The 72,089-nt window shown below is 40.9% G+C and overlaps 1 long non-coding RNA gene across 1 annotated transcript; it reads right to left on the bottom strand.

Annotated features, from left to right (window-relative positions):
- Window positions 1-15,524: 15,524 nt before the first annotated feature.
- On the bottom strand, window positions 15,525-32,252 carry LOC112997228 (uncharacterized). Its single transcript, XR_003262648.2, has 3 exons — window positions 32,121-32,252; window positions 31,242-31,322; window positions 15,525-16,343 (listed from the first exon to the last, which is right to left on the bottom strand). It is a non-coding gene; the product is annotated as an uncharacterized LOC112997228 (long non-coding RNA).
- Window positions 32,253-72,089: the final 39,837 nt, after the last annotated feature.

Below are 72,089 nucleotides of genomic sequence, written 5' to 3'. Positions count from 1 at the left end.
ACTCACTTTTGGTACAAAATTTCCCTTGAATATCATGAAATATCTAAAATGCAGGAACCTGCACCAGGTGTTGCATAATTTTCAGGGATCTGCTTCTGATGTTGCCTCATTATTCATTCATCAGAGGGGGCCATCTGGACCTTTACAGACTGCACATGCTCGCTGTCAGTGGGCTTGCCTGAAAATATGAATTCTGTTCAGATGCATTTTTTTTCTCACGTTTCTGCTTTCCTGGTGGTGAATCCCACATGGCAAGGCAAAGCAAAACTGCACCACTGCATGATGCTAAGCTCCACCACAAGGGCTACCAAAAATGAAATAAGCGTTCTCTCCTAATGTTATCTATTTTAATGACTAACGTAACCTCTCAGCAGAGCCAGGGAAGCTTTGTTTCGTATGTGACTGAAAGAGGCTCTGTGGTTGCAATGTCTGTTGACCAGCAGGGGAGGGAATTTCACAGCTCACACCTTTAGCTGAATGTCTCACAACCTGCATCAATAAGTTAAAACAAAAGGACTTCTCTCCCTTTCAAACAAGAATCAGAGTAAATTAGTGCCATTCAGTTGCATGGTAACTGTTGACCATTTAACAGTTCAAAGCAAGTTCCAAGTAAGATCAAATATAGACCTTACTCATTATTATACATGAAATGAATGGGTCCCTATTTCTGTCTCAGAAACCAGGGTGCAGGCTGGCAGTAATCCAGAAATTAAGCTTACAGGCAGCTAGACTGAACACCTCATTTCTACACTAACATTAACAATTTTGACTTTGCATGGTACAATGTATGTTCCAAGGGCAGAATTTCATTAACATGAGCATATTTTGGGCTCATCAAGCTAAAAAGCAAGCAAGCAGGAGAAAGAAGAGTCACTGCATCTTTCATAATATTTTTACTGTTAGAAACTGCAAGGCTTTCATGAATTGCCTGAAATCATTAGCTGATTTTCTCGTTACCTTTACAGTCTGGAAGGAAAGTTCCCTCTCTGCCAGATTTGACTGTCTACAACTTTATCTCAAAGGACCCAGCAGACTTCCTGTACCCATAGTCATATTAATTTTCATGTTCCTTCAGTAGCTCGAGGTGCTTGTTCTCTCTTCAATAAAATCACCCCTTACCAATCAATAAAAAATAGCAGAGAGTATGAATCTTTCAAAATCGATAATATGTACAATAATTACACAAATATGCTAGTGACAGTCAGCATGTCAAAGTAAATCCCAAGACCCATGATCTCAATACCTTCAGAAAGTAGCAGAAAATGATGCTGTTTTATTCACTTGTGCCTTTGTATGAGCCAGTGTCAAGATTAGATGAGTGGGTGTATCAACTCCTCAGCCTATTCCCTCAGCTTTCACAAAACAGGCTCTACTTAAATGCAGGGATTTTCAGTTTGATCAAAAATTTTCTACTGCTGGCTGCCCATTGAAATGGCAGAGTTCAGAAGAAGTGGCAAAGAACAAAACAGTGTACGTGAGTGCTAACCCCTCACACTAGCCATTTATGTGATACAAAGAGGATTCACGAGGCAGACTTGCAGAAGAAAAAATCACGAGGCTACTTAGGTACAATCACAAAAATGCAATCCAAAACCAGCTTGAAAAGTCCACATTTGGTGGGGAGCTAGTCCCTTGGGTGAAGAGTTGGGGTACTCCTTAACAACATTGTTCAATCATGTTGGGAATTTATCTGGGGAATGCTTTAGGGAATGCACTGCTTCCTAAATACTATATTGATGCCATGTGTTTTTGAGAAGCCTGCAGTCTTCAAATTCCAAGATATCAAATCATTGCCATATAACTGTATGACCTTTTCAAATATAGAGGCTTTTCTGAATCTGAGATGTTTGCAGGCTATGGCTTTTCTTTAAGTCTTTCTTAGCACTCATTCTGAGCTCCATCTATTCACATCTATTTCTACAAAGAAAGTACAAAGAATTTGGCAGTAGGAAATGATGAGACATAAGGGTGGCTGGCACAAAAGCTTATATTTCTGCATTTGCCCACACTGTAGCACCAGTGCTAGCTCAAATCCAGCCTCAGTTTCTAATGTTCAATTTTCTTTTGCCTTGGTGCTTAAAACTGAAGGGCCAGATTCACAATCTTGACTTTCCTTGCTTTTGACCATTTCTTAAGCACCGCCCGACAGGGTCAAGCATAATGTTCCTGAGGCTCCCTCAGCAACACAGTCCTCCCTGTGTTGGAGAGTGAACGCTTAGAAAGCATAACTTAAAATGGACTTCAAAACTGCTTAAATTATGCATCTGCACTTTCATCCCTTCAAGTAAGCTCAGATCCAGGAATGTAAAAAGTACCTTACAAACAACTTCTTCAACCTACCATTCCTCCTTTTTTTTGTTTGGGAATACAAATTTCTACTTACATCTTTACAGAGTCACAAAAAAATATTCTGGCATGGATTACATTTAGCTATTTCAAGCTGAACACGACACCCAGAAGGTAGGCTCAAAAATCCCTTCTGGGGAAGGTGAAATGAGATCTACAGAAAATGCAGCCACAGTTTGTTCATTGATTTACATTGTGGCCCCAAAACAATGGGGAATAGAGGCAAGGTGAGAACTGGCAAAGAAGACTTTAAAAACAAAGTGAAATAAATAAAATTTAAAAAGTGCATGTACATTGATGTTTCAAAGCAGCACGTTAGAACTTAGGTTTATCAGCAGGACACTGGACAGACTGATATCAAACAGTAGCTCTAGACTGTCAGTCAAGAGTCCAGCCAAATCTTGTTTATGAGCGTGTGCAGTTCTTAGAAATCCTTTGGAGATAAAGTGAGCTTGGACACAGCCTGCATTTCCTGTGCCCTTGGACTCCAAGGACAGTGACAAACTTGTTTGAAAGGAAACTTTTCCGAGTTATAAATGTCTGTCCTTTGACCGTGTTTCTAGATAATCAAGCCAGAGAAGCTGAAGTTTGACCAGGCAACAGGACTGAAGATGGATGTAATCAAAACACAAGAAAAAGCGAATCTGTTTGAAGAAGTAAGTGATAAAAGGAAATAAAAATTTAATGTGATGACTCCTTTACCTTTTTAAATGCATTTTTAATTCATTTCCTGGCCTTCTCTGCTATGTTCATTGCTTCTTGCATTACCTGACCCTCCGTTTCCATCTTCCCCTTTTTTCCTTCTCATTTTATGTTTACCACGTATCTTTAAGGACTCCACCAGCTTCATAGCCAGGAAGGATTGGAAAAGAAATGCTAGAGGAGCCATAGATACAAACCTTTAATCAGCAGGAGGGAAGGTTTCCTGAAGGATTGAAAAATCCAAATAAAACATAACTTTTCCTCAGGGCTGGCCATTTGCAGTTGTCTTATTACCTCAGGGCCCTATTCTCCTGCTCCAGTTATTCAGCGCAGTGGCCTGCACCATAAAGAAAGCCAGGCAAGCAGAGAAGAGTGTTTGCAGGGCTCTTTTGACGTAAGTGTGTTTCTCTCCCTGCAGTGTTAGGGCACCTCTGCAAAAAGTTTCCCTATCCATTTCTACAGTAGGATTCAGGAGAAGAGACTGCCTTGTTAAAAGTTCTCAATCCTATGTAATCCACAGTTTTTAGGATATATATGTATTTTAGGTACAGTTTTGATGAATTTAATTTTTTTTCCACAGCTATGGAAAGAATAAACCTGTGTTTAAACATGTAGGCAAGTAAATCCTTAACAGAAACAGACCTTAAGGGAGAGCAACTCTTTTAGCACAACCCTACATCAAAATGATATCCGATACCTATTTCAGAAAGAAGAAAACAAAGAAGCATGCAAAACTTCAGTGTGGGAGTGAAAGATTTGGCTTGGTTTGGTTTTCCAGCTGACTATAGCAGTGTACCACCATATTATCATTTAGACAGAGAGTGGCAGATCCGTTAACAGGATAAATAAGATTTGCAATTAAGTCCTCACTGAAAAAAATGCCAAAATTCATGACCAGGACTCTTTGCAAAGAATTTCATCTTTTTTTAACCAGTTCTAATAAATGAGGTGACAGATGGCCCCGGATTCAATACAAAGTTGCACTGGCTCAGGGGGCTCTGCTTGTTTATGGGTAGCAGCTGAACCCAGGGAGTGGGCTGCATCCTGGGAGGTGCCTTTTGTTTTAATGTGTATGGCTTCCCATTTTTGTTTCCCATTCCTCTCCCCCCACCCCCTTTTTTTGTCAAATCCACACAATGGCTTGAAAATGATTCCTCACTAGGTTTCCTTTTGGCACCATTTGGCAATCATTTTGTCCTCCCGTTCTTATGGGAAGAGGCTTGCATAGCTTTCCCATAAGGCCTTCCTTATCTGTGCAGCCAGCAGCACCACTGGCAGGGCTGAAATAGGGTTTATTAATTAAACTAGTGCTCCCTCTGTTGGCTGGATGTCAGTGCCCAGAAACAAGGCCTTGCACAGCCAAGGCTTTCACTGATTTTTGGAGAAAGATGCAGCAGGTAGAATTAGAGCCCAGAAGATGTCCCATAGCACAGTATTATGGTTGTAATTGCAAAAGAAAATTAGGTCCTGAATAAGTACATTCACTGAGTGCAGGCACTGGGAGCACTGCAAAAAACCAAATCATACAATTTCTAACTTTTTGCAAAACATGATTTCCTGCCAGTCAGGAATAATTAAGAGACTCTGAAGTTAATGTGGTAAAGAAGAGAAATACTTCAGATCTGCTATGTCCTAATGTTGCTGAATAGCAAAGGAGGGCTGAGAATTATATTTATTCTATATGACCTTGGGCTGTGCTCAAATACAACTCAAGAACATTTCAGAGACTAAAATCAGCACCTGTATTCTAGCTGGACTATCATCTTTCATGTAGTTGAACAACTATATGTAAAAGAATCTGGATGAATACACACCAATAACGTTAAAATGGAAAAAAATGCATCTTGTTCAAGTTGTTTAAGACTTACGCTTCAAACTCGCATAGCACATTGTGAAAAATTACACGCAACCCAGTTTGTTCAGGTTTGAGGGTTATCCTGTCTCGGTGGTTTCTTCTTGCTTGCTGAAGAAGAATGAAGAACATTCCACTACAAAGGAACTAAATTACATATCCGGAAACTGATGGAATATTTTGGGTCCCCCTGTTTATCTCGTTCACATTGATGGAAGGTGAGTCAAAAGAGTGTAATGAAGTTTTGCCCTCCTTGCTCCATTATGACATGGTGATAGAGAGCCTCATTATTACACTGTTCTGTTTATGAGGATGGGACTAGGCTTGTGAAAAACTATGATTAACCAGGCTTTCCACAGAACACTGAATGTCCTCACTAAATTACAAACCTTATGTTTCAGAACTAATGCTGCTCTCCATTTCAAGGAATCCGTATGTATCAACTTTTAAATTAACTACTTTACCTCGTGCTCTGTTGTGAGATAAATACATTTGGGGTTGTATTATTAGAAAACAACATTATCTTCTATGCAGCCCATTGGGTTGTCAAACACCGCTTGTATTAGAGGAGTGTCTCTGCTTGCTTTGCACCACGGAGTTTAGGATAATTTGAAGTTCATAAACTGAAGGCGATGCAACACAAACTAAAGAAAAAAACCCAAGTCGTATGTACTTCAACTAAGTACAGGCATTCTTTAATCCTACCTCTCTGTAACACATCTTCCCCTGCAGAGGCATTTCTTGGCAGGGCACTAGCTGCTTTACTGAGGCTCTGAACTGTGCACAGCAAGTTGTCTTACTTCATCTGATCTTGCCGGACACTAGTTGCACTCCCATCTAAATCCATTCTTGATGCTTGTCCACCTAGGTGGCTTGCTGAAAACATCCCCTTCGTCTTTATAGCCTCTTTTGTGTTTTAAAATTTATCCTTACTCCATGTTTTGTTCTACTTCTCTCTTATTACAAGCTATTTCTCATCTCATTTTCAATCTCAGACTATTTTATACTCTCTCCCCCTTGCAAAAAGTATTTTCCATATTTGCAGCAGAAGCCATACATTTGGCCAGCGCCTACCCCTCCCTGTTACGCTTCTTCGGTGTCAGTCTTTCTTTCCATTTCCCATTTGTGTTAGCTCAAATCTTGCTGAAATCATTTCTTGCATTTCAGGTGCTGCAGGGAAGATCAATACCAATTAGGAGAGTGTATTGTAATAGAGATGTATTAAAATTTTTCATCCTTATAGGCCAATTTTATTTCTACTGAAGGGTAAAATAAGGCAACAATTTAGTGACAATTCCCATTTCCTGAGCAGGGCTATATATCAAGTAGCTAAGAGCTTAGCAGGGCATGCTGCATTTGCCTACAGTGAAAGCTTTACCCCTTCCTACCAAAACACTTGTTCTTAGTTACTTTTGAATATAGAATAGTGTATTAAACAGACCTTGCTTCTGACCTAAATGTAGGAAATGGCTAATACATGACTTACAGACCTGAAAACCATCGAGAACTTATTTTAATGAATGCATACCAGTGGTTTTTTTTTTCCCCCTCTTTCTTGGTAAAAGAGTTATAATCACAGTGCTGTTTTCTTCCCTCTAGGCAAATGCAGAGGTCTGGTTCACTTCCTGGGGTACAGGAGCTGGCTCTGGCACGGGATTTGGCTCATGCTGCTGACAATATACACAGAAGGCAGTAGCACGGTTAGTATGTCTTTTTTTAAAATCTGGATATGATTTCAGAAATGTGTCAAACACCGCATCAAAATGCCCAGTCAGCTCACAGCGGAAAGATACTTGCCCTGCTTTCCTTAGGGAAGCGGTCTGTGGAGATTACATGAGAACGACCGCGAAACCGATGTCTTCCACCACCAGGAGGGGCCATAGCTGCAACCAAGAGCGCGCCCTTGACTCGCACCACACCCCTGTCTTCCTTGCCTCAAACCCCCAAATGACTTAATTTCTTTCTCATGTCGTTGCCAGACCCCCCAGCCCAACGAATTTGCCTGCACTCCCTACACAAAGTCCTTAATGGATAGCGTAAAGCACCCCATGCTATCCCTGTGCTATTAAGTGCACCTCAGAAAGTAGAATAGAGTCATATCACAAAATAAGGACAGGCTATGCTGTTTACTGCAAATGAAAGGGGAGAGTTTGGGGGGGGGGGGGGAGCTTTTCACAGCCTGGTATTAAAAGGTAACTGTCTGCATCTCTGCTGCTGTCAGGAAGAGCTATTCTCTGAAGCAAATGGATGCCTGACAGTGCTTATTCTAACTGTTTGGGTTTAAAATAATGACCTCAGACTTTAGTTACGCATTTAACAAACAGCAAATTAAGATTCGCATTCTCAGAGAAATTACTGGAACAGGCCTAATCTCTGGTCTGCCAATCAGGCAGTGGAAAAACATTAAAAGAATAAATTGCTGTCTCCCATCCTCCTGCCTGTCTCCAGACAGACAAACCCACAGCACCAAGAGGTGTCCTGCCCAGATCTGTCAGCTGAGACAGGGATTACTCCCAAGCTTAGGCGAACCTTTTGCAAAACACAGTAACCTGGTGCAGTTAGAGGATGGTCCATACCTTCTGCGTAGCCTCAATGTTTGCACTAGCCCAGCAGCATCCTTTTCCTCTGTCTACACACTGGACCTGACTCTTTTCTCTGCAGCTTTGTTTAGGTGCCTTTGGCGTCAAGTGTCTGTTATACCAGACTAACAGAGTGGAGCCTTAGTCCCTGCTTTACTAATAATTCTGAGGCTCCTTCTTGAAAATCAGTACTTTTCCCTTGCTTTTGTCTTGCTTCTTTTATTTTGTTTAAACAGGCTTGACGGCAATTTTGGCAACTCGCTGTCTGCTTCTTCTCCCTCTGTTCAATGTAAGTGCCCCTTTTTGCTCCTCGTCCCCTCCCTGCCATAGTAGCAATCTGTTGCCCATCACAATTCATTGAATTGTGTCGGTGTCACAGCTCTCAAACTCCATTCTCCTAAAAACTGCTGGTAATTTCAACCTAAAACGTGCAGTGGGCAAGGAAAGAGCCTGGACTGCAGCGTCAGAAGGCTTGAAAGCCTCATCACATTTTTGTTCCAGTTCATAAAGCTACTACCCTGGGGGGTGGGGGGGGGGCAAATGTGGACGATGCCTGAGCCTTAGAAAAGTGCGGCATGACTGGCGCTAGATCAGTCCATCTGGTGGTTCAGCGTCTTTATGCCTTGCTGTTAGAGAATTGCACAGCTCCATTCAGGCATGAAAGAAGCAGAAGACAGAGGGTCGCCTTTGTGATCTGAAACATGGTGCTGTTTGATGACACCGAGAGTCTGAGTTTCATCCCCAGCCGCTGAGGGCAAGGGTATGAGAGCAGCAAGAAAGGGGCAGCAAAGCCAAACCACATGATTGGGGTGAGCAAGGAATATCATTCTCTTCAGCGACACCCAAGATCATCAGTGTTGGACACCCCTAAAACCTCTATTAATGGTTGGGGAGGATTTACAAATAAAATTAATGGAAATTTTAGTTTCTGCTTCAACTGCAATTGAAGACTCAGTGTTTTCTGATTCTGTATCAGACTTTCTCAGCACAGATTCCCTTGTATGCCTTCAGAGATATTGCGGTCTGACTGTGTAGCTCTCAGGGCCACTGATAGCCTCTTCATTGCTTAACCTGAGGGTTTCCCAGCCTTCAGGCCTTGCGGGCTCTTTGTTTTGCCATTTAGTTCTCCACAAATGTGCAATCACCAAAAAGTCCAACACAAGCTTCGCAAAGGTTTCTAACCCCACTGGTCTTACACACCAAGACAACACACAAAATAAATACATACAAAACAGAAAAATTCCCACCCGCTTTTCCCTGATTAAGTTTCCTCACCAATCTTGAGTGTCAGACTCTTTCAAAGCACTCAAGAGCTGCCCTCTCCTCCATCCTTCTGTCTCCTCCTGCTGAAGCAGAGGCTCTTCTCTTCTTGGATTGTAAAATTCACCTGTCCTTCACGACTTCCCACAAGCTTCTTCCCTTAGAAAGTCTCACTCAAATCTCCCACAATGTTATGGAGCTATCAGTGGATTGGCCTTTTCAAGCTAGTTATCCTCTGATTAAGAATGTTTCATTGCAACAGAAAACTATCAAAGTGTAACCTTTCTCCATAGTCATTCCCCTTCATTGTCCCCTGAAATGTCCCCAAGCTGAAGATAAAAACAGTGGAGAAGGTAAACAAGGCCGAGGCTCAAAATGCTATTTGCTTGACAGAAATAGACTATAAACTGTACCACTGAGCTTGGGGAGCACTTCTAACTGAGAAATAAAACAGCAGGTATTACTAAAACAATAACAAAATAAGTGACTCTAGAGCAATTTATTAAAAAAAATTAAAATAGAATAAAGCCATAATATAAAACAAAGCCAAATAATATTAGTTCTGTTTTAGAATTTTCAACAGAAAAAAACTGATTAAAAATTTTCCAGCTAATCGTTTTAGTGAATTCTATTGTTTATCATGAGTCTTACTAATTTCTTTTAAGAAATTCTTAATTTCCTAAAAAGAAGGCTTGATTTCTTGGCAGGAACATTTTTCCAGTTAGAAATGTTTGACAACTTCACAGATGCTCTTATTCAGTGAGTAATAGAACAAAAATAATTGTGATAAGGCCAAAGAGATGGTCTTGTTTGTGTATCTGAGCTTGCTAGGAGAAACTGTCAAATGCATGTGCCATTTCCCAAGAACACTGATGTAAGGGGTAGAAACAGCAACACTCCCAAAAATGTTAGACTAACACTTCTGATCCCATCATTTCGGAAATGACAATTCTGGATAATATACACAACTTTTTAACACCATTCATTCATTGGTGACCTGCAGGAGTCTGGGTTTTCAAACCCTAGAGTGACAGTAAGATGCAGTGGGAAGTAACTATCTATCATTCAAGCAGCACTGAATATAATATGTTACGGAAACTGAAAAAATTGAGAGAGGAAAAGAGAGAAATGTAGGTAGGTTCCTTGTGCTGGTTCCAGTGAAAGGTTCAGACTGAGTGGGTGAAGGGCCAAGGGGTGCCATAGGAGCCACATTTGAGGGGAATAAACATTCAGTAAGTGCTTGATAATCTATATTAGCTGCCTGAAGAATCAGCAAGGGCAGCATATAGAAAAAGTGTCATCTTGCACCGCTGAAGGAAGGATTTGTGCAGGATAAGGACTCTGAGAAGAGGGGCAGAAGAACAGCACACTGGTAAATCCCATATGGTCTATATAAACTCTGTCACGATGGGCAGTGATGGACAGGCATGTTCACACCTCCTGTAGGTCAGAAGTCTGTCACCCGTTGGATTTGGAAATCCAAAAAGACGTGTATTTTTCCATTATACAACTCTCTCTCTCTCAGAGCTGTTCTGTAGGAAGTACACAAAGACTTCACTAGTGCAACTGTGATGTACGAATGAATAGAAAGAAGTGAATTCTGAACTGAATCTCTTCTCCCCCATTCTTTCTCCTTGCACAGTTTGAGCTAGATTTCTAAGTGGGGGGATTGCATTAAACAGAAGTACACTCTCTTCCCTTCCGGGCTTCTAAAATAACACCTTAGATGATGGAGGATTAAAAAGATTAAAGCTCTGAAATTTTTAAACATGAATACTCTCCAAAATCTGGAATCCAAGAAAGGATTGAAACATATTTTTCTTTTCTTATTTTGTGCCTGCCAAGCGAGTTCTCTCATTAATAGATCAAGTATAAGTAGCCCACACATTTGGCTCTGGTAATTTTCAAAATATGATATACATAAATTTAACTTTATAATCTCATGATAAGTATAACTGTATGAAGAAATAATAAATGATACACTGTGTAATGCAGCTTTAGATGCTGCCAGAATATTTTATTGCTGTAGCAAGATTCATACCTTTCATCGTGTGAGGAGGAAGGGGGAGATATTTTTCCTTTCTCCTTCTGTGCCTGCCCCCAATGCCCCACAGAGAAGCCAAATGGTTTGCAACAGTCCTTTTGCAGAAAGCTAACCTCATTTTCTCTGTCCTCATTGGGGATTTAATGCCATGGGCTGAGTTCAGCCTGGACAATGTAGGGACAATTCCCAGGGAACTCTCTAGGTCACATCAGTTGAGGCCACAAATGCTGTTGATTTTACATGTCTACAACATCTCAGAACCACCTGAGATAGAAAAGCATGAAATGTTATGTCTAAAATTGAAAAAGCATGGCTCAGGGGGGTTCATTTTTCCAAAATGCAGGTTGGGAGGGAAACAGGAGGGGTGGGAACCCGGAAGCAACAGGTATAGAAACAGGATGTGGGAGGTGAAAAGTTGCAGAGTAGTCAGCCGATCTCCACCCAAATTTTCCACATTTCATGACCTCTTTTTGTTCATTAGTAGAGCTGAAATCCCAAGTCCCAGATGTGTGCACTCTTAGGATTTTTCCGCTCGGCAGACACTGCTGCGACTACAGTCTCTGGAGACATGCTTGGGCCCCTGGTGAATGAGTTAACTTAGGTAATACTGACTTTGTAACTGGGACGGCTCAGGGACTGGCACAGACAGCCAAGCATTTGCTCAGATATTCAGGCAGGCTTTGCAGCCCACACAAAGTCCTGTGTTGCCGTGACTGTCCTTCATGTAGCTTCAAAGCTACTTCAGGTGAGCTTCTGTGGGGGCTGCCAGCCTGGGCAGCCAGCCCTCAGCCGCATCCCTGACAGAAGTGCGGAGTGGCACTTGTGTGACTCTCCGGAGTACGGTCACATAGGTCTGTTCAAACTGTAAGGCCCCAGGCCTCTTCTCTCGTCCTCATTCAGCATGGTTGGTACGTTTGGAATTTTCTCTCTTACAAATACGCAGCCTGCAGTGACATCTGAGTCAGGCTCTCTGCCACATTCGTCAAAGTTCAACCAGCCAAAGTCACAGATTCTTGAGCAACAGGCATGGAGGAGGGAGTGACTTTTCCTAGGGTGGTAAATGAAAGAAAAAGTGCTAATTTGGGAGTGCACACAACTGTTATGATGGAAAGGCCCACAGGATGGACTGCTTCTCTCCTGTGTTCAGATCTTCGTGAAATGGCATAAACATCTACAGACTTATTTGCTACCTGTATGATATGATGCTAACTATATTTGTATATACATGCATACACAAATACACATACAGATAGAGACATGTATATTTATATATGTGCAAGTGTTTTTTTTCTCCAAAGTGGTTAGAAGCACGTAGTGAACAGACGAAACAGCAGGTTCTTGATTAACCCAGGAAATGTATGAGATTTACAGGAACAGAAAATACAACACAAAATTTGGCAGAATCCTGACTTTTGTGAAATGTGCAGTATCTTCTGGACCTTATGGATGCGCTTCCACCTGGATGGAAGCACAGTGGTGAGGAAAGCCGCCTTTGCCTGGCTGACATACTTTTGCTCGTTCGTCTCCAGCAAGACCTACTATATGTCCGTCTGCCTGCCCCAGGGGAGAACGCAGAATCTCACTGCCTAGAGCTGGACTTGCCTGTCTCAAGGGGCTAGGGCAGATAGCCCATTAATTCACCATTAATAGCCTGTTACTTCTGCACAGGGCCAAGTGTACACTTCTTGTCTGTCTTTATAAACTTCCCTGGTTACACATTCCTCTAGGCCACGGTGAAAGGCCAAGTTCTGCTTAACAAAAACCCTTCCAAAACTGGGATGGATCCACCTGAGAAACACATCCACCAAGTTTCTCATGGCTGCCTGGAACTGCACTGCTGAAAGGAGTAGTTGGAAAGCAATATGAGTGGAGGGCACAGGAGCGTCTGGCCAAGCACAGGCTGTAGAACTCTCTCCTGAAAGAAATCAGACTAAGCTATACTGTGTTTAAAATTAATCTTTGTAATACAGCCTTTCTTCAGAGACAGCATCAATAAATAAAGCCATCAATGTATATGTAGGGGGAGGGAGACTGGGGGAGAGGAAGAGAGAGAAAAAGAGAAGCAGGCAGGTGGTGTTTCTTAAAACATTTTTTTTCTATCATCAGCAGAAAACAAAGTTGTGTCATCATGACACAGTCCATACCTTAAGACAGGATTCGTTCATCTATATCGCTATGCCTCTCTTCCATTTCTCCATTCCTGGTACAGTTAAGCTGCCTCATGTTGAGCCCATCCTGATTTTCCCACCTCAGAGCCATTTTGTAACATATGGTCTATTAGGTGTTGATGTGCAACTGCTTACATAACTGAAGGCTTGCTAGAATACAAAGACCTAAATATATAACAGATGCTCAAATGAACATGGGGATGAATGTGCTGTGGTTATAAAATGATGATGATACTGCTCAGAATCAGATTTACTCTGCTTCTCCTGCAGAGTACACCTGCCTTATGCTGGCAATACATGTGGCTCCAGCCAGTGAGGCTTCCTGGTCCAAAACTAAGCTTAGATCTTCGTTCTCTCTTCAGTGCACTTGTAACCTGCCCCCTGCACACACCTAGTCTGTGCAGGACTTTGACGTGTTTGTCAAAGCATTTCATTAGCGTATTCAGGGCATACCCCCAGTAGACTTTCTAAATGCAATACACACAGACACAAACAAATAAACCTAGATGAGCAAACACAAGAACACCTTGTGGGTTCGCAACAGAGTTTAAACAAATCACTAGGAAGGAAATTAAAAGTCATAAGAGCTTTAGTTGCAAGAAGGTGAGTCTTGTTTGTTGATTTGCTCTATTAGTTCATGATCCCCTTTAAAGGGTGCAGGATTCTTCATGCTGTGAAGGCATACGATACTATGAGTTTTGTCAAGGAAACATCGCCAAAGGACCCTTGATTCTGGTTTTCTGCCAGATAGAGCTATTCCAGAGGGCAGATAATATTAACTCCTGGCTCCTGCTCCTTTGCTCTGCTCAGGTAGCACAAAGGCGATGGAGCTATTAATATCCAGCTGGGCATTCTTCAAGGAGTCATCATGTGGGGTAATTCTAGTGTCAATAAGTTTATACCATCTGCTTTTCCCTCTGTCACGTGTATTTTGGGGTGTTCACGGCAGTCTGGGAGCAGAGCTAGGCATGTTGGACTTCAGCCTTCTGGGCATCTTTAGAGAACTGCGGTAGTCACTGAGATTTACAGCAGGACCAGACCAGAGGAGAAATGAAAATATGCCACAAAGCAGCTTGCCCAGGCAAAGGTCTGGTTGCAAAGTTCCCTTGATCATTCAATATAAAAATGACTTTTTCAGAGAGCTTTCCTGCCTGCACTTAGCACTATAGCTTCAGGTTCCCTAGCAGGTCCCCCATGGTTCACCCACCCTGATGCCCTGGCCATGCACTACACGTGTTGGGCCTGTTCTTGCACCGCTCCTGTCATTGCCTCACTGGGGTCACACCTCATGTGTTTAGGATGATTTTATCTCTCCAAGACTGCTACGGCTCTGTCAAAGCTGGCTGACAAGTTATCTGGGGTCGGGGCTGATGAACAACGCAGACACAGGGGCATGATTTCCTCGGGACTTCTCATCTGCATGAAATTAGGAACCATTTTCAGTGTCTGCAGAAACCATGCAGATAGTGTGACAGAAACCAGGCTCTGAGGCAGCAGTGGGTCTTTTACTAGCAAATCTTTCCTATATAGCATCCTCAATGGCTTTGCTGCCAACAGTTTAATCACCTTAGAAAGCCATGGATCCCTCTGACAGTAAAGGATGCTACCTAAAATTACCTCAGCTGCTTCTTCCTGTGGCTATATTGTCAGACATTATCAGCAAATATTTGCTTGTTATAGACTGTCATTGGGGAAAAAAACATGCCAGTCTTCTTGCCTTCCAGGTAACTAATGCTTTGTTGTTTACCCAGAGAAGACCGTCTTCTCTGAATTGTTCTTTCTGTGTGTATTTCTCATCTAGACAGGCTGACAAGAGTGACAAGCTGCACCCACAAGCGCAAGTAATTCTAAGTATATAAAGGAGTGAAACCTTTATATTTAAAATGGCGTGAGTTTGTTTTCTCATTGTCCCCACCTGCATCTTCCCAAACTTCATCTCATGGTTTATAGAGAGGGTAGAAAGAACACTTCCGACAATGAAAAGCCTCGTTGTTCTGAAAAGGAAGGAATTTCTGCTGCATTCATTAGAAAATGAGGGATTTTGGAGCAGAAAAATTAGATGCGATTCAGCAACTGTTCCCAAATTCAGTATAGAATGATAAAAAGATTCTACCTAATGCTTTAAGCTTATAGTACAATTTCACTTTGAAAATATTAAGAAATATTCTATAGTTTTGAGAAAACATCAGACTTGAAAACACCCACATTTCTCCTTTTTGGTTTCCTTATTCTTTTGTATTGTACTACAGAAAAGCTGAAGCCTTTATTTTATTTGGTTAAGGGTAAAGAGAAAGGTAGGAGTTCCAATTGAAATGCAGACACTACCTGCCAACTTTCATGCCTCTCTTTTGAAAAGCACAGAGGGAACATGGGCTGAAACTGGCATGTAAATTTAAAACACAATTTTAAATACGTATTACTAGAAAACAAGATCTTCAGTACAACATTGTAGGTAATGACTGTTTTAAAAAAATTGTGAACCATAATAATAAAAAAAAATACAGAAAATACCAGTTCTTAATTAATGGCCCTTTCTTTTGGTACAAGTGCAACTGCTTTATACCTTCGGTGTATATAATTAAATTTATCATAAAGTATGGTTACATTTTTCTGATAATGGCGCCTCCATGGCAAGGTTCTATTTCACTCTTTCTGTTCAGATCTCATTTTCTTTAAAGCCACAAATTAACTAGGCTTGTTCTAAAACAACATAAACTTCTTTTAAATCCAGACATGTGAGACATAAGCAAGGGAGAATTTGAGGTCTTTCTAACAACCAGCATTATCCTGAATCATGCAGAAAAATGCCCGAGTCTATTACACACGCTCCCTCTAGACCGTGGCTGCATGTTAGAAAAGCATCTTCAACTGCATTTTAACCTTAAAGTCATTCACTGAAAGACAAATGATTTTATTTTAGTCCTTAACAGCCAAGAGCTAAAAATTTATTTGAAACTCTTTTGTGCCAACTTAAATACTGATGGTGTTTTCTCAAAAACATGAAAATGCATGTTGTGCTTCTCTCCCATATAAGCTTGCCTTTCTCATGCTGTAATTCACTGCAACATATAAGCTTTTATTCCTTTTCCTATACAGGGAGTCATGTAACTCAGAGTGTTTTCCTGTTGTGACTGAGAAGATGAGGAATTATAAAAGACTAACACTACAATTTAACGCTTCAGAGAAACAGTGTATATCATTACTCCTCTGTAGCCAAGCACACTAATTAATATTTATTGCACCTGTCAAACCAGTAGCCATGGTCAATCCATTGCTGCAGCAGTTCAATGGGAGGCTGGGCACCATATTTCTCCTTGGCAGGCATGTTTAGGTCATCAACAAAGACAAAAGCCCTTTTCCCCAGTGGAGCACTGTAAACCCTCTTCTTTCTCCTGCAAAATTAAACCATTAATTTTATTCATGTTAATTTTCATCTTACTTTGAAACAGCAGAAAAAGAGAGAAAAGGAGAGAGAAAGAGAAGAAAAGAAGAGAAAAAGAAGGAAGGGAAATCACACATTTTCCTGGGAGCCTGTCTGACATTATTAGAACCAGTTCTTTTGGAATCCATGACCTTTTATTTTTATCAGATGTGCCGTAAAGGTCACAGAAACATGGGGAGGACATAGTTATAAATCCACATGGAGTTTAATCAAAGATGGCACGTTGTTCTGAAGTAAACAAGCTAATAAAACTATTCCAGTTTAAACAAAAAAAAAAAAAAAGAGAGAGAGAGAGAGAGAAGAAAAATCTTTGTTAAAGACTGTCAACAAAGCACTGATGAACGTAAATGGCTATCAATGGAATTAATTAGGCAAGAGGGATTATAATAAGCGAATTTCAGTATTGCACCTACGGTAGGCACTTTGGCACCCTGAGTGAAGCGCTTTTATTTCCAGCGCTGCGCCTCGTTCCAAAGCATGTCACGGTGCTCAGCGTGCTGCTGGGGAGCTGCATTCACTCCAGCTAATTACAAGACAATGAGAACTTGAACTAAAGGCAACTACAGAGCAGATTGCTTCAGTTCTGCCAGTTTGTATCCTGATTACACCAAGAACACTTGTGACACTGTGAAATAACAGCATAAACGGAAGGGATCTGGGATATTACACCCTCCGTCTCAGTATATAGTAGGAAAACAAATTTTAATTACAGGCCCTGTAAGAACTTCTCTAGCTTTTTTTCAAAAGTTGTCTGGTAAGGTTGTCAACAAAAGGATACTGTGCTCCAATCCAGGTACTAGAGAAGCTAGGGGAGCCAAAAATCAGACGTTTGCACTACTTCTCCTAAGACCGGGTTTGTTGAGCCAGGTCCTTCGGAAGTGCCTAACGTTCCTAGGAGCCCACCCTGCTTAGCCAAGAGGGTCAGGCAATGCAAGGAAAGGAGGCAGTGTTGAGACAGTGACTACCATGTGTGAACCTGGTGAAATAACTTGAGAACCTATTGGCTGGAAGAGGAGTAAAGCATTGGCTTCTTTTGGAGAAGCTGGAGACCACCTTAGTCAAGCCCAGTCCTTCAGGAGTCCTTGAGAGCCCTGAATTCAGATGACAAGGCTTTAAGAGTATGCTTTAAGGGTCTCTGTGGACATCTCTGGAAAACAGTCAGTGGATGTGTATTTTAATATTACAGGTGCATATGAATCGCATGATACTTCTCCTGCAAAAGGCCGTGGGCTGGGTTTTCAGCAGATATGCAATATGAAGAGATGCAGATAAATGCTTTGAAAATCCCGCTGGCTGTCTAAATAACTCTTTGAAATAAGAACTGGCTGTCAAACCCACTAAGGTACATTTGAAAATCACTCTAGCAGTTACATGACTCAACAGATGTCTAAATACCTTTGGAAATACAACCCTTTATGGTTACATATATAAGGACAGATGTGTACATATTTTGTCTCTCACACGAAGACTTCTTACTCAGATGGCTCTAGATTCGCAAGGAAGATTTCAGTTGTGCAGCACACAGCTTTTAGGCACTCTGCCCTCTAAAGGAAATCACAGCCCCAGGCTGGTGCTGGAGGTTTCTCCACACAGTCCCTGGGGAGAGCTGGTCACTGAAGAACAGGTTCAGAAGCACCACCTGGCAAAGCCAGCATCCAGGGCCCTTAACCAGAAGGAGACAGGAGGTATCAGAGCAAGGCTAAATCCCGCTTTTTAAGGAGAGTCAGGCACTCCATCGCCACGCTGCTCTCATTTCTCATTAGCCTGTGTAATAGCTCGTTACTTGGTACAAGTAACAGAAACTATGCAAAGCCAACCCTAGAAAAATGCCTTGGGTAGGGCAGCTCTCCTGGGAAACGGCATAAATCCCAGGCGAGGCAAAGGAGAGCTTTGAGCCCGGGTCTCCCTTGCTGCTACCAGGGGAAGCGTGGGGAGCCGGAGGCAGAGCAAGGAAGGCGGGCTGTGAACACCGAGGGGGCTTAAATGAGCACTAAGTGCTGGTGTCTGTCTTGTGAGTCTAACCTATATTTCCTGGCTCTTTAATTCCTCTGCAGGGTTTATTACGCAAGGCTGATGAAATGTATCGAGAAATACACTGTGGGCTGAATGTGGAGAGAAGCCATTTTCTCTGTGCAAATAATTATAGAACTAATTCTCAGGTCTTTTGTCAGCTGTCTCGTCTCTCCCTTAAACACCGTCATATGGCTGTAGTGCAATAAAACAGGTTCAAAATAGTCCTTGAAATTAATATAGCTTGATTTAGATGGCTGTTTATTTTATAGCCTGGTGAAAGTGTCAGGGAGATTTAACAGAAGATAAACTTTGTATTTGGCCCTTTATGTTAGAATAATTCTAACAGCTAAATGCCTTGTTTTGAGAGCCTCCTGTTACAACATTTTTCCTTTTCCCTGTCCAGTGGCCTGTTAGTTAACCATCAGTTAATAACTGACAGATAGAGGACCCACATCAGAGAATATTTTGTATCAGAGAATTACAGAAGTTAGATTTGGAAAAGATCTCTTGTGTCATTCGTGTCCTTACAAACACAGAGTTGTTTCGTATTCTGTATTTCTGTCCGGTTTGTTTTAAGTGACCCCAAAAATGCTGCTTTCACTGTTTCTCCTGAACTCTATTCATTAATGGGAGATTTTTTTTCTTAATATGCAGCCTAAACATTCATTACCTTATTATGCTTCACAATGAACTGAATTCAGTGCTTCTAGCATATAGTTGTAATTTTACCTATCAACTGGAAGTGTACTCTACTGTATGGAAAAGCCAGAATTATCATACAGCTCCTGCCTGATAAAACATTACTCAAATCCTGTAATGTTTTCAAATTTTGAGCTATTAATAATTTAACATAATTAATTCAAAACACTTCACTCAATGTGAACCAGAGAGAGATGATAGGGAAATGATGCATATTCCATCTTTCAAGGGTGGAATTAAATATGGAAAACAAGGAAAAGATAAAGAGCTGCCAACACTTACTTGGAGTGTAATTCACCTGTTTTGAACTTGCTATAAATTTCATGTTTCTAAGACTTTCAACTAACTTCACAGGCATAAATAAAACTCTTTCCCCTACCACAAGTGAACAATTTAACATGGTTAGAGCTGTTTGTCAAGCATAAGAAGAAAAGAAACAAATTAACAAATGGGGGAGATTTTTCTACAAAGGGAAGTAACAATTAAGTAAAAAACAGTTTTGTAGAAAAGTCTTTAAAATGCAATACGCATAGATTACTTCCTCTTTTTTTGTTAATGCTTATCAGTGAACAGTATTGTATCACTAACGCTTTTGCTTGATTAAACCTTCTTTAAAAGCAGCTTGTTGTTGCTCCTTTCACGATGGGGTGGTTTTTAAATTTTATTTATTTGAATCAAGGCTGGACCCAACCTTTGTTTTCCTGGTTGGAAATTCTTGCTGTTAGAAAGAACTGCAGGTGCTAAATTATGGCACAATACATCGCAGCTGCAGAAGTGCACCTGGAAAAAATTAGGCTACTAATGAAAATTTCACCTGAAAAGTGCCAAATTGGAAGTCTCAGAGATTGAATGCTTCCATTAAGCTGCAACTCAGGGCTTACAAACTAAGTAAAAAATATTGAAACTTTCCTCCTCCTGTACTTTGACCACCAGTACTTCCTTCAGATGCGTTGTTGTTCTTTTTTTGGGGGGGGGGGGGGGAAAGGAAGGGAGGAACACAGAGAGAGTATGTTCATCTCTCATCTCCATTAAATCCCTGGCCAATCTCTGCTGCCAACGGAGGTACCAATTAGTGCTAATTGTAGTAGACACTAATAGTGTAGACACCTGTCACTATCTATTGAGCTGGGACCATCACTAAATTCACAAAGGCCACAAAAAAAGCATCTAGAATAATAATGATCATTATTTTGGTACTGACCCAGTCTGAAATTAAACTGTTGATTCTATGGTGAAAAGCTGAGCAATGCTTTTCAAAGGTACCATAATCTAATAGAAATAATGCACATATATAGATACATATATATTGTTTTTTATTACAGAAACACACAGAAAAATGATACAGGGCTGGTTACCATAGCAACAGTGCTTCCTGCACTGCATGGACCGACAGTCCTCACTATTTTGTGGCATTACAATGGATTCATGCTTTATAGAAAGAAGCTGAGTGGCAAATCCTAAGCATCCCCCTGAGCAGTGGCAGGACCTGTGTGGGGAGAGTGATGAACCTCAGCCTGTTCGGATCCCCTGCGCAGCCAACACGCGCATCACTCGTACCCACACAGGCAGCGTTCAGGCTCTCCTATTTCATACGTAATAATGCCGTAATTTCATATGTAATATGTCACAACATGATGAAAGGTAATCACCTTTCATTTTGACAACAAGCATGCAGCATCTGTCAGCTTCATCGCAACAAGGGCAGTTCAAGGGCCGAGCCTGAGCATGTTTCCAGGCCACCTACCGATAGCATGATGCAAGTCGTTCCATTAAATGCTCCCTTCCCTCAACGTGGCTGTGGGAAAGACAAAAGCCCCCATGATGGGAATCACGCTAAATCAGCCATCCAGACACAGGACATGTCCTGCTTGGCTTGCGAACAGTAACCGGCACCTGTTGGCCTTGGAAGAGCCTGTTGTTCCTGCAGTTACTCTGAAAGCACTCCAGGCTTATTCTGCAAGCACTACGAGAGTGATAACAAGCTCATAAAACACTGAATGCTAGAGATTACATGTAAGCACGATAGAGAAAAATTAAATCTATTAAAAAACCCTGCCAGGCCATAATTTGCTATTATTATTTTTTAATTCATTGTAATATATATTGTGCATAAGAGAAAAGCTAACAAACATAAATGAGAGGGAAGTTAACAAACATATTAATTTCCATTCTAACTTAGACCTCTTGCCTGGAACAAATGGAACTGCTAACTCATCTAGATGAGTCGGATCTGTTCTGAAACCTTCTGGATGAGAGAGCCCTGCAGAAATACCAACAGGATGCTGCCACTTGTGAGGAGTCTCTCTCTGGCAATGAAAGGAACAGGGCAGAGTACTCAAAGCAGGTAATTTTTGCTCCATGTAGAGCAGTTGGACAGCCACAGATTCTCAGGCAGTTTTCTTGCAGTCCACGGAAAGGGAGAGTCCAGTCACTCACACATGGGACTAGGAGCTAGGAGGGCTCCTGCAAGCTCTTCCCTGCTTGGAGCTGAGCACAAAGCAAATCTGCAGGAATATGTTTAGATAAGCAAAGCCTTCCCCCAGATATGAGCATGTTTCTTTTTCAATACACAAAGTACCTTTTTCAGTTTTCCGTTTCTGGGGGAAAATCTGCAGAGAAGCTTCTCTCTATATTCCAGTCTCTTGTAAGACCACATCTCAAGCCCGGGAGCACAAATAAGCTCCTGCAATGCCTGACGGACCCAGGGATCCTGGTAAGGACAGTCTCTTTTCTTCATCCCCCACCTGGAAGGACCACAGGGAAAGGTCTGCATTAATCCCTAACTCTCCAGGGAGAACTTGGCTCTGGAGTTCCCTTCGCTCGCTGGAGAGCTGTGCAGACAAGCATGGAAAAGTGCCGGTTCACTCCTTGCCTTTCAGGACAGCACTTCACGTTCCCCAAGCAGGCGTGAAGTGATGTGCTTAGCAGTGCAGCCTGCCTATATGTTGTGACGGAAAACACCCCTGCAAGCAGATAAGTTTCCACTCAGGGACCTAAGAGTACACCTTGAAAAGACCCTGTCTGTGAGAGAAGGTACTCGGCAAAAAGTCCCTCTTTTTGCCAAGAATTAATTAAATGTGGTCACCAAGGAATAGTGAAACAGCTCAGGAATGAGAACTTCAAAACAGAAGCTATAATCAAACCACAAACATCACTCAACCCACATTTGTTCCAGCAGGTGGGTAAATGCAATCTGCTCTGAGAGAGAGGCAGCATGAGAAAAGCTCCATGGGAGAAGATTAAGTTGTTTCGCCAGCCCCTGAAGAGCATCTCTTACCATCTCGTGTACCAGACCAGAGTATTTTGACTGACACAGCAGAAGCTAGGCTCCAGCCCTCGCCTCCCCCCTCACTGTCCTTCAGCAGCGGGGCTGGACGAGTGACAATCCAGGCAGACACAAGTGAAGAAGTACAGGGTGTCCATCCTTGCCCGCCAGTTCAAAGAAGGGCAGTCCAATCTTTCTCTCCAGGGGATGAAAGATATCTCATTTTTGAGAGCACACTGTGCACTAACTGTTAGTCCCCTTATTTATTTGACTGCTTAATTCAGTACGTGACTTCAGGCATGTAGTCAGATGTCTGGTGTTCATTTTCAGTCAGTTGACAAAATGCCTGGAAGTTTGAGTCATTTGATCAAATACTCCACAGAAATAATCACTGACTGAATCACTCTGACAGATCCAGGATGGGTTCTCCTTTAGCTGATTTCTTTATAGACCAGAAAGTTACCTTGTGCTGTATGTAACTTAAGCACCTCTTTGATCAGGCAGTTTGGCAGTGTTTGTTACACTAAAGGTACACCATGTACCACTGTCACAGCCTCCCGCTGCCTCCGATCTGCCTTAAAATCATGTACAATTGACTCCTTCACCCTTCCTTCTCTGGGGCCACCACCTGTCTGGTCTCAGCTGATGACTGTCCAGGAGGACCTTGCATTCACATGGCTTCCTTTGCCTTTCCCAGGTACTTCTGCTCCCCCAGGAGAGCCCTGCACCCTGCCTGGGCTTCCCTTGATCCTCACCCATGAACGGCTGCACTGGAGACGTTTTGTGGGGGTTTCCTGGACACCACCACCACTCACAGCCTTCTCTTAATAGCTAGGCTTCATTTGTCAGACTGGTGCCTTTGTTTCCAAACATCTAACTTCCACATCTCAAAAACCACAGCCACATATAGCGTGCAGTCAAATTTGGGTGCTGCGTCATTCCAGTATCAACTTTTACTAGACTAGATGGTGATGATTTGCACACAAAATGCAGCGTGCTTTGTGCTGAGGTTTCCAGTTTAGTGCCAGATGTTTAGCAATAAAGAAGTTAATAAAATACAAACAACGACCTTTCGTACAGGGATAGTTTCTCTGCTCTTTGCTTTTACAATTCCCAGTGATCAACTGGAAATCTTAAAATGAAGCTCTGTAACATCTGTACTACAGTTTGATTTCATTTCCAGGAAGTGCTCATAGATGCATACATTAAAGATTCAGTCAGTCCAAGTAAATATTTCTGAAATGTTCTCTGTTTCAATGGTGGTGGCCAAAGAAACTCTAGGAAACTATACTAAAAGTTGTACCACAACAGTCTAGGAGTCTAATGAATAACCCCTAGTGATCCTGGCCAAACAGACTGAAGGAGGAAACCTCATCTATTCCATATAGCTCTCTAAGCTGGGTGGCTGGTGTTAATCAAAAAAATACGTTTATTGCCTACAGTTTTGGAGTACCACATTTCAGGTTGGTCAGCAGCTTTTGGCTCAGAAGCAGATATAAAAACAACATAAAAGTAAGTTTTTTCAAAATAATTAACTGTTTTTCCAGAATTTCTTACATATTTTCGAATCTACATGTTCTCACTTATTTCATAGTTGATCCACTGCAATCAGTCATTGAGACTGATGCAGATGGACTTTTAAAAGTGTTTTTATAAACTGAAAAATGAAAAAGTTAATAATCATAAATTTGGCAATTTTTGAGCATCTCTGTGTTGAAGTAGCACTTTCCTGGAGTCTGATTGAGCGCTATGTTTATAGCCAGACCCAAAGGAATAGCCTATTCAGTGCACTGTAAGCCAGCTCTTCAGCATCCTTATTTAGGAAAATGTTGGGTGACAGACAAGTCATCTGCATGGATGAGGCAGTCGGTGTGTGGGGAGTGGGAGGGATGAGCTCAGGTCCTGAGGTAGGAAGGAAGAGGCACCACAAAAAGTGAAAATATATTCTATTGTATTCATATTACTTTTTTTTTTTTTTAATCTCAGGTTGGTCAGTCATTCCTTTAAGATGAACTCCAGGTGAATTGGGTTTTTCATGACATTGCATATGTGCTATATTTAAATTGAAAACAATTTCATCCAGAGAATTTTCCAGAGAATTTTCCTCATTTGAGAGAAATTTTTACTTCAGTGTGAATTAAAAAACTCCAGTTGCCTAAGTGAGAGAGCACAAGTCTATGGTGACCCTACCAGGAGCAGGACTGTTAGTCTTTGGTTGTCTACTTTTTCCAAATCTTCTGCTTAGACTACTTCAATATTTCCTTTGATAATGGAAGTTTGCAAACACAGCTTAAAGAAAAGTATAAATATAAAAAAAATACATTGAGCAAGTGGTTTTATCTCTGACTATCTAGAGATGAAAGTGATCATGACTCATGAGCCTCTTCAGCAAATACCCTCACGGCATTTTCTAGTCCTTTGTACTGTTGGTATGATATATTTCTTCATTCACTAGAGTCTGTCAGTTTTTGTAATAGCATTTATCAATCCCTAGTGTGCATAGAAGTGTATACTTTATGTAGTTCAACTATTTATGTTATGCTTGAGTCTAATTCATAATTTTTTTTTTGCTTGAGGAAGTTGTACTTATTACAGTAAGTTTTAACACCAAAAAATATAATCTATAATATTCTTAATGACTCTTCACTGCACCAACCACTTTCAGCACTGAGCTTTCTCCTTACCTTTATTTATTTATTTATTTATTGGCATTAATAACTGATGTGTGATGTTGCCCACAGATCTCATTTCTGGTGCTTGTAAATAAAAAGTCTCAAGATTTGCACTGCCTGGCTGGCAGGCAAAGCTCTCCACACTGAAAGGTGTAGAATACAGTATGAGCTTCCTTTTATCATGCCAATTAATGTTTGACTTGTTTGTCTGCCATGTGATAAATTAAAAATGCATGATTTAGATGCTGGAGAGCTAACCATTTTCTAGATATAATCCCCTGGATGCTGCCATTCTTCCAGTTGATCTTTTTGCCCTCTCTGTGTTGGCGAGTACCATATATAGCCTACTGCTCAGATCTTTCCCTAACAGATGGCTCTCTTTACTAGTTGGGACCCAATCTGATGATTCCCTTTAATATGCTTTAGACTCAAGAATATCCAGGGACAGGCAGCTGATTCATTCTCCTAAAGCAAAAGCAGCGAAAAAGAAAAAGTTAAGTCGACATGCTTTCTGGACTGTGTTCCACTCTATATACCCCATAAATCAGAATATTTGTCAACATCAATTAAAACGTAGTTTCCCCAGTACTAAACATTACATGGAGAAACAAATCAGCTTTCATTTATTCTGTCAGAAATGGAAGGAGAGCTTTTCATATTATTTTGTGGATAATCTCTGTGGAGTAAACTAAGCACAATTACATATTTGATTTTAATTAAAACTCTGGGTACCTTTCGCGTTTCGTTAGGAGGATGTCCTGGGTATGATTAGCTGAGGCCTGCGCTGAGAAGTTAATTTGACATACAACATATTTTTCATGAGGTAACTGTCACAGGAAGTTGTTTGTAATAGCTATCTTTCCCAGGCCTGTGGGGGCAACAAAAAGTAATGGCTTATCCTGAAGCAGCATCTTCTCTTCTACGCAGTACATCTGCATAACAGTCGCGGTGGTGCTCACAATAATGTCATTAAGCCGGGAGACTAAGAGAACGAACCAAAAGATGCAGATAAAGGTGCACTGTACACAGAACAACAATACAACTCAGTCATAAAATAGTTCCGAGTCACAATAAAAAGCAAAATCCACAGAAAATACCTGGAAATGACAAAGGAGTTACAGTTTATGAGCAGCAGGCCTGGTGGAATTGCCAAGTCGGAGGCTTAAACACAAAAGAGCCCTAAGAAATCCTGTTTGGTGTTGAGGGAGGGAGGCTATTATACCCAACGGCGGTAATGAGAATGCAGAGAGTTTGTGTCGTTAACTGTTTTCTTTTACAATATTTGACACCGGGATGGCTTAATGGTATGTTGTTTTCTCTTCAAGCCACAGTTTTCCTTCGCGCGAGTGTGAGAGCAGAATTCTAATGCGAATATACACTGGGAAAAGGGGCCTCGCCGTTTGGTTTTGTCTTTTCCAATCTCTTACACTTTAACTGGAAGGTCATTTCATTTATTACACACAGAAAAGGGCAGGAGCCAGGCTTAAAGCTTGGTATGTACTCGTATATCAAACTGGCACTTATTTTGTTCTCCCTTATCTGGGTTAGCCTCCTGCCCTCATCCCTCTTATAGGTACGTACATTTGGCTAGAGAGAGGTCAAAATGACCGCATTGCACGCACTTCTCTTTTGCACCCTTCTGAGGGAGTTACGTTAACTTGGGGTATTGGCAGCAGAATTGCTCTGCCAGTCCACAGGGCGTTTTGTAACCTCTGCAGCTATTCCTCTACATGAGAAAACTACCAGGAACGTGTGCTTCATGCAGCAGGTTCACAAAGCAATTTCATCTATTCACACCTGCCTTATTAAGGGGATCTAGCAAATGGCAGTATCATTGAAACGTTATGTTTCCTGCCCTTTTCCTTTTGAACATAGCTTTGAAAATGCAACCAATATAAGCTGATAGAAACCCATTGCTGGGGTTGATAGCTTGTCACTTATGTTTCCTGAAAACCAGGTACTAGGAGTCTGGTTCAGAGTCCCCTCTACTGGGGTCCAAATTGTGCTTTGAGCAGCCAGGGCTGTGAGGACCTCATTTTCCGTAGCCATCCAGAGCAGCGTGCAGTGCAGAGGCTGCACTGCCTGTCCCAGGGTGCCGGCTGGCCAGCTCTGCTCCCAGCTCGCCCCGGCTGCAGCGCGGCTAGCTATGCTCTGAGCAGCTCACACGGGCCCTGGCTACAGAAACTTTGGCTGAGGCATGGAAATGCAGAGGACCAAAGAAAGAACTCTCTTTTGTTACAGCTTCACTTTTCAGATGAACTCCTTCTTTGGTCAAGGTCAAACTGCTCGGGCCTCCTTCCTCATGTGTCCTAGATGACCGCTGGCATTGCATTTGCATTGCACTGGCTACATTGCATGCAGCCACATTTTGCTAGGCAGTGTGCAGACACCCTGACAAGGCACACAAAAACTGGGAGGGAAAGTCAGAGAGGTGGAGTGATATCCCAAGGTCGAAACAGCAGCCCTGGACCAAAAATGTTACCAGAGTCCCTGGCTGCCCGTGTTTCACTCCAGGATCCTTTCCGGCAGGGTGCCATGGTGTACAATGGAGGTGGATAAGACTCAGTATCCTCAAGCGAGGAAGTCTGTAATGTTTATAGAGAGCCATGCTCAAACACACACATCCCATCAGTGGGCAGGGATCTAACAACATCCTCTTTATTTCAACGAGAAGCCTCTGAAGCTTTCTAAAGCTGCACATCGAAAATGAAGCAGTTGGCCTATGCTCCTGCAGTAGAATATGCACTTTCCTCTGGGACTCCCATCCATTTTTGTATAAAATGAATTAGTCCAATTTGGAGTGCGTCCTGAAGTACTGTCTCTCTAATCAGCCTCCTCCCTGTCCAGAAGCTGGCCTTGGGCCTGGCTGTACATTACCAAAGGACTGGAATTAGTCATCCTTGCAGACAGGCAAACATTTTTGCTATTGTCTCACCTCTGCACAAATCACATCCCAGGGACCTTTGTCATGCAGAGCTTGAGGCTGCCATAGGAAAGGGGAAAGAGAAGAATTAGGGAAGGGCAGAAAACTCCAAAGACTATTTAATTACCACAGACATTTTGTGGCTCCAGAGATGTGCACTATATACACCTGAGTGTATACAATTAAGCTGTGAATTAGCCACAGTTTGACCCGTACAATATTGGTAGCTGTCCTTACAGATTGGTTTCACTCCAGCCCAAATTCTCAGCCTAAAAGGTTAAATATATAATACTCCATACTGTCGATAATCCATTTTTCCTGCTTTTGGCAGTAGGAAGAAGGTGAACATACAGCTAATTAAAATACATTTGTTGAAAAGGTCAGTGCAGTAAGCTGCAGTTCAGCTGAATAGAAGGATTACGATCCTATTCACCCAATCTAGTGACAAACAGACTGAAAATGGAGACTGAGATACAATTAATCTGTTTTGCTCTCACAGAATGAGAAAATGCTCAAACTTAACAGTATTCAGGTTCTGAAAAAAATCCCAATCCTTAGTGTTCCCAACATGCTCTGGTACAGTGGTAATAGGCTATGCCCACGCTTTTCACAAGAGATTTAAGGAGTCTGCTGCTCCAATTCCATTCAAATCCAGTTTGAGCATCTCATTCACCATCCTTTAAAAATACCAATTTACTTTACAGAAGTAATTTGTACAGTGCAGTTGCATATTAGTGACTACTACCTCCTGGCAAATAACTAAGCAATTAAAATCTGTGCTCAGTTTGAAGACACTGATCATCTCCTTTTTCCTGGGAGAAAACTTACAACAAGCAAAGTTTTGTATGCCTACATCTAAATGTTCCACTGCAGATTCTGATCTCCATTCAGGAGTCTGATATTTGACTTTATCAAAGACTGGAACTGTTTTATGTTTAGATTTCACCAGCTGCCGGAGGAATCTAAAGGTACCTCCTCTGCATGAATGCATAACAAATGAAGTTGTGAACATCACATTTTTCATGCTATTCACTGCTCTGAGTCAGACACCTCCATGACGCCATAGGCCTGAGAAGATTTTTATGCCAAGGGTAGTTGGTTGTACATTAAAGAGAACCAATTTGCATTCATCATCCTCTCGCATTATCCAGAAAAGGTTTAAAAAGCCCGTCCTGATCATTATTTACCCTGGGGTGCTCTGTTGAAGTGCCAGCTCCCCATCATACTCAGATTTTAACACTGGGGCTCCCACAGGCACTAAAGGAGCTCAGCACCCTGCAGAGCCTGTGTGTGTGACTGTGCGTGTGTCTGTGTGTGTGTGACCTGTGAGGTGATGCTGTAAAATGATCCTCATGGCTTATTTCAGAGGTGCCTGTGCTGTGGCAGGAGGAGAGTCGTGAGGATGGTGTGACTCGTGCAGTGATGAATACCCTGCGGCACGCCAGGAAAAAAGATTCACTGTTATCAGGAGCTGGTGTAAAGCCTTCTCGCTGTATGGGAATGCAGAGCACCAGCAGACATAACAAGGGAGTGAGAGGATGCTACCTACCCAATTATATTCACAGGTAAAAGTGCCAATGGGCAGCCAGCAATGAGTTAGCCACGGATATTGGGCTTGCTGAAAATGAAAGGCAGCCCAAAGCAAAATGTATTTATAGTTTCTCATGTTGAGTTACAGGAGGTTAAATTCATTATATAACTATAAAGACTGACAGAATATGGAGTTTTAGAATACCCAGAATCATTTGCAAAAAACCAGAAGGGCAACAGCCAAGACTAAGAGCTAGATCTGAAACAAAGTAGACTAACAGCCAGACCCCATGGTGCTGAACCCTTAGATGCCTGCTTCTGTCTAGATTCAAGATCCCTCATCCAACCTAAAAAATTATTAGTATGATGATCTAACATGTCTTCATCAGGCAGGGCAACACCATGCAATGTTATGTCCAGCTAGAAGTAGCCTTGGTAAAGAGGGTGAACCGGTATGAGCTACAACGCCTCTGCACTGCAGTGGGTAAACGTACCAGACCCAGCATGGCACAGTGGAGGCTCAGGTGGCCATGGCATCTCCATTTGGACTGCCCAGAGCAATAACTACACCCTAACCACATGACACACGTGGGACTGTGTAGCAGTGCCACTTCCCCAGTCCACAGTGTGCATCCAGCATGGTCTCTAACAACAGCACCACAAAACAACGCGTCACGCTTTCATTCTCAACAGCAACATGGGCTCAGAAATAACCATCAGGCTGGGCAGAAACCTGCCTAGAGCTAATCAATGTGTGAAGCTGATGACAACAAAAAGTCTTAAATCCTGCCCCTTAGGCAGTTACATGTAGCAGGAAGGCACTCCCAGAACCCTCTCTTGCAGGTTGACGCTAATACTCTTTCTTTTCAGGGCCTGAGCTGGATTTCAGGTGCTCTCAGAGCTGTTTTGAGGAAGACACAGCTGTGCTGGTGTCCTTAGGAAGCCTGGACTGGCTGCCTGCTCCTTCTGAGCGCTGGTCAAGCTGCTCTGTGGGTGAGTCATCCGAGGGAAAGTCTGGTTTCAAAGCTCCCCTGGTTTGATATCGGGTTTGGGGCTGGGCTGCTCAGCTCTGTCCAAACTGGGTGGTACCACGTGGGACCAGGGACTGAGCCTTTAGGCATTCCTAGAAGGGATAAGATAATTAACTAAAGGAATAACAGAGTAAATGGAGAAATTTTGTGAGCAATAGACCCAAAAGCTGGTTTCTCTGTTGGATTTTCTGCTGTTTGACAGAACATCAGTTCTGACTGGAGATTTCTGAGACCATGGTTTTCCTTATTCTCTCCCTCTCATAGACTTTTCAGTGACTAATGAGGATTAAACTCATGCTACAGGCTTTCTTGTGGTGGGCACCCTAATTAAAGTCCTACTCCTCTACAAAGCTGTTTATTTTCATGAAGCTTGTAGAATATATTTAAGACTGTCATCCCACTTTCAAACCTGCTTGAAACTGAATAATGAGTTCAAAATTTACTTGAAGAGGATTTGTAGGTAAGACAAATGCGTACAGGGTGATCACATCAGTCTTGCTTCCTTAGGAAACCGGGAAAAAATCCTCAGTACCTATGAAGCTTAGTTGCTTCCAGAGGTGGTAGGTGGCAGCCAAAGGGGAGTTTTCAAAGGTGTCTTTTGGAATCTGATGCTAAACTCTGATAAAGATCTATCTCTGAGAGATTTTTCTTCATTAAAAAAGCCAAAACAAAACTAACAAGGACTATAGAGGAAAGGACTCATTTGTTTTCTTACCATGTTGAAGAGAAATCTTCTTCTTCCGACCCACATGACCCTGCACAGCATTAGCTGTACTAATTGTAAACAAAAGTCACACTGTCAAAATAAAAGGGAGATGAATTAGCAACAATAGAGTTCATTAAAGCTCGTTAATCTTTAAGAGGATGGGTGCGATGTAATTGGAAGAAAGGCTGAGAGCTATGTGGGTAAAACATTTCATGGGAATACATTTCATTTCAAATGACAAAATATAATTAAAAGTGAGAAGTTAAATCAACTGTCAAAAGCACAGTTACAGCTGTCTTTTCTTTTTCTTTTCTCTCTCTCTTTTTTTTTTTTTTTCAGTTTTAAACACAGTCATGTTGCTTTGCTGGCTGTACCAGCCTGTCTGATCTCCTATGCTTTGCTTTGGTCTTAGCTGAAAGTTCTGCAAGGCTGGTTCTGATGGCTCCAAGGGAGATGCTACCCCCCCAAAAAAATTTTGTCTCTCTTCCTCCTTTGTATCCCACTCCAGGTACTTAGCTACTAGGTCTTTGTCATCATAACATCTGCTGCAGCTTTCCTCTTTTCCACTGACCCCCTACTTTCCTTCCTCGTCAAAGTTGGTACACTTTTTCACAGCCAACCCCAAAAATGTTGTTTGCAAATGACTTCTTCCTGGCTTTAAGCCAGAAGTTCAGGGAACTGCAGTCTTCTGCCCTTACTTCAGTCCCTGAGATCTCCCTATGTCAAATATCTCAGCCTCCTCTTCAGGACTTCGTCTAATTTGAGGACCCATAGCCCTCATCTCCTTCTCCACAGAAGGAGATGTATTTTACTGCCATCAGTTCTTATTCTCCATCCTGCTTGAGATGCCTGAACTTCTGCTAACAACACTTTCTACGGTTTGAATACCTTTTCTCTTCTGCTGGGCACAGTAGACTCATGCTCATGGTTCACTTCCTTTCAGCCCACATCCTGCTCCATTCCTTGGACAATCTCCGCTATCGCTTCAGTGCCAGACTTGCCAATAAGCCAATATTTAAGGAAACCTAGAAAGTAAAGTGTAAGCTTAATGCCCTAACATCTGCACCCACCAAATATACTCTCCAGGAAGATCCAGCTTGTCTCCCTTTGCGTTATTGCATGCTATCTTATCTCTCAGTTTAATGCTCCTTCTTGTGGTACTGCCTATCTCTGCTAGACAGTCAGCTCCTTGAATCATGAGCTTTCATGTATACGCTATCTAAACAGCACACATACACTCAAGGTGTCTCTTCCTTCACACATAAGCACATATATTACTCTCACAGTCAAAATAGGTGCTTTACATGGAGGAGAGACAGGACTAAATAGTGGCATGCTGTGATTTTTTTTCCATATCGTTACTTCTAAGTGCTCACAGCGATACTTCTGCATTCTGATTTTAATGGTGGGATGTGTGCTTACATATACACATGTGCAGTTGTGTGAATATATCACACTGAGAGGTGGGAGTGATCATTGCCAGGAACTGGCCTGTCCCTGTCACCATCCCCAGGGCCCCCCCAAACCCAGCCCTGTTTCAGCCCACCCTGGGGCTGTCCGTCCCTACCCTGTGAGGCCGCAGCAGTGCTGGCTCCAGCCCCATCACAGCCCTGGCCCTGCCCCACCAGGAGCCCCCCAACACCAGCCCCAGGAGCTGATGGCCTTGTGGCACCCTGACAGTTTTACCCCTAGTGTCCTGCATTTTCTGCAAACTTCACAAAGAAAATATTGCGAATGATAATGTCTCTGCTCTGCATCTGAGTCACCATATGCATGTAGTCACACTGGAATTATAGGAATCTGATTTTCAGCTTTTCAGATAAATTACAAAGTTTTGGTGCTTATATTTGTGGAGGGCTATTCATAGTGGACTGCTGCAAAAAAAACAAAGAAAAACCTGACATCTTTTGACATCTCGTATTTGTCTTTCTGACAGGCATACCACGCTACCTTACATCCAAGGCTACACCAGTCTGATTTTCCTAAAATGTCAGATTCTCCCCTCTTCACACTATCACATGATTCCTCATATGTTCAACTAGAAGTTGAATGTTGATTTCCTCAACTGTAAATAACAGTCCCAAAGGAATCACTTGATAAGCATTGTATTGTGAAACTGCTATTCTATTAAAAACCTCTGTTCTCGAAGCTGTCAGCGAATGAATTTCCTGTCAGTTTTTTACAGGAGTCACCTATTACAAAGCACCTCTAGGTCTACAGGCAGCATTTGAAGTGTGCCCTGTTGACCAGCAGCAGCAAAAAGATTGTCTCTGCAAATAAACTAAATGTCAACCTCTCTTCCAGTGTAGAGTTTCGGGGAAAAAAGCAAACCTAATTGTTTTGCCCTACAAAAGCAACAAACTTTTCGTTTTCCTCCTTTCAGCTCAGAGTAACCTGTTCCCACCTCAGCACGGGGCGTTACATGAGCGCCTCAGATCCCCAGGGCTCCAGAGTTGAGCCTCGATTTATCCCTTTTACATCCCAGTGACATTGCTTAATTTCATCTACACATGGGACTGACCTTGTCATCCCATAGCACACCCCAGAACAGCATCAGCACCTTGAAGGTGCTCTAGAGAACTGAGGCCGTGTGCTAGTATGTTATTTGCTGACTGCTTCCGCGGGGCATGTGGGCAGACGTGGACACAACTGGCTGTGAAATTAGTTCGGATGGGGAAATGAGAGAGACTCATGAAAAAGGTTAAAAATAACAAAGACTACAGAAAACATGCACACCAAACAACATTTCAGTCATGAATTTAAAGGCTGATATCCTGTCCCAGCCTCCTCTTACTTATTGTAATAACTCCTCAGTAATAACTCCTAACTTTGGGGATGGGGAGTTATCTGATTATGTATATGTAAAATACCTAGTGCCCTGCACATGCTATATAAATAATACATAATGTTACTAATGACATGGTAAAAGTATTCACAGTTTCCACAACTGTCATTTTCATCCTAGCCAAATAGACAGATAGAAGCCTCGTCCTCTCTAAATGAGAAATACCATAGAACTAAAAAGTATAAACAGGAGACAAAACAAGTATCCTCCTTCCTAAGCTATCTGAATCTCAGACCCACGAGCTGTGTGCAGCTTCTCTTTCAGGCTCAGGGTTAAGATGTAAAACGAGTGAGACCAAAATTTTGCCTCGGCATGTCTTAATTTAGGAGTTCCTAAAAGCTGCCATTTCAAATTAAAGGGGAGAAATACTGTGCCAGCAAAGGTAGAACTACTAGGTCAGTGCGATTTATCCTGTCAGCTTAGGCCATCTTCCAGATGGGGTATATATAATAGTAGTAACAAATATTATTATTGTAGGTTAATTGCATTACTACAAGTGTATACAGTTGTTTAAATGACATTGCTGTGAACACAGATCTGCTTGCCCACTGTCACTATGTTTTAATATCCTTCCTTGCAGCATGAGTTATGATTAATGAATTTCTAGGTGAATGAATTACAATATTGTGATTAAATGTAACACATTAAAATGTCTCTACTGGCACCTCTGTATTAGAAAGGAATTATGGGGACTCTTTAGTCTTCACTTGTATGAGGGCTTCTAAAATATATTTTAGCAACTGCATATGTGATAGTTCTGGAAAACTGGAAGGGGGTGCTTTCAAATAAAACTTGTAATTAAAACACGTAACTACCCAGTTAATTCATTAGGAAGAAACTGTATTGGTCTCTGAGCTTCTGAACTGTGACTTTTGGCATGGATATGTTCTGTCATTGGGGACTTCAGCAGAACATTTTTTGTTTACTTTCATTTAAATCATATCTTGGTTTATTAAAACAATCCCACATAATAACCCCAATCCAACAAAGTGCTTGAGCACTGTGCATCTCCACTGTTGTCATATGCTTAAAGTTCTGTCTAGGCTTATTTTGCTCAAGGGAGCTCATCTCTAGTATGTTATGAAAATGCCTTGTGCTAGGGGGCTTATCACTAAGTCTGGCAACAAATCTAACTTAACTCTGTCACAATTAAAAATGAAACTATTGACTATAGACAATACATTAAAGAATTGCATTATTTTAACTACTTAATATTTTTATATAGAAAAGAGAGTTTAATTTTCTCTGGAGCCTTGGAGGTTTTTTTGCATCACTGTTTTAATAAAAGACTATCATTCTCCTTATTTTATAACTTAAAATATTTAAAAGAAACATACACATGCAAATTTTTCTCATGCTTTTTCTTTCTATGTAATCATAAGAACATGAATGGCGTTTTCTCTTTGATTTTTGTTTTGTTTGTGTTTTCCTTTGGCACACAGAAGCCACATAATACCAAAAGCACAAATAACTATTCCAGCCCAAGGATACAAGCTGAAGACTAACAAAGAAATTATTCTGTTATCAAAAGATTTATATTTCAAAGGATGATGTACTGTGTTGCAAGTACAGCTGGTGGAGTACATTCTCTTTAAATATTGCATTCTAGTCTTAAAAGTCAAAAAGGTGCAACCCCTCTGCAAGATATTGATGAAAAACTCTGCTAAATTGTTTGTGCCACCTTCAATTCCCTGAACAGTGGCCCTTTAATATTTTTTCTAATAGGAATCATAGATCCAGGCTGCAGCATACTAATGAGTCTAAGCCTACCAATTACATTTTGCTCTCCATTTCAGATTAAATGACTGTCTATCTAGGCGTTCATGCAGCCCATTCCCTCTCCCCCAACGGTATCCTGGTTTTCAAAAATAGAAATAATAACAATAATAATGTACTGTATCTTTCCAGTTAGCTACAACTCTATATGCTTTGTTAGGCTAATGATAAAGAAAATGCCTGAATCTCAATGTTATGGTAGCTGCTTCATGAGGATAATCAACTTGCCATGCATCTCTGCGGCTTTGCACAGAGAGATAGAGAAAGCTTTAAGGAGTCAGAAACAGCAAAGTGCATACAGAAAAGAAAAAATGTCCAAGGATAAAACAAAAGAAGAAAGCTGAGGGGTAAAATTAGTAGAACTGCTTAGGAATTTTCCACGTCTTTCTTTTCCACTGGAAAAGACTTTTTTCCACAAAATGCTCTTTCCAATACTTTCTATTTGAAGAAGGTCTCCCCATAAAAAAGAAAGACCTGACAGGAACCTTCAGGTGGGCTTCCTCCACCTCCATGCCTGGACTCTCCTTCCCTTCCCAGCTCTCTGGCACCCCTTCTCTCCACTACCAGATCCAGAAGAGCAGGCATAACTGCTATCTGGCCTCCACTCATGCTAGCTCCCAGAAAAGCACAGTTTTAAGGGCACTCAGCTTCCAGCAACACACAGGAATGTTGCTCTCGGTCTCACCACCGGCCTGCCAGATGCAGGCAGACATCCAACCATACAAAAATATTGTACCTTCTTTGAGCTCATGCCTTGCAGGTCTGCAAAACCAAGGAGGTAGAACCAGACCCACACCCCTCATGATCTGCCTTTCACATTTTAATGTCTGTCCCCCACCTTTGCCATCAAAATTGTGCTCAGTATTTTTATTAGTTGTGCCAAAATCATGACTGCACCAACTTGTGGCTTCCAAAATGGTAACATAGGCTTTGCTATCAATGGAAAAATGCCCTACACACACGCACACACACATAGGTCCTAGCCTATTGGATTCACAACAGATGGGAGATCGAGAAAGGGAGAGTGAGCATGCAACTATGGGCTATTTTTATGAGAACAGGAGGCTGGGTTTATGCAGAATAGCTGTAGGAAAGGTTCCTTAGAGACTTGTAGGAGATGGTTATAGTATTCCAGATTAACTTGAAGTTCACACTCAGCCAGGAATAGTATGGGCAGGATTAGGGCAGGACTGCGAATAGACAGGTTGCATAAGATCAGAGAGAGGCCAAGGCATCTCAACGAGCTTTTCTTCACACACACCGTTCGTTGCCTTCCCATATCTTTAGACCCTGACTTGCAGGAAATAGATGGGGCTTTCAAGTGATATTTCTCACAACTTTCTCCCACAGGTAGTAGCCTCACTCATTCCCTCCCTTGATGGGAGGATGTTTTGTGCCTGGAGGATGAGTATTTAGCCCTACAGACCTGAGACAGCCTGTCCAGCTCCGGAATTTTAGGAGATGCAGAGCAGTCGGGGGGGGGGGGGGGAGGGCTTGTGGGCACCCATCTCCATAGAGGAGAGAGTCATCATTGCCCTTAGGAGCCTGCCAACTCCCATCTAACACATGGTGGCAGGAAAACGGTTTCAAGTTGATAGTTTCCCCGTTGGCCTGTGGGTAGCTGAGGTCTGTGGTGTCACTTTGCTGACGTACATTGACGTAAATACAGAGAGAGACTCTGCACAGCTGGAGACTGAGGGAACCCACGGAGCAGTGAAATATCCCCATTGCTTGGAGCAACTCCTGTCTATTGCTGTAAATAGCAGGAGGAAAGGGGTGGAGCCACTCTAGAAACTCCTCCTTGCCTCTAAGTGCTGTGGCCTTGTATTGCCCCTGTCTCAGCTGACGACCCTCATTCACTGTCATTTAATGTATTTCTCCTGAGCAGAGCATGCATTTCCCTTCATGCCTTCCTCCTCTGCAAAAACAAGATATTCACCACAGGTGGGCTCCTGCCCTGTGCCAAACCTTTCTGCTCTGCTTTCAAGAAGAAAACTACCTCTCTCCAGCCCGGTAGGTCAAATCTGAAGAGAGTAAAATGGGGTACTGACAATGGGTTGGTGTCATGCCTGAAGAGTGGATATAGCATCCCTCAAATTGGTTGACATTAATGAAGGAGGACAGATGACTTGTACCACAGAGCCATTTCTGGATTGCTCCATGATGAGGAAAAGTAATAAACTTGCTGCCAAAACCACATATGTCTCATTTTGTCCTGAGCCCCTGAAACAATGGAAGACTGGAGTAATGAAGGGAAGAAGGATGAATCTGTCTCATCTCCCTTCCACAGCTGAGGCTATGTCCCCTAGCTCCTTGAAGGCTGTGGTAAAAACATGCTCTCTCTTTGTGCTGGCTAGGCAGAAAGAGCCAGGTACCTAATTTTCTCTCCATCTGACTCTCATGTGGCTAGTCCATTTAGAAGGCTCCTGGACCACCTGCTATCATAGCAGTGACAGCTCTGATTAACTTCTCTGCTGAAACTCCAGAATGAGAGCAGAATTCAGTCGGCTGACACACAGTGAGGGCACGTGCTTACCCTATTGAAATTAGTGGCAGAACATGTGGGCACCGTAGGTATGTTTTAGAGGAATCATTGCCAGGTTACAAGCCACTAAATGAGTCCCACTGGTTTTGTATCAAGCATATGCACTGTAAGAGAACCAACAAATGAGTTAACCCATACTGAGGTTGTTAATTTTGCCTTGTAGGCACAAGTGGAAAAAAAAACCAGTAAAAATTGCAGGTATTCTCTGTTCCTTCAGGGTTCAAGCTCATAAACAGCTGAATTGGCAAAGACACAGCAGCAGCAGACCTCACAAGGCAGGGGAAGGGATGGGAGACTGTGGTTTGCAGTAGGAGTTTTCTAGGACAGATCATTGATTGCTGGGGGACATTGCCCCCCTCTTTGGGCGGACCCTCTTTGATGGACCTTCTCCATCCACCTTGTTCATTTGCCTCTCCTTCTGGAGTGCCAAGTACTGAAGAAGGTATTTTGACAACTACTGAGGGGCGGGATCAAGACACCTAAAGAATGAGCAAAAGGAAAAAGGATTACTCTTTGTGAAAATGACCATTGTCAAACAGGTTCCCATCTAACAGCCCTAATCTGGATTTAACTAAACAACAGTGTTGAACAAAGAGTCCTTGGGGGGCAGCTTGATTTTGATTGCAAGTGCAAAGAGACATTATGGCCCATTTCAGCTTGGCCTTTCACTTTGGCCTTTCACATGGGACTAGGATTTCACCCAGTGAGTCTGTTTAATTGGAATTTACCATACTCAGATCCTTATTGCATTTCATTCCCTTCAAATCTTCCACTCTCAGCTTCCAGTCAGGAATACTGCACTACTTGCAGCCTTCAACTTGATTTACTCTGCCACAGAAATAATTTTACTGTCAGGTAAAGTCTTACTCAACTGCATCAATAATCTCTCTGAAAGAAGAGACATTTGCTGAGTAAGGTTAATTGACAATCAGAGGGCCTGAGTTATATGGAAAAATGAGAAACCTAAATATGACCAGTTTGGCTGAACAGCAAGTAGGAGTGGGTAGATACACGAACCATCCAGAGGTATCAGAAACACCTGAACACTAAGGATGGAAAGCAGTTGATTAAAGTGGTATCAGAGGTAAAAGGAAGAGCAATAGGAGGATTGTCTTTTAAGAAATGATGCATTCACAGCTAAATATAAAACCAAGCTTTGACAATGAAACTTGCCATATTGCAGAATAGTTTTTCACAGTAAGCCATTAAGCCCTGTCTCTTGAGACCTTAAGCCTAGATTCAGAAACTACCTTATAAGGCAGAGACATAGCTGTCACAGCCTCCAGTATGGAAAAGATGACCCAATATATCTTTTTCTTCCATAATTTCAATTTCAATAATTCTATGAGCTTTCATATTTTGAAAATAAAATTAATTTCTGTACATCCAGTGCTGCCGCTGCCTGTTGCCTTGTGAAAGTGGAAACCTCTGCCCAAAAAGTTTCAGCTGCCTTTTATTGCGGTCTTTCGTCACTGTCACATCATAGTCTTCAGGCTATCTGCAACAGAAAAATTTGTTTAAGCAGTAAGATTAATAACAGGTTTATTTGAAGTGGTGAAAATGCGATCGGATGCATGATTTTTAGCCTGTAGCTGTTAATGCAGCATCTTACACACCTTGGCACTCTTTGCCTGTGGAAAACAGGAATGCTGTTTCTGCTGATATTAGAAACACAGCATGTTCACAATGCTCCACTTTGAGAAGACAAGTAATTGTTGACCAGTTGCTATTAATAAACAAAGAAACCCTGACTCTGAGCATAGCACTCTTTTCTAGAAGGACTTTTTTTTCCATTTTACCTGAAATACCGTATTTTATTTAGCACTCTAAAATGCAGTGTGTCATTTCTGAATTGAATTAAAGTTCGAATGGAGTAGAACAGTAAACGAAACAGTGGGATTCAAAAGGAATTCTTTGTTAAGAATGGGATGACTGAAGCTAAATATACCAAAAAAGCTTTCCGTATAAGAAAACATTGCTCTGTTTGTAACAAGTAGTTTATTTTTCCCTCAGCGCTTACTTTGAACCACTCATAGGAAGAGAGAAATCAGAATTTCAGCAGGACTCAGTACAGCCAGAAAGGAGACACAGTGGAGAGCTGGACAAAAAACTGTAAATAAATTCCCTGAAATTTTTATCTCTTTGTGGGGGGAGGAGGTAACAAGAAATCTTCATTCTTTCTATTTACTCATTCTTGTTTATTGTGTGCTAAGTAGTTAGTCCAAATTTCACAGAGTGGTTTGTGTTCCATTGGGAAATAATTGCTCAGCTGGGGGTGAAGAAGGGGGATGTTTTATTACACATCTTGGAAAAAAAGATGTGTTTGGACCATTAAGCCATTCTTTTCTCTCTGGATAAAATCAGATCAGAGGACACTGGAGACATGACAGCAAGGGAAGCACAAAGACAGATGGACATATACACAGATAAGATGGGTAGACAGATATGACAGATGCTGATAATAGGGTTTTAATATATGGGGTAGCAGAGATTACAAACACTACAATCTTCCTATGGCCAGATGTGGAAAGAACTGTTTTCTGGAATGTTACATTTAATGTTAAGAATTCTATAAAAGCATTAAGGTGATCCAATGTATATGATTTATAATAACTATAAAGGAGCTACTAGCCTGGAAATGGAAAGATGGAAAGGCTCTGAGAAGCAGAAAATCAGAGGACAACAGAAATAGTTTGAAAAATAGTATCCTCAAGTAATATAGACACTTTCTCACAGGTATCTCCAGAGAAGAAACTTCTCACTGAAATAAACAGCAATCCTGTATCTAGTCCCTGTAACTGATTACATCATGTGCTATATTTAGAATACCTCCAGTGTAACCATGGAAACTGCTTTTTCTTAAACTCTCATTATTCCGTTCAACATTAGTTGACACTATAGAAATACTTTAGGAAGCTCACAAAACAATTAATGCATCACTATTATTATATGTCAGTATATGTAGCAGCATCTTTTTTGTCTTTTCTTAAGGTATGTATTGTGCATACCCGGAGATGTTAGATTTCTGACAAAGACTACAAAGAGCCACATGCATAGCAATAGAGTGAGCTTACAAGACTACAGGAGAATTCAGAGTACATCTTCTGTACTTTCCTTTTAGCCCAACTGTTAAAGGAAAGGGCTTATGCTGTCGCACTGCACAGCATAACTCTGTGCATGTCTCTGTGTCTGGGTATGTCTTCCCCAATCTCAACCAAATTTGACAAAGACAAAAAGAGCTTAGAGAGGATTTTAAGCTCCTTCAAGCTTTGCAAAAATAAACAGCTAAGCAGAAGAAGGAAATCTTACCAGTGATTCCACTGAAAGACTAGTAAGTGCAACCCTTATTAGACATAGGAGAATCTACAAGAAAAGAGGCTATGGAAACCAAGTTGTATGAATTCTACAAGTCAGGGAACTACTTATAGCACTACTAATAACACTAGATGCCAGATAAAAACTACAGTCATAAATTGCACTGCAAAAGTGCAAAAATACTTTTCTTTTGTTTCATTATAAAAATACAGCTTTGCAAAGTCATTAAAAAATCCCAAACCAGAATCAGAACTTTAAACATATTTCTGAATTCTTAGAAGGGAATTGAGAAGAACACTTCCAAGCAGAAGAGGTCTTAGACTCAGCCTTCTATACTGGGGGAAAGGAGCCACAATCGTTTCAATATAAAATTGCTTTAAATTTATGGAAGGCATTAATCAACATGAAAAGGTAGACTTAGCATTAAGAACAAAAGGTTTGTTATACAAGGTAAGTACAAATGGACAGTTTCACAAAGCAGGAATTTTACCATGAGGTCCCAAATGTATCTGTGATGTTCAGACTGAGCTATAAATGCAAACAAGGTGACCACATTTGCAGACCAAAGTTGACTGTGAGTAATTGCAGAAAGAACTGATGAAATTATGTAGCTGGGTGATAAGATGGCAAATGAAATTCAGTGGTAATAAATAGGAAGTTGCGTATGTGTGGGGAAAACAACCCAAACTATATATGCACAAGGATGAGCTCTAACTTAGCAATTATTACTCGGAAAGAGATGCTGGTTTGTAGTCACCTCAGCACAGTGATAGGTAAAAAAGGCAAATCAGATATTCAGAGTTATTGGAAAAGAGTATCAGAGCAAAATAGAAAAGACCTGATGCCACTTCGGTATGCAATTCAGAGTGTGAACATATATTTATGACTGTATGAGACTTCAGCCACCTCATTTCAGAATGAACGTAAGAGAACTGGCTAACATGAAGAGAAAGGGGAGAGCAATGTGCAGAGCTGTGCGATCCTTTCAAGGAGAGAAAAATAGATTTGAATTCCTCAGCCTGGAAAAGAGCTGACTGATGGGTGGCAAGATTAAAGCCTACAGAGTCAGGAGTTGTGTGGAGGAGATGAAGGGGGAGTGACCTCCTTCATGCCGGGGAGAGGATGAAACAGGAAGAAGGCAAATGGCCTCGACCTCAGCTTCCACTTGGTGCGAGAGTCCTGCGCATGGTGCAGCTTTTCTTTGTTCCCAGTCCCGTATCCTGATCCTCAGTGGTACTAGCCAAGAACGCAGGATGGATATCAGGCTACAGCACTCTACACCACCCCATAAAGAGACTGCAGGCAAGCAGAGGAATCATTACAGAAACCGGGAAGAGAAGTTTCTAGTAACTAAGTATCTAAATGAGTAAAGCACCAGTGACACTTACCGAAGACATTACTTTTGCTCCACTAAAAACTTAATGGGTAGCATGCTGTCACTAGCTACATCCCAATTCTGCGGTAGCATCGTACCAAGACCAGCTGGATGCTTCAAATGAGTGGCACAGCACTTAACTTTGAAAAGACTGCATAATTGTCCAGCATTTTCAGCCTTTCCCTCAGTAACAGCGGCCACATCTTGCCCTTGGCTACACCTGCAATTAACAAGTTGTGGAATAAAGGCAGATTTGTAGAACAAAACGTTTGGCACCGAGGAGCTGATGTTTTTGGCACAGGGTGTGGAGAAGCAAAGGTGCTTCTGACTTGCCCTAGCCCGGTCCCAGGGACTGAAGGTGCTGGAGGCCCCCTGCCCTCCCTGCACTCCGGCCGCTGCTGGAGCCGCTCCGGGCTGGCCTGACACCGCTCTTGGTGGTAAAACAGGTCACTGAAGTGATCCAGGTTAACAATAACCAGGCAGAAAAATCTACGCAAAATACAGCTCTGCTGCAGATGACGGCCAACTGCTTGCCAGCTGCCGGATGGGTTTTGCCTGCCCAACTTCTGCAGGAAAGCAGTCAAATGGATTTCGTGTGCAGTGGCTGAGCAAAGGAGGGCAACGTGAGATGGTAGCAACAGCCACTTGCTCCAGTAGCAGAAAGTCCCCACAGTGACTAGAAAGAGATACCTAAAAGTCAATCCCTGCAGTGTTGAATGTTGGGGTGTCTCACATGCCACGAATGAGGAAATGAGTCCTTTCTCACCCCTTCATAATGGCAGACCACCAGCTACATACTGCAAAAGCTTCTATATTGGACACAGAAAATCCATTTTATGGTGAAAAAAATTATCACTCGCGTGTAGTAGATTGATTTTCAAACAAAACCACACTGTCAGCTTTAACCTTTTTTAACAAACTTTCTCCAAAGCACCAATCCCTGTCCCATCTTGGGATCCTGGCTTAAAAAACAACCTTTCAAAAAATTTTACAATTGTTTCATGGTACATCCTCTACCAGTGGAATTCTTTAACAGAAAAATCAGAATCTTACCAACATCCAGAAACTAATTAGGATGGAAAAGTACATTTCAAACAGCAAATAGTCTTTTCTATACTTTTAGAGCATTACAAATTGACTGACAACTTGATTTTCACCCCCTGCCCCCTCCCCCTTCTGCAATGTTAAAAATGTGACTGGAAAATAATATATCACCAACCTGAAACCTTGTTTTACAAATACAAGTTTTAGCCTGAGGCAGCAGTTTCAAGCAGTCAAATAGGAAATCCTGAAAATAGGGGCTGGAGTGTCCTGTTGGAGTGGAAAGGCATCAGTAATTGATGCATCGTCTACATGTTGCTGTCTAATGGCATCTTATTCCCACTAACGGGGTGGAGGTGATTTTGGATCTACATTAATTTGCTAAGCTAAGTCATTAGACACCTCCAGGTCATTTGCATCTCAGTCTAATCCTTTAGAGTAACGCAGACAGTTCCATAGTCCCACGTAATATGTACCAGCTGAATGGATTTCAATTTATCAAGAAACTATAAATTGCCAAATACCAAGCTGAAACTGCAGTAACAAACCCAGTGATCACTGTCCCATACATTTTAGACTGTTATTTAAGGCCTCCTGGGAGATCAATGCTGTATAACCTATTTCTCAGGATTCCTGTCAGCTATATGAACTCTTTGCAACTGCTTTCACTAATATATTATGACTTGTTTATGATACTGAAGAATAAGTGATGGGATCAGCATGGTCACGGTGGAATAGGAAATGATGTGGAAATTGTCTGCAAAGGGTATCATTTTTTTCCTGTCTCTGTATGCACATACTGAAGAACAATGCTATTACTAGCTTATCCCACAGGCTTCCCATTTAGGTCCCTCAGATATCTCTTCTCCCTCAGAAATATATCTGGGATGCTTTTTTTTCAACTGGTTCCTAAAAAATAACCACAGACGTTCTTTTCTATTTAATCACACTTAGGACTTTAAAATTAAACTTAGAAGTTACTAGCAAGATCTCTCAGAGAAATTTCAAATGGCATTTGTAGACTTCTTCACAGACTATGTGGCCATCAGGTAAAGCAACATCCAATTTGTGAGCAGCTGATACAACAGCACATTTTGACCTGCTCTGCTTCCTTGCCTACTCCCAGGTTTTGCCTATGGCTTCCAGGAAATGGAAGGCCAAATCCCTTTGGCAGAACCTCCCTGCTCTGACTGCTGCAGACACGACGGATCCAGTTCTTTTGGGGAAGTGACATGCCAAGTTCCCTCTGAATGGGGAATTTCCTAGTTACACCTCTGTTGCATTTCCAGATTATTGTTACACTTTCTCAACCAGCAGTTCTCAGTCAATAAGCCAAGTCTCACCAACAAGCCACCAGAGAGAGCAAGCAAGGGGCAAAGCCCTCCCTTCCACTGGGGCCGCTTGTGGTGAGGAGGTTCAGAAAGCAGCAATGGCTAAAAAGGTCGAAGAGGGCAGCTCTGGGCACTCTGGTAACAAAATGTTATGCTCCTTCCTTCTGATCATTCTCAAAGCCAAGACCCCTCTGCATGTTTTTAATGGCTCTGTGTCCCACTCACATGAGTTCATATCCGCACATGCAATCCACAGCGTGACCAGTGCCCCGGCAGCCCCCTTTCACTCTTACAGCAGACAGAATCCTGTCCCCTGGGAGGCTGCCGTGTGCAAACTGTTTTCAATGTATTATGTGACGAATTTCCCCAATGGCTCGTGCTTTCAGTACAATTATTCCCGTTTTGCAGAGAACATAACTGCAGCAGAGAGCTTATCTGATTTTGTCAAAGATTTGTCATGTGAACTGTAGATTTAGTTCAGGAATACATTTAAGTATATGCTTAAGTCCATTTGCATTGCTCTCTAAGACTACACTCTTAAAGACTTATTTTAAACCCTTCTTTAAATTCTGTTGATTAAAGTCCATGCTGATACAGCTTTCTGAATAAGAAAGTATCTCTGAATTGGAGTCTCGTGTATAACATGGATGACTCTAAAAAATAAAATGCTGTTCACTGTAGGCACCTGACAGAGCACAGAAATATATCAGGGGCTTTCACACTTTGTGTCAAGCATGATCAGATTCATTTTGGGTCTGCCCTCTGAGCAGGAAAACTAGCAGCAGATTGAAACTGTAATACATACAATAAGAGAAATAAACACAATGGTCTTATTGCATAATTAGGATGCAATGTGTTTTCTGATGCTTTTTTTTTTCCTGACAAAATGCCTATTTGTTTTCCATAAAGCATTAAAGAAGAATAAAACTATTTCCCTACTAATGGAAAGTTTCATTTCCCATTGTTGGTAATGCTGAAGCATACTCAGCACCATTTCTATGAGGTAGTGAGTTTTACAATCAGTATGGTCCTAACCGTGCTTCTGCGACAAGGTGTTTTAAAAGCTTAAGCTCAAGTGTCATTTCCCATGCAATTCATCTCCTCTCTCTTTCTTCCCTCCCACTGCACAATGATTTGCAGCATGCAGCCAGAATAAGATACTTGTAATGACATCACCTTATTTCATAACACAGATATACAGACCTCTCATAGCAAAATATTGAACAGTGAATTGAAATAAAAGCCATAATGAGAAGAGCTAAATTGTAGGATGTATTGCAGTTTTTAAACAGAAACTACTAAAGCCTTTCTCTTTTCTGTCACAAGGCATGGTGTGTATCTTTATAATGCTGTGATTCAAAGAACTGTTGAATTATAATAGCTGGGTTCGAGTTCTGATTCTTAATCTACTTACCTGTGGCATACCTTTAAAATGCTACATTAAAGGACAGTGCTACTTTGACCTCATGGAGAGAGAGCAGTTTTTTGAACTCTTGCCCAGTTATATATTGCTCCACAGCACGGTATCATAGTTGTATGCATGCCCAGATGTGCATACACACATAGGCTAACTCATACTGTCAAAGGAAGTACCCTGTATACCTATAAAACATCCTTTTGAGGGTGAAATCCTACAACTGCTTAATGGCATGCGGTCAGACTACACATTAATTTAAGAAAGTAGGGGTTTGGACTGCAGGGGGGGACCTTCCGGTAGCAAACCAGTCACGAACCAAGATTTGGCAAAGCCATGAGGATTAATAGTCACAGGCTTAAAGACAAAGTTCTCTGCAGTGAACAAAGGCGACCAGACCCCCAGCTTTATGGCGCAGTTAAACCACGGCATTTCCAGCAGCACAACAATCTCTGCTGCTGTGTGGACTCAGCCTGAACAACTCAGCCTATCAAATGCCCATCACCTTTTTCCATAGCACAGAAGTGCTGCTTCTGTATGCTTGTGCTGCACAGGCCGATGCTGCTTTTTGCACCTGGCTTAACTCTGGAGGAGCTGGCTGGAGTACGAGAAACAGCCGAGCTGAACTACGTGTTGTTCTGCTCTAGCCTTGCTAAGAAGCATCTGGTATTGAGACAGGCTTCCCACCTAAGCAATGATTTACTTTATCCTTGCTTAGCACATCAATTCAGGCAGGACCAAAGTACTAGCTGACATGGCTGAAAACTGATCAGCTTATAATTTGCAAAGGGTACCGTGCTAGTATTGTACATCATTAATAAATATGACAAAAATCAGACAACTCTGCTTGCTGGTCATTCATTTTACATAGGAAATTGACTGCGAATGTCATTAAAAAAATCTGTATTCACTCAGAATCTGGGACATTTTTTTCCATTTTTCTTTTCAGGACTTGTCCAAATCTTTAAATGTATAGAAGAGTTGCTTTGATTTTGTAAAAAATCAGCTATCCCTAAGTGTTTTTTTATTTTACACTATGAAAAGTATTGACAGCCTTTTTCATTTGCAGCTCTCGGAATGTTCCACAAACATTTTTTTCATATGATTTTAAGTCAATAAATATCAGGCTATATGCAGAGGAGATTTTAAGTCAATAAATATCAGGCTATATGCAGAGGAGATGACATGAAAAGTGAAGCAGCTGAAAAGTCATCAAGTGAATTGCTTCTTTCCGAAGACCTACTAAACTAGAACAAAATTTTTGAGACACTGGAAATCACTCAAAAATCAATGAAACAGTTATACATCCCTTCAACAGTCAAAATATTTTGCACAAGCCGATCTGAAGAGTTAGTCTTTCTCATCAGGCTGTAGGTGTGAGTTGCTTTGAAATACTGTAGCAGGGGGCATGAGAGCCTACTAGTAATCCTACCAGCTTTCTGGTGAAAACACAGTAAATAAATGAAAACTGACAGAAAATTCACAGGCCTTTTGGCAGGTGGGATGAGCAGGGCTTGTCAAAATGAAATCTGAGCGGCTAAGCAAGATGCTGCATTTTGGGGACTGCTCCTCCTGCCTGCTACTTTTGGGTGGGAAAGCGTTTGCGGCCCCGCCACCTTCCTTGCTCGCGGGCTGGTCTCAGGAGGGATCTCTGCTGCTTTGTGAAGCCTTTCGCCACTCTCACCCCTTCCCACACCTGACTCTTGGGTTTGACTGCACGTTCGCTCTCCGTGCAGCTGTTAGCCAGGACCAGGCTGCCTTCTGTGGGGTCTAACTTTGCAATGTGTCTCTCCTAGCTGGCTGGGTGAGATCGAAGACAGCCACGGTCTGACATGTTCAGCAGTGTCCATGCAAACGCAGGAATGCATGCCATAGTCGAAATGAAATGTGGGGCTTTAGATCACTGTGTTTGGCCAGCCCTTCTTATTAAATGAGTAAATACCCATCAGTGGGAAGTAATTCAGAGAAATAATAGGGTTTTTAAAGGCCAAAATCATGCATAATAGTATTTTTTAAATGTTTTGTCTTAGGAAGATCAATTAGCAAAAATAGTAGTCTAAAATAATCTCTGAGTGCAAGCATCAGGGAAGCAACTGAATATTTAATAATTTCAGGCCATGACCAATAATAATTAGTTAGGAATAATGCTTGTCTTAAGTGCAGTAATAGTAAAGGATAGCATCAGCCATTTTAGCTGGAGAAAGTGGGGAAAAAAAAGAGTTTGGTCTGCTTTGATATTTAGGATGCAGTCTTTGACTTTGTTAAGATAAAGTTGAAGAAGGAATGAATTATTCATATAAATGTTGCCGTAGTAACAGGGCAGCAAATAAAATAATGAAAGCAGCCTCTTGTTTTTAAGGGGGAAGTACAAGTTTTAGCCCATTGGCCCTGAAAGTTAAGCACTTTGTACACTCTGGGAAAACTTTAAGGTGTGATTATACCCCTAACATCAGATCTGCATATTCCTGATTTCTCCCATCTGACCTTTTTTTAGCATTCAGAGGAGGGCAGGAACATTTGCCTTGGTGAGCCTCATACCACATGGGATGAGTATTCGAGCACTACTCAGAATCTAGTTCAGTAGTGAATGGAGATGGGTTTTTTCTTTTCTTTTTCCAATAACCTAGATTGCATCATTCCAACAGCTTTATTAAGAAAACTAAGGTTAGAAAGCAAAGCACACAAAATCATGAATAAGACATTTTTGTGGAAACGTATGCAGATACATAGCCTGGCATTTCCAAAGCAATCAAATCAATTAGGACAAAATCAACAAAAGGAATGGGTTCTCTCTCTCTCTCTCTCTCTTTGTTTTTGTTTTTGCTGCCTAGTGAAAATCACAGCCCTGTGTTTCAAATGTGAATTCCTATTCGGTGCCTGAGGAAAAGCCAACACCCAAAACTGCCTCAGTCCAAGAGCTGGCACAGTGAGAGTAGGTTGTCCAAGTCCACCAAAAAAGGCTGTGGATAAGGGGGCCGCATCCTGAGCCCCTGGCCCTGGGGACAGTAGGATGCCGGAGTTGGGCTGAGCCTCGGGAAGGGGTCTGTGTCCTGGATGCCTGGCCAAGAAGGGCTGCGGGGCAATGCAGCAGGAGATGTCCAACCTTGCCTGCTGTGGGGTGCTCCTGGGGGCACTCCCTACGCTGTCGCTGGGACACAAGGCATCAAAACCACCCTGAGACCACCAGAGTCTCACCACCCTGCCCCTGAGACCTGAGGCATCAACCACCCCATGGCCACTGGGGGGGGGGGAGGGGTGTCAGGGCATCATCAGTGAACAGGGACCCCAACATTTTGGCAAGGCCAAGTTGAAGTCAGAGCAGCGGGAGGTTGCCCAGTGGTCACAGACATTTCTGGGGGCTTTCGGAGCTGTCCCAGACATCCCTTGCCAGGAGACAAGCATGCACATGGCGACTCCTACCCTCACGGCTGAGGGTACCTATGCACATACAAAATCATTTGCTACTCAGTAGATAGTTTTTAAAATGGCATTATAGTTTAGCTGGAGAATAGAAACACAGCTAGGTGAGCAGGGCACTGCAGCAAATACTCGCTCATTGGTGTGGACAAGCCATGGTGTGAAATTTGTTTTCCTAAAAGTTCTTGTAGTTTTAATCATATGCGCTTTGGTTTATTTTGCAAATCTATTTCTATTTACCTTTTTGTCATGTCATTAAAAAAAAATCAGCCCAGCAATAATACTTTGCTCTGTAAATAAACCTGAGGCTAGACCTGGAGCAATACCAGCTTATACCAACAGAGAACTTGGCTTATATTCTTTCAGTCTCTCTGCCTTCCCCCTCCTTCCTTTTTTCTGGAAATATTTTTTTATTTTAAGCAACTGTACAAAACATCAGAGAAAATAGAATGCAATGTTGTATCTTTGTAGCACACTACTTAATATCCCAGGTGAAATCAATTGAGACGATCTCTAGCAGTGGAGAGTTTAAATAAGGGACAGTTGATGTCAGCAAAAACTTAAATTCTTTTACTCTCTAAAAAGTTTTTTTAAAATGTATATTTTGTGGCCAGAAAATTTAATATGGATAGGTGATATCATACAGAGCATCAGTATATACTCTATGTCTAGTGTTTCTCCCTTCATTATCATCTAAGCTTGGCTTTATGTATTTTGGAACTACCTTGCATCAGATCATTTCAAAGCAACATCTGTTAGTTTCAAGGTTAAGCTTGCTGTCACAATAAAGTACTGTTAAAATGTTAGCTGTCTATAGAAATATCTTGGCCAAGCTGCACTTTATGCACAAATTATTGTCTTGGATTACTGGATGGAAACTAGAAGAAAACATGCGCTAAATTACAAGGACATTTGTTCGAAGCAATCGGTTTCATTACAATAGCTTCGGTTTCATAACACTGAACGACCCTGGAATTACGCTGTTTTGGAGTCTGCGCATTCGTAACGGGGGGCCCCTTCTTAGCATCGACGCTGCCCACCCGCAGCGCCAAGAGGCTGTCCCGCTGGACTGACGGCTTCTGCTGGGTCGACACAAAGGCCAGGCAGGGCTGGATGCACCGGGGCTGCAGCTTGCAGGGGATCCCACGAGTGCCGGCAGGTCCCAGCAGACCCCCACGCACGGTGCTGTGAGATTATCACATACCCTTTCCAGGGTGAAAGCCTCAGCTGGGGGCGGGCTGACTCCAGCAGACTAGTACATGCAACGAGAATACTTTTGTTTCTGGTGGTTGTTTTCATTTTAGTGAATTTAATAAGCTAACATTAGACAGACTCTTGGCAATTTTCATCTTACCAATTTACCTTGCTTGTTATACATAAAACCGCCTCTCATTCCATCTAGGCTATTTATTAGATCAGCTTGTGAGGGTAGTGATGCTTGTGAAGTAGGCGACTACCTAGGCATTGCCACTGTTAAATTTGTTTCTCGTGTCAACAGCCTGAACCCCCAATCTCAGAGTGGGGCAGATTAATGCTTGTATCACCCATTCCACCAGGATCACAGGGTTTAGAAAATTCTCCTTGGCAAACAGAAGTTTCATTAGAGGTTAGAAATATAAATTGGTGAAGTGACAGATTCTGTGATATGATGGAAGCTCAATTATAAGTGGATAACATAATATAACAAGTGCAGATGAAATCCTATTAAGGTCTGAAAATCCAATATCTCATCTTCCTGACTTTTAATTGATCTTTACACATATTGTCATTGCAGTCAAATATTTGAAATGATTCCTGTACACATAAACAAATGTAAGCACATTAACTCTGTTAATAATTTTAACAAGTAATTTGTATTTCCCATTAGACTGTCTTACAATTTGCTTTACTATAATTAAAGATATCATCAGTGATAAGCTTAATGTGTTATTTAAAGTCTGCCTGTTTATAAGATTTGCTTTTATCATTAACTGCAGGTTGATAAGATCCACACATACCCTCATTAAGAAATTAGATTTTATGTCTAAAGCAAATAGGATGCTCAGGTAGGAAAGGACGGTTGATTTTTTCATAAATCCTAAATATGGATCTTTCTTCCTAAGACTGATCTGTGGTAGGTCAAGCAAGTTGGTTGCCACGGTAGGTAGTGGCTTTCAGTCTGCTTTACCAGAATAACAGTGCTTTTGCCAAACAGCATTTCTCTCATTTGGCATAAAACTGCAGGTCTCCACAGTCTCTCCAGTACTGAAGGGTGAGAGAAGATCTTCACATGAAGATAGTTATGGAAACTTGTTGTGGAGCAAAGTCACAGGTTATTTTGCCTTTTGGGGGAATGAAAAGCCCTAATGAATGGAAGTTCTTTTGTCTGAGTTTCTTAAAGTCCAGACAGCCAGAGGCTTTCCAAGATCTAGCTAGAGAAATGACTGGAATACATGAGCTATGGGGCACTGGTTAAATCCTTTGCAAATACTTTACTGTTTATACCCTTACAAATCAGATACAAAAAAAAAATCCTTTATTCTTGAATAACACAATGGGAATGAACAGACTACCCGCCTCTGCCCCTGCTCTGTTTTGTACAATTTTTATGTGCCTCTTAGAAGCAAAGTGCTCTGAACTGACTTTTGAGATGATTTCTTTTACATTACTTGTCAGGAGGAGAAAGAGAATTAATATGTATGTTTCCAGCTCGAGGTTTGAACTATTTGCTTGTGGTACAAATGTGACATTTGGGAGTCTTTCTTTAGATATACCTAATGCAGCCACATTGTAAACAAAAACAAGTTTCAACACAAGCTATGACTAATCCATTGCTTTAGTTCACTAAGTAGAACATACGTTCGATTCATAATCAAACAGCTGAAATTACCCTGTGAAGCTGGAAAATTGACGAGTGGTTTAGCTTTTTTTTTTTTTTTTTTTTTTAAAAAAAAGGTTATAAGACTCTCAGGCAGAGGTAAATAATATCCCAGTGAATAAATTGGTAGAGTAGGTGGAGGTGAAAGTAATTTTCCTTAGTTTATTTTTCACTTGTAGTTTGGAGGTTTTTGTCCTCAATTTTATTTTAAGGAATAAAACACTTATTCCCCAGCCTCAGCACCTGCTGCTTTACTGTTCTTATTTTTGTGCAGAGAGGAGATGATTTGGACCTTAATTAACATTGGAATCACTTCTTACCATGGAAGGATATTAAACATTTTGATAGTTAGAAGGAGTATGAAGCTAAAACTTTCTCCTGCTATTATTTTCATGACACTTTCAAGATTCCTCCGTCAGATGGAAAAAAAAACCCAAAAAACAAAAAAACGAGCCTGTAAAGGCACCATTGGCAAGTAACAGATTAATGCTCTTCCATTCCACATGGCATTCAGACCAGCAAAACCATTTGCATCTCCCTCCCCTGAGACCTCAGTTACCCTTTCTCTGTAACTTACATTTTCCAAACTGTCAAGAGCAAAACAGATTTAAGTATAACATTAACTGAGACCTGTTTAACTATTTATGCTGCTATAATTTTGTATTGATTTTATGTAAACTTTTAACCAAACACAGATTGCACTGCTTAAAGAAGACTTTTGGGAGTTCCTAATAAATTGCCTTTCCGATCTTTAATGGAGCATTAGTAATTATCGGATACAACGTGATTTAAAGTCATTTAGAAGCCACAGAACAGTAGTTTGGTAGAGTACATTTCTGTCTCACTAACAAGTTGTGTTCTATGCAGTTTACTCCGTATCTGACAAAAATACTAGAAAAAATGCTGACAGTGATTTATCCTGCTTTCAAAATGTTATGTTATCATCATATGTTATATACTATTTTCCTCATTAACATCTACTATAGTGATTTTAGCATTTCTACAGGAAAAAGAATTAGCACAGGTAAGGTCAGGTGCACAGTAGGAAGCTGCAGCAGAAACTTGCACCTATTTTCAACAAAATCTAAGCCAAGGGAAAGTAACCAAGCACATAGCAGATAAGAAAACAAATGAACAAAAATACACCCACTGTTGTCAAACTTAAAATAGGCTGCCCGTTAAGAGACCCCGACAGAGAGATCTGATTATTCCAAAGTTAAGAGAGAAAGTCTGATGATGATCAGATCTCTAGACTTTTCTTTCAATCATGCGGTAATACCAAGGAAATCCAATGAACATGCATCATTGAGTAACAGGGATATACACACCATAGGAAAACCAGAAGCTCGTGTGACGCAGCAGCTGGACACAGCTGCATTGGACTGGGACATGTGAATGGCCTGATGTGTCCTCTGTGTCCTGTCCATTTTGTTTCCATCCCTGATAGCACCTCTGATACCTACTGTAGATACAAGGGGTTTCAGTACTTCTTCCATAGTCCTCCCTTTGGTCCCTGGCACTGCTGGTTCAAGGAGGCCAACTTTGCTGTCAATCTGAGGACCCAGCTGGGAAGAGAATTCACTTCTCTGTGTTGCTTTATTTTTTTCTTGACAGCAATCCCTGCATTGTCCGCACTTTGTACCCAAGGCAATGACTTTATTAGGCACCTTACATCCATGGGCAAAGGCCCCATCACCTCAGAGCTGCATGCAGGCACAACCAAAAGTGTTTCCGGCTGCTCATCCCAGCAGGCTAACGATGCTTTCATTGCGGCCCTCAGTCCCTGTCATAGCTCACCACATCCATGGCCTGCCTGCAGTGCTCACTGTCCCCCATCATCATTGCTCCCTTCATCACTGCTCATCCCGCCATGTCCATGAGTCCTTCTCACCTACTGATCCTGCATGTCCCATCCTCCCCTTTCTGTACATCCAGCTCCCATCTGTACATATTTCTCTATCTAGTATCCATATCACCTCTTCAGGCTCCTTTCCCCATTACCTGCTTCCACTTTGTCTATCTGACTGTTACTGCCACTCAGTTCTCTTTCGTATTTCCACTCTATCCACAGCAAGCACTGCCCAGGTCTGCAATAAATTTCAGCTAACCCGTTTCTTGTTCCTTCCATCAATCTATCCTGATGCCTTTTATCAGTTTCCTCCCTACAGAATTACTTGCCCTTTACTTGGCCCCTATAATACTGTTGAAGTAACTGTATTCCTATCAAGTCTACCCATCTATCTTCAGCTTTTATGGTGCTCTAGTCATTACAGAACGTAGACACGACTACCTTTTCCAAGATCACCAATTACCATTGGAGCCACTTCCTTAAAACTCAACCCATTAATTAAATATTCTTACTACTAGTCTCACTCCTTTTTCACTACCACTACTTTCAATATACATTTCAAAACCTTTACCTTTCTATAAATGAAGGAACAAGTGAGCAGCCCACACAGTTTGACAAAAAACAGGGGGACTTACATTTCTAAATATTTTCTACCAGGCACAGCTGAACAGCCTGAAAGTAAGAACAATATCACCCATCTGCTTGGCAGATTGGTAGATCCCTGGGCCTGATGAAAGGCCCGTAAAAATCTTTTGACTGATTTGAGCGATTATTAAATAGGGTCCACTGCCTTATTTTCTGTTCACTAGAGCAATAAGATGATGCAAACATTCTCAAGATTTAAGAGATTTTTTTTTTAATGCTCATTTCATGACGCACAATAACTCACTAAGGTTGTGGGCCTGACTGTAGAAAGCCCAAAGCCCACAGATATTATTCCATGCAGCAGTCAACCAATGGAAAGAAACACAGACATTCACAGAAAGCAAACAGCTAGGTTACCTCATGCATTACCTCAATCAGCTTATTCCCATATGTGCAGAAAACTTCTCAGGTAGATCTAAAACTAGACAGTGACTGATTATGGAAAGAACTGTTATATAACTTAGACATTATCTTGGTTTCCACAACCCTAACCACAAAGTTCCAAATGCATTCAACTGACAAACCAATTTAAAAACAATTTGACTCCCAAGACAGTCACAACAGGGAAAGACTTTAAACTGAGCAGGTATTACAGTGCAATTAGCACAATTAACCCTTTGTCACAGCAGCAAATCAAGAGTTTCCACCTTTTAGCGTTTCTTTAAAATGACTGCTATTGGAAAATTGACTTCCAGCAGGGAGGAGTTAACACTATGGCAATCTCTTCCTTACAGATTTTTAACAGTCACCAGGTGGCAAAATCTATTTATACACCATATGTTTGTAATAGGATCTCAATTTGTAAGATACAACATTAAATTTCTTGAATGAATATACTGAACAGAATATCATGACAACTGGAGCCGCAATAACATGATGAAACATATTAAAATCAGTGTTAATATAATAATCAGCTGTGTTTTGTTCCATATGGCAATTTATGTTAACAGTTAAGCTAAACCCCATCTGTTTCTTCAGAAGCTGAATGTAATAAAGAAAGAAAGGTCATGATCATGAACTTCTGCCTCCAAGTCACATAGTGTGTATTTAATAATGAGTGTATAGATCACTGGTTCTCTATATGATGTGTGCGCCAAGTTAAAAAGCATGTTTTTCCTCATGCTAAAAGTAGCATTTTGAAGGAATCTTGCTTCCTTTCTCCTCACTTATTAAAGAGCCTTGAGGAGGTGAACAGATGGCAGTGGAATGGTCAATGGAAAAATAAAGTACGGATCTAAATTCCTCCTGTGTTGAAGATCCTGTCAGTACAGGATATACCTGATTCTGTAACGACGACAAGACAAATGGTATATTCCACATATCTAACAGGTGTGCTATGCTACCCTTCTGTTTATACTGAAATGCGCTGGCAGTATAGCAATGGAGAACATTTGTCTTTATAACACCTGACAAGACACATGATTACTGCTGTAAGAGTATCAAAAGCAAAGCAAAACAAAACAAAAAACACCATCCAGGAGCCTTGTTATTAGTCACATTCTGAAATGCTGACCATGTCTAGCAGAGTAGAAATTATTTGTAAAATTGCCTTCAAAGAACATTATCTCCCACCCCACTTCCAATAAATAGATCAGGCAGATCTTGCTTGCACTAGCTTTTCATATTCTTTTGTGAGCATTTCTGGCAGTTTTGTAACTTAGCCAAGTTCAAACTAATAATGGCCACCTGAAATCCATCACATCTGTGCCTTTATTCTGCCAACCTATGAAAAGAATCTAATTATTATAATAATGGATTCTTATCAATATAAACATCTCTGAACTAGCTGTGAATTTCCCCACTGAGGGTAAAACGCATATACTGGAGGTTTTTTTGCAGGCAACTCTCTCCTGGGATTACCTTCAAGAGAAATATAATTATCAGGCCCAATATTCAAACAGAGGAGCCTTGCTTGAGCATCCTCATTCTATTCTTTACCCCACTGACATATGTAAAGAAAGAGTCTGCGTTGTCAATTTTGTCATACACATGAGACATGGACAGTCTATCAAACACTTCTTATGTTAGCCCTTTAAATAATCCAGTATTCTTGAACCATCTTCCTTATTCCCCACTTGCTGCCTGGAATTTAACCCAGAGTCTGACCTTTCTAATTTCTATGAATGCAGTTATGTGTGAATATAATCCATCTTTTGGTTAATGGATGCATAGTCCTCTGTAGAGAGCAAGAAACTCACTGTGTAAACAGCTCTAGGTTTCACATTCAGATCTGGGAGCCAAAATACAGAAAGGTATAAGTTTTTGTCGCCTGAGAAATCCCTGTTAGCTACACAAATAAAGAGGATTAGGAACATAGCTTATTCCTACCAATAAAAATTTAAGCTTCATGAATTGCCTCAAAGTGGACAACAAAGGCAAACGTGGACTTTCCCCTACCTCTGAGGGCATAGTTTTAACCACCCCTTCTCCCCCGCAAGGAAATTACACATACAGCACAGCTAGCTAGTACATGGGTATGAGATCCTGTTCCTTCAAGGATGTGGACTATGAAAAGATCAATGTGTTCTTGCAAAGCTCCCCTGATATCCACCCATGCAAGGATATTTGCTCCTCAGTGAACACAGTCAGAATAAACCAGCTACCTTGACATCGTATAACAACTAATTTTGTATAGGAGCACCAGGAGCCACTATTTGGGACAGATCACAAACGCGATATTTGAAACTCCAACTCTTTCTGCGTGGAGGGTGGTGAATTTTGTTTTCAGGGTGTTTTCCTCCAACAGATGCTAGCAAAGGGATAACTGAACAATCTGTCTTTGAAAAAAATCCAACAAAGACATAGCACTGCTGAGAGCCACAATCACATGATTTCTGTTGCCTTCCTACAAGCCTTGTTTTTCTGTCATCTGTGCCCTCTGTAAGCTCTTTAGTCAGGTATTTTTCTTTATATCTGCCTGCAAAAGCTATCCGTAAATACTTAGCTGGGCAAACATGAAACCAATAAATTATAATTTGGAAAGTATGTCTTCAGATGGGTGATAAAGAGTCATTTCTACTATGGACAGGTGTAACCTCAAGAGAGCTATTGTGGCCTCTTTCCGTATTCACAGTCCTGCACTGTTCTTTTTTATTTATGATAAAGTGAAACAAAAATGAATTTAGAGGGAAATGATATCACTTGTATGCCATTAAAATTGAGATATAAACCACAGAAGCCAAGATATGCAAAGACACAACTGTCATTTTTCCTGACACCATACAGTCTGACATAGTGTCAGACTTAACTTTGAATTTCCTGGCTTTGGTGGGTTCGTGTTCTAACCCTGAGACATCATTTAAATGTAGTTTGTCATTTGTGAATATAACTGTAACTCTTATATTATCAATAATAATAAGGTATCTTCTACTCCTCAGGGGCAAACTCTCAAACAAATGGCTTGTGAATCAATAAATATATTAGTCTGCTGCAGCTGAATTTATTTATTCATGAGATGCTTATCTCTCTGTAAATTCCTTAGGAAAAATCCTTAATCCTACCATACTGAATTGACTATTTATCAGTTTTAAATTGGACCTTATTAATTTTCTTCCATGCTGGAAAATGTCTCTCACGCAATGTATTTTTGTACAAAATTAAATTTATTTCTGCCTTCCTTTTCTCTCCCAGAGACTAAACCCACTGGTTAAGAATAGGAAATAACAGATATCAACAAGCTCCCGTATACAAATCTGCTGCGTCTGAGCATCCTATAAGCTCTGCTTGCAATCAACTTGCAGGAGCTTGTATGCTATGGCATAAGCACGGTCACATTTGGCTTCTCACTCACCAGTGACAGGCTGAGCTGTTTCTCTCTTTGTTTTATTGCTGGCTGATTGGCAGTTGCTGCAAGTCGAGATCAGCTCCATCACAACAGAGCGCAATTATATTTATAGGGTACAAAGGTACTTACAAACCCTTAAGCATAAAACTGAATCTGATGCGAAGGTTGTGATTCAGGTGTTACCTACTGACTGTGGCAGGGGATGTCTTCTCACGATCTAGGAACTAAGAAAACAATGTTTTGCTCTGGGCTCATTTGAATAATCTCATCACTCATTAAACACAGCTGCAAGGCAAAGAATGACAGAGTTCAAAGGCAAACCAGGGGAATATATTAGTGACAAAATTACTGGCAGAGCCTGTAGGTATGTTTCCCCAATATTCCTCTACATAACACCATTAATTACTATAGGAACAATTTTGTCATGTGCAAACACTTGAAAAGGTTGGGAGAATATTCTACATAGGTAGTCTTTAAGTGGTACTTATTTTTAGAAATGCTATTGCTAGAGAACTTCAAAGTGCTATACATTTTGATTAAGGGCCAAAAGAGGGGTTACATTTGGCTTTTTGTGGTTTATTTCATGTTATGCGGTTGCTGAGTTTTTGACCCCACACAATGTGTTCTTTCTAAAAATTGCTGTTATTTGATTTAAAATATCTTGCCTAATCTTAATATTTTCAAGAGGCTGCAGACTGCAGGAAAAACACAGCACTCTGAGATTCACACAAGGTTATGTTTTGCTTGTGTTTTTACATATTATCATCATCAAGCTACTTCTCTGTCCAAATGGCATACACTGGCTCATCAGAAATGCACTGTTCTCTGCCTTTTGGCAAATTGGTGGTGAGCTCGCAACACACATTCACTGACACACCTGTTATAACGGGCAGATAGCAGAGCAATGGGGCAGCCTTGATTGATTCAATTCCTACGACTGGAGGGTGCCAGAATGCTTCAGGGCTACCAAAGTGTTGACATCTTTAGTGCAATTTTCATCACTCTCTTTACTAAATAAAATAAGCTCTCCAATGTGGCTCAGGAGATTGGAGTAGTGTCTTTTTTTATTCTCTGCAAATCGGAACTGCTTCCATTCTTTAATATTTATCAACCTGCATCCGGAGGGAAATATTCGGTCTCTCATTCTCTAGAATATGTGCTTTTCCTCACCCAAAAAAGCTACTGGATTCTATGAGGCAAAGAGATTCAAATGCATTTGATCTGGGAGAGGGGGGGTATTATGAGTGCTTGGAGGACCTGTGTGGCAAATGGCCATTTTTCGGATCTGCTATTGTAATCAGAAGCAGAGTGACTAGAAGGTATTTTCCATAAAGTACCTCTCTGGAGCTAAACCCAGGGAATGGGGCATTGTTTGGGAAAACACTGTCATTTTTAAAGGAAATTTACTTGTTTACAAATCATAAAAAGTTTAATAGATACTTCTCCCACAGGGAGAATTACAGACAGCTACAACTGAAGAAAGTTATTTTATAAATACTTAAAGTAAGAAGGAGCGCTAACAAGTAAAAGACTTTAAGTGGTACTTATGAAGTCTGTCATTTTAAACTCGTGTAAAACTTGCAAAGGAAACGTTTTGTATGAAGGAGGTACAGGTACTCCGAGCCTAGACCTTGGCTTATACAACACTTAGGCACCTGCTTATCTTTCAGCCCATGAGTAGTTATGCCAACTTCCAAAGAAAACACTTAAAACTGAGTGTGATCGTTAGCAGGGGCAGAGAAGGAGGTCTCGAGGGGCTGTTGAGTACCACAGTGCCATGCCCCGGCTCTGCTCCTTTCTTCAGGCCAGGGAGCAAAAAACTGTTCCAGGCAGCAGGGTTATTCTGCAGTGGAGCTCAGGGAACACAGCAATGAAGTCAGAGCATATTCACTCATGATTTAAGTCTTGTTTTGGTCCAGCAGATGCTTTCCTTAACCCTGGAAAGTCACTCATAGGCAAGTTCTCAGGAGCTGGTCCTTTATTAAAAACAACCCAACACCAGCTGCTTTTAGCTTTGCTGTGTGGGAACAAGTGTCATGAAAAAGAAGGAAAGTGAATAACTATTTTTTTCATGGGGAATTAAAAGTACTGAAAGCCATGGGGCTATCTTACTGCAGAATTTAATTAGACTATTTTTCAGTGGTTTGTTTAGTTCTCTTATTTATATTTAATGTGGCTGCAAATAGCAAGCATGGAGTTTGGTTCACCAGAGTAATGATGCATTATGTTAGCAACTAAACTCTTGAGACTTTGTGATCCTGGCATTTCTGGTCAGGTCAGCTTCTATTATTCAGTTTCTGGAGTCACATGTGAAGTATATTAGCATTTGTTCTTCTACACAAGAAAAGAAAAGCATACCAAGAGTACGCCAGTAGCTTCTGTTGCTAGGCACGAGCAAAAATCCTGCAGTGGGGTCATGTTTACTCCCCCCAAAAGGTATGTGTTGTCATCACAAATTACTTCAGACGGATTGAAGAAAGTAAACGCTTATTCTTTGGAAAGACAGAATATAAAGAGTGGCTGGAAGAAATGTAGTGTTGAGAGCAAATTGTTACCATTACTTGGCACAGGGGGCCAAATTCATCCCTTGTTTTAAGTATGTCCCATCCCTTTAATGGAGGACAAACAGTATGAAACAACAAACAGAGCTGTTTCTGTTGACTGCTATTCGAAGCCTTAAACAACTAGTTATCCCCTTCAGCCACAATGAGAAAATATTCAGGTTTAGACATGCACCAAAACATTCAGATTTCCAATACAAGAGGACAGGTGATGGAACTTGGAAATCCTTATCCTTGTCATCCCTTATATGCTATTAACCTGGCCCACTGCCCTAGAGTTTATCAGAATTCCAGGATCTTTTCAGATACCATGATCTACAATAGCAGTTATCACTTTCGAAGATATAAAACGCAGAGATGTGCCAGCCTGGGCATCTGCCAATAACACAGGAACATGACAAGGGAGGAATTTACATTTCGGTTTTCTGGGACTGTTCTTTTTAATATATTTTTTTTAATCACGGATGCAATTAATTTTTGAGCACTTTTCTGTGAATATATATATATAGCTAATGTTAGACTTCATTTGACTGCAAAGGTTACCTTTAGCAGTGTATAGAGCAAATTTTTTGAGGATGCATAACAAAGAGGTAGGCTGACAATGCCAGGGCACTCTTTGTCATGGTTCTAGAAAGTGAAAAGATCTACTGAGAGTTCTGAAATATTAACTCATCCTTTTAACTAATATAAGAAATACAAATGGAATAAAATAATAAAAAAACCCTAACCATTTCTTAGCCAGAAAAATCTCAAAATCTTTATCCCAGGAAAAAAGTAACTTTTGGGGACAATTAATATTCCAGTCATATCTTACATGCAATTCTGGCCGTATCATACCACACAGGTATAATAGATTAGACTCCAGAAGAACTGAGGCAATAAAACTGGACAATCTAAAACTGCTCACCATATACAGAGCTTTACATCCAAAGCTGATGTTGACATACTATATATACTTAGCTAGAAAGAAGGAAAGTAATTGAAGTCTACTGATGGTCTTGTGCTTAGAGAATGTTTTGCCCTTTCTACATTTCTGAAAAAGAACTATACCGGCTTTGAAATGAGTGCATAAAAATAGAACAGTGGAAAAAGCCATGAAAGAAGCTCAGGCTGAACCTGGACACTATTTTAAGCAGTGGGAGGCAAAAGTCTCTACGTGGAAAACGGGCAGAAAATCTTAAGACAGCTGACGAGTATCTTGTCAGTGCTAAAGAGCAAACTATGTAAAACTGTCAGATGAAGTCCTTGCAATAGTTTCACAAACTTAGCATACCATGTTTTTAAAAAAACAGTGAAACTACAAACAAATGCAAAGTTTATGATGTATTCTGGGATTAGCATACATGTTGCAAATGATTGGTAAATGCTAGCCTAAGGTGAGCCTGGTGTATGCTATAGGCAAGGAGGTTGTACCCTGTGTTGGGACTTCTGCTGCCTTCATTATCTCCCTAAGGAGCAGCAGTGTTGAAAACATAACCTTGCCCCACTGGCAAATAGTGAAAAAGTGAAGATTGTTGACCATTCAAGATTTGACCTTCTGAATAGATAGGCCAGTCAAATGCAGAAAATCTACAGGGTTTGAATGGTCCAGGATCATACCTAGAAAGGTGCATTATCATTGACTTTGCTTGACCATCTGGCAGAAAAAGTAGAAGTTTTATTCATGCTTTATGGGTTTCAATATGAAAATGAAGAGAAAATTCTGAAGAGGTGCTCAGAAATTTCTTAAAACTCTGCCCAAGAGTCTGAAGAGCCCCACAATTATTCATTCCTTTCTGTCTGTGTCCAGATTTTCCAAAAAGGCTGCTATTGAAATGACATCTAGACTTCTGTGTATATAATCAGTTCCGAGTTCAAGGGCAAAAGACTGCCATATCACAGAGCTCCTTAGTCCATGAGATTATATATGAACATATATGATAACAAGAATGATAGTAAAAACAATGACAAATTCCATGCACTGGAATTGCAAATAGACAGATAGACTATCCTTTGCATACTGCATTTACATAAAAGGATTGTTTCACTTTGTGACTTTATAGGAGCTGTGGAACAAGCCTATGTAACTTTTTAGCAGCATCAGCAGTGCCGATTGATGTTTTAGGATGGTTTATGTTACACAAATGAAATGACAGAAATCTGAGGATGCAGTCTGTAGTGAGCCAAACTGGACTGTAGCCAGGACGCTGAGCTAAGTAATGCTACTGGAAGTTCATGAAAAGCAATCTTGGGATCTCTAATGATTGCAGAGGAGCAAGCCAACAGCTTTGCAACTTTTCTAAAAAAGAGTTCATCATCACTGGAGACACTAAATCTTATAACTAAGGCACTAATGGGGAGCTGGGAGATCTGGATTTAATTCCCAGCTCCGTGCCATGCTTCCTGTGTGAGTGTTGGAAAGCAAGTTAATCTCTCTATGACTTTGGTCCTGTTTGCAACACACAAGGCAACAACCAGCCTTCCTTTGCTCCATCATTTGCCAGCTTTGTCAGACTAGAGCAGAGAGTGGGACGTGATGCCACGTGTTCGTGCACTTCCATCTCGATGTGGCCCTATCCTTGGCAGGGGAATGCCCCAGCACTTCCAGCAGCACCATGATGCAAACACATAAATGAGTGTGAGGTAAAGGCCAAAAACAAGCAATCTTTGACAGGTCAGGCCTGGGATAGTTAGCAAGAGCAACAGTAGCCAGATGTTCAACCAAGGGCTTATGAAGACAGAGTCAGAAATGCTCAAAGTGTTGATACTAGAAATATTAATCTGGAATTAAATAACGTTAGGAATTTCAAAAAAGGCATAACAAAATCCCCAGATAAATCACCCTAAATCATGTAATGGCAACCCCCTAAAATATTTATATTTCCAAAGTAGTCTGATATTTAAGTCCGGAGATACGATATTCAAAGATTTAATTTAATTAGCTATAGAATTATAAGCATTTAGCCTAAATCAAGAAAGGCAGTTGTAGTAGATGCCTAAGAATGACATATAAGACTTTAAGCTCATTCAGACTAAAATTACATAATCACAAACTGCCAGCAAGTTCTTGAAATAGGTACTACTATCATGGTTTGAGATATGTAATAAAATACTTCAGAATTAATCATATTAAATTATAAACTCAGCAGAATACAGAAAAGAAAATTTAAATATGCAAGCACTATTAGGAAACTTAAAATACAAAAGATAGTGGACCAGAAGAACCAGGAAGCTACTTTCCACACAAATTCTTTATCAGTGGAAATGCAGCCAACCAAACTGTTACATAAATCTGAATTGGTATGCTAAGATGATGCAGACTGAGAAGAATAGCTACCCCAGTTCTAATAATGAATATCATTAACACAAAGGAAAACTGATTGGGTTAATTCTAGGGATAACTGTTTGAAAGCTTTGAATAAAGAAACTCTCAAATGACAAGCTTCTACAGAAACATATTCACAAGGTCAAATAGTAATATTTGTTATAGTAAATTAATGAATTAAATGAATGGTTATTTTTCTGTTACAATAAGAACAGCTGACAGATATATCAATACTCCTCTCAGCTTATATGAGCAGATGAAATATTTAAGCTAGACATTGAACATGTTAATCTGTACCTTTTCATTCACAGAAAAGGGTCATTTTGGAATAAAATTAGACAGGCTATGGAAAAGAAAAAAAAAAAAAAAAAAAAGGCAAGCTAGACAACCACATCACTCATTTACCAAGCCCCACAGTTTTGAAAATAACATATTAAACAACAGAAAGAGTATGTGCTCAGACAGTGTTAAGTGACAGGTTGCCAGATGGTAACCCAAGAGGGATCAAAGGAAGTGTCTTGGGATAGTACTTCTTGTTCTGTGTCCGGGGGTATGGATCTGAGCTGCTAAGAGTGAAGTCAATCTTTAAAAGCCCTATTATTTTTTTAAATTAGTTTTACCTATCCTGTTTGGAATCTTCCGTTGTGGTGAGCAATCAAAGCAACATAAGACATAACGTCAGAAAAAATGTTGAAATTTGGGTACCAAGCAGAACAGTGGGACAAATGGATGGACTTTGAAGTAAGATGCATTTCAGGAAACTGGACCTGGGGAGACGAGCTGACTCCTGTAGGACAACAATGAATGAATGATCTGAGGGCTAGGAGATCGTAGATCCCTCTCCTTATGCATTTTAAACAGAAAGACAGGGATAGCCGTGAGCACTGGTTGCTAGTAGAAAGCTCACTGAAGCCAATGCCTACATATCTAGACTCCCTCTAAAGTCAACAGAGTGAATAAGTGCTCCGAGGGTATCTTCATTTTCTCTTAATGTAGGTGGTTGGAAATAGGTCAGATAATTCACACTCTTAAAACTGTTTACTTCATTCATGTGGATAAAAGAGATCTGGCTGATACATTCTACTCAGATTTCCAAAAGACATTCAGCAAGGTCCTTCTACAAAGGACTTGAAGTAACTAAGCAAACATGGGATGAAAAGGAAGGTTGTTGCATAAATAAATAATTGATTAAACAATTAGAAGAAAAGGTAAGAGCAAATGGCCAATTTTCACAGCAGAAGGAGGTCATCAATTGGGTCCCACAGGGATCTGTGCTGGGACCCATGCTGTTTAACATATTCTTAAATGCTGTGGAACAGAGGGTGGGCAATGAAGTTTACTGAGAAAACAGGGGTTATTCAGGGTAGGAAAGATGAGGACCAATAGTGGAAAATAGCAGCAGGATCTCATAAAGCCTGGGGAATAAATGACTGGGGAATAGCACTCAATACAGAGAAATGGAAAGGGAGGAAAATGAGGAAAAACTTCAGATATGTAATGCTGCAATTTTATCTAATGATTGTTTGCCATTCAGGAACAAGATCTTAGGCTTCTAATGGATAAATGGAGAATTCCTTGAAAATGTTGGTATGGTGTACAATTATGGTTTTAAAAAAAGAGCCAACATAAAGAATTATCAGGAAAAGAATAGAGAACAAAACAGAAAATAACGTTACGCTTTGAAAAGCAATGAGGGAGGCATAACACAGAGGATGGTGAAATTGTGAAGTGCAGGGAGAGACCATACAGGGAACAACTATTTGCCATCTCTTCCAGTAGAGGAACAAGGCGTCAAGTGTCAGCAGGAGGTGATAAGTTCACAATAAATGAAAGGAAATTGCTTTTAACCCATGTTATACTTCAGCTGGAGAATTTCTTGCTGCAGGAGGTTAAGGATGCTGGAAGTTTACATAGTTTCAAAATGCAATCAGTCAAATTAACAGAAGAAAAATCCACCGAGGATAATTAAATACAAAGACAACACATTGGTTTAGAAAACCACTGACCTGCAACTTGTTGGAAGCTGGGAGAACATTTCAGGGAATTATCACTAGATGCCTGATGGCTTTTAATACTCTTCCATTGACATCCGCTGTTGGCTGTTGTCAGGGACATAATATTGGGCTGGATGAACCTTCGCTCAGCCCAGACTGGCTGTTCTTTTCTTATTTGATGTTATTACAAGAACATCCTTGACAAACCTCTATCTTTGGTGCCACAGTGATTTCTGTGTTCAGTCTTAGCATTATAAAGGTACAACTTTAATGTGAAATAGAAAAAACTGAGCAATTTTGGAGAAGGACAAGATGCAGAAAAAAAACAAAAGAAAAAGACAGAGAAGCATTTGGAAGAGCAAGCATATATACTGCCATACCAGTTACCAGATCTGCAAAACAAGTGAGGTGAAAAACAGAGGGAAACTGAGAGTGACAGTGCAATAAGTCCTTTAAAAGAATAATAAGCACAGACTGGGCTGCACAGAAACTAGTTCCCTTGACTACCAGAGACTTTTGGAATGGAAAAAACCCAGAGGTGACTAAGAGAATGAGCAAGTGCAGAAGGAAGGAAAAACAGAGACTCCAATTAAAATGCACCAAGAGAGTCTGAAAAAGATTCATGAGGACACCTTAGATAGAGTTACGGAAAAGACTGGGCAACAAACAGACTTTATTGGGCCAACACAAATGCACAGACAGTAAAAATGGTCAGAAATCATTGCCATTGTGCAAAGTACCAGAGACAGAACCACCGGGAGGCTATGACAATTTGTGATGCACCCAGCAGAGCTTGGCAGCAATTGGCAATTGATGTATTTGAACACGGAGGAAACCACCGCCTGCTGATAATTGATTATTACAGTTGGTTTTTTGAAACTAACTGAAGTAAGCAACATATTAGCCAGCACTCTAGTGAATCACACCGAGGTAATAGTCACCAAACATGGTATTTGCAACAAGCTCATTTGAAATAATAGGTCACCATGCACTTTGGAGGAATTTTGAAGATTTGTAAAGTACTGAGGTTTCAAATACAGCTGGTAGTTCTTATTACTGATAGTTTAATGGTCAACACTTACAAATAGCCAAACAGATACTGTTGCAGACAGGACCTATCTTTAGGTTTACCAAAAAGCCCTTATGGAAGCAGAGGCTTTACTGGCTCAGATGCAAATAAGCTGAAAACACAAATCAGTAATGTCTGTGAGAGAGTCTTCTATAGCCCAGAGCTGCAAACAACAGCCAAATAGGAGAGAGGGGAGCAGAGGGTAGAAGCAGGCAGCAAGCCCAGCACAATAGTTCCAGGAACCACAACATAGTTCCAGGTAACTCAAAGGTAATGACGTGGTTGGTGGCAACCTGGTGTGGAAACTGTAGCACTGGAACAATTCACATCACTTGCAATACAAGTAGAAAACTGAGGGAACCAAGATTAAGCTCTTCCCTGTGCGTGCAACCACTCATCTCCCCAGATAAAAATCTGATTCATGATGCTGAAACAGCATCTGAGAAAAACATCAACTACAATCCCACCATGACTTTACTGCCTCTTACCGTGCAGAAGAGAGATGACTCAGACCTGACCATCAAGTGATACTTGACCTATGCAATGCCACTCAAAAAGTTCAAACCCAGAGAGCGGAAGGACTGCGCTATGTCCTAATGCTGCAATTACACAGAAACATTGATAACGTCTCTAGTCTTATGTTGTTTTCATGCACCGTTAGCTAACTGGTGCAACATCGTTTTCAGAAAAGCTCTCAAAGTGACTCCAGGAGATTGTTTCCTGCTCACTCAGTCTGCACGAGCGCTGAGCTCAGATACTGAAAGCAAAGAGTGTCTTTGAAAAGCCCCATTACTGAAAAGCCCCATTACTGAAAAGCCCGTTTAAATTTACATATGTGGAGCTTCATTCAAGTGAGCAGTCTAAATGAGATTAAATAAATATCAAATAAATAAAAATGAACAGTTACACCTGAAACAGAAATTCAAACCTGTACTGTGGAAGGATTGGGGAAGATTCACATGGCTGAGCTGGATCTCTTTCATCCTATGTAATGAAAGCAAAGCCTCCATAATATTGCAGCCATGTCACAGACATAGCTTCATAAAAATATTGGCTTAACTAAGAATTAACCTAAATTAAGTGCATTTCAAGAATGTTAGAAAGCAATACATTTAGTTAGGAAAGTGACTACCATACGCAGTATAATGGTGGACTGCAAGAACAAGTCCCTTCCGATGCACAAGGAGGTTCCTTCTTACTCACATAACACTATCTTTGGCTGACCAGTCACTAGGTTTGTTCTTTAAAGTAAGCTGAATTGCTCTTTAGACTCTCCTGTCTCAACTAAATCTCTAATGAACACAGTGGAAGCTTAGACACATAGAGCAGATGAACAGACGTTTACATGTAGCCACCTAAATTTCACCTTCTCAATCTCAAACTGAATGTCACCCACTGCAACTCTTTCTCTTCTTTGTGGCTGCCCTTACTCTCTTTCTCTTCATTCTAGCTAAAATCAGCCAAAATCGTAAATCATACAACCAGCAGATATTAACTCTTCATCTTGTTTGTTTGTTTACATGTTCTGTCTCCAGTCCCCGTGCCTTAACTGGTTAAAAAAGCTAGGGCTAGTTTCTTTTTCATGCTTGCCAGAATCAAGTATAATGGGATCCAACTAGGCTTTGGGATTATATCATAATATAATTTTATGTTACTGTTCTTAAAGCGCTAGCTAAGTGTTAGGTCCTATCTGATGTCAGAGCAGCAGAACTTCACCCTTCATGATACATCTACTTCGAATTGCAGTGTGGCATCCTCACCTGGCAAATGTCAGGCTAGAGAATATGAAGCTGATCATATGCATGTGTATTTATATGTATGTGTATTTATATTTTTATACACACAATTTATATAGCGCATATGTATTATATATATAAATATGTAAATAAATTAATTGTGACGGTGTTTATCAACTTTCTGTTCCTCTTAATTACAAAGTAATCTTCATCTGCATTTTGCATAAGCAGCTGCAATCATATTAATTTTTTGTAAACAGTGCAGGCAATTAATTTTAATTAACTGTAATAAGTTTTTTGGGTTTTGTTTTTTTCCTAATAACCTATTGTCTCCCATTTTCCTTTGGCCCCCAGGATTTTCTTTAGTTTTTCCATTCAAATATTGATGAAATTTAACCCTAGGTAGTTTTCACATCTGACAAGATCATAACTTGATGCGTACTGTTATCCATTAAAAATCACTTAAGGCAATTGCTGCTACCATTGTAACATGATAAACCTGACAATAGACTGTTAGTTCAAAAGAACCCAGTAATTTCATTTATTTCCCATTCCTCAAAACATCTGCAGTGACGTGAAAGAAATGTCAAGTTAAGAATAACAATTCATGGGTCATGGTACCAACTGTGGTTTCATTACATTATGACTGTGAACGGATGAAAGCTTCTTTGGCATTCAAACTTTAGGTGAGCTAGAAAGTAAAAGCTTTAATCTATTCTGTTTCAAGATGGTCAGTTGTCCAAATACCTACAAAAAGCTTCCATCTCTCCTCGTTGCTAAAACCAGAAGGCAAGACGGGATGTGTCTGCCCCGTGGCCGGCAGGCGCGTGCAAGGGGCCTGCTTGCAGCCGGAGCCTGCTGGGTCTGCATCACTCTGGAGCAGGAAGTGGGCTGGTGGCTACTCTGGTGCCGCAGGTGGCTAGCCAGCCCTGCGAGGAAGCTGGGACATCAGCTCTGTCTCAGTGTAGTGCTAAGATGGCTTCCTGAGTTTTGTGCAGGAATTATGTTGCATCCCACAGACGAACCTTGTTCGTGTCTGTCTGCTCTCTACCATGAAGATGCGTCAGACAATCGATGCTTACAAGGAAAGATCTCCTGGGCCCCTTCTAAACATTTGCCCCCTCGGCTGAAAAAAATACAGTTAGAAAGCATTTAGAAAAAATAATTAACATATCAGCACAAATAGAAAGAGCTAGATATCTGACAAAAACAAGGCAGAGGAATGGACAGGTAACACCTTCCCCCTCCTATGCATTTATCCCTGTTGTAGCTAGATTCTGTAGTACACAGTAAGCTCATGTTCTGCTCTGAGACACTGTGATAAGAAAGAAAGTGAAGTTTTATCCTTATTTCAGGATTGCACTGCTTTAAAGGAGCAAACCTTTAGGGCAAGTCTTATTTGGGGGAACAAAAATTGCTTAGTCCTAAATGAGACAGACAAAGTTGAAATCTAGCAGAAGAACTGGTATTTCAAGACATCCCTTGCTTTAAGCTATCGGCAAGAAGTATGAAGCTTAAATACAAGAGTGATAGGCACTTTAGAAATCCTCATACAAAAAGGGACAGACACTCAGAGATATGGACGGTTATAGGTGCCCATTTTAGAATGTATCCACCTAATGTCACTGCGCAGCATTCAGGAAGAATGGATCTCATATATAAGAATGACATAGGTAATAAAAATTTAAAACACTCGCAAGCAGAGAAAATCCATAGACGGAGAAGCGTTTCACCAGGGTTATTTTTTTCTGAAAGTATCATGTCTGCAGCTAGTGGTTGAGTGCACGCACAAATTAAGTTTACAGATTTCATAAAGCAATTCATTCTGCCTGAATGTAATAGCAGTAATTTTTCATGTAAGTCAGCAAAATACAATCCATAAAGGAAAAATACTGCCATTATTTTAAACTCTATTGTTCTTATTCAATTCATATGTGAACTGGATCTAAATAATTTACTGTGTAAATTTCATTTTTAATTTTATGCTATTCCAAAAGAA

Source organism: Dromaius novaehollandiae, chromosome 1 (genome assembly GCF_036370855.1).
Source record: "Dromaius novaehollandiae isolate bDroNov1 chromosome 1, bDroNov1.hap1, whole genome shotgun sequence".
In the NCBI taxonomy this organism is placed as follows: Eukaryota; Metazoa; Chordata; class Aves; order Casuariiformes; family Dromaiidae; genus Dromaius; species Dromaius novaehollandiae.
This window is presented reverse-complemented; position numbering and strand designations above follow the sequence as displayed.